Here is a 60948-nt window from a genome sequence, read left to right as displayed (position 1 = left end):
CACAGGATTTTGTATAAAAGCTACAAGGATATTTGTATTATTTATTACAGTTTACTAAGACCTTCCCCATACATTATATTTCTTAATTCTGTAAGGTAGTAATTATCATTGTCACCTTACATATCAGTTAACCAAGGATCAGAGAGGTTGAGAAACTTGTTTAACCTCAGAAAGCAAGTAAATGGCAGATCTAACATTTAAACCTAGGTTCTTTGGCTCCAAAAAAAAGGTCCAGTACTCTTCCCATTTCCTCATTCTACTTTTTTTTTTTAAGACATTTATTCTGTTCAGCATCATGATCGGACTATTACATTTAGCAATCAACAACATGGGTGCCAAAAAAAAAATTAAAACCCTTTGTTGGAAAGCTTTACACTTTTCACAGAACAGAAACTAAGATAACCCGTTATACAATTAGTCACAAATACAGTCCTTGAGGTTTTTGCCCATACACAAGAATATTTGTCTAAAACATGTCTTTTTTGTAGCAGCTAAGCCCTGCCACCACTGTGCTTGACTGAGTTCACAAATCTGTTTTAACCTATAGCTTCCCTGTCACTTATCTGGCTCTCCTCTCCTGCTAAGCTTTGTTTCCTAATTAAAATCTTTTGCCACTGCCATAGCTACTGCTGCTACTGGAGCCCCATAGCCACCTTGGTTTTGTGGTTTGGCAAAGTATTGGCCTCCACCACCATAGGGGCAAGATCTTCTGCCTCCAAAGTTTCCTCCCTTCATGGGTCCAAAATTTGAAGACTGATTGTTGCAATTGCCAAAATCATTGTAGCTGCTACCACCTCCAAAATTCCTTCCATCATTACCAAATCCATTATAGCCATCTGCACTGCCACCATATCCACCACCACCACGGCTGCCACCAAAGCCACCACAACCACTGAAGTTTCCTCCATGACCAAAGTTGTCATTCCCACCAAAACCACCTCCACGACAACCAACAAAGTTTCCAGAACCACTTCAACTTCTTTGGCTGGACAGAGCACTAGCCATCTCTTGCTTTGACAGGGCTTTCCTAACTTCACAGTTGTGGCCATTCACAGTATGGTATTTCTGAATGACAGTCTTATCCGTGGAGTCACGGTTGTCAAAAGTTACAAAGGCGAAGTCCCTTTTCTTGCCACTGCCTTGGTCAGTCATGATTTCAATCACTTTATTTTTTCCATACTATTCAAAATAATCTCTTAGGGGATGTTTTTCAGTGTCTTCTTTAATGCCACCAACAAATATCTTTTTCACTGTTTAATTTCACCAACAAATATCTTTTTCACTGGTCCTTGAGAATCTTCTCTTGAGACAGCTGTCTTTGGTTCCACAACTCTTCCACGCACCTTCTGTGGCCTTGCATTCATGGCTGCATCCACCTCCTCCACAGTGGCATATGTGACAAACTCAAAGCCCCTGGAGCCATTGGTGTTTGGATCTCTCATTACCACACAGTCTGTGAGCATTCCCCATTGCTCAGAATGGCTCCTCAGGTTCTCATCTGATGTTTCAAACCTCAACCCTCCAGTGAAGAGTTTCCTCAGCTGTTTGGGCTCTTTAGGAGACTCCGACTTAGATATGACGGCAGGGAGAAAGAGACTTTATTGATGCTTCCTCAGCAGCGTCCATGAGCAGAAAGGAGTAAGCTGACAAATGTATCTCCTCATTCTACTTTTTAGAGTTATTCACTATAGGGTTTATTTAAATGAATTTAAAAGCCTTTAGTAACTGGAGATTATAAGGAGTGTGAGGAAAGACTATTGAGGCTCTGAGTATTCTTAAAAGACTAATGTACCAACTCATTTGTATATGTTTTAATTAATCTGATGCCATTTTAAGAACCAGTATCACTGATGTTTCACTGGATGTCTCGGATTGAGGATCTCTTCAAATGATAAGGCTCTTTATCTCTCTTCAGAAAGCAGCTGTTGGGTTCTTCATCTTGTTGCAGGAATTTTTTTTTTTTTTTTTGCAAATATCAAACCTGCATTCATAAGTTAAAGTGTTGTGATATTTAATACATCAGTTTATGTTTTTAATAAATAAGGCTCTCTGCAGCTTTTCTGTTATGAATTACAGTCTTCAACATTCATCCAAACGATGGACATTTGGCAGGCCTTAAGTTCAAGTTTTTGGTTCTCTTATAGCCAAGTGGCTACAAAATAATAGTATCAATCTACTTCAAAGGCAGTCTGACAGAGTGTAAAAGGGCTTCACTTGGGTTCAGAAGATGTGAGTCAAGACATGAGTCAACTGTCCTTTCTTCCATTGAAAGGAGCTGTGTGATGCCAGACAAATCCTCAATGTACGTGGGTCTTCTTTTCTCCATCTATGAAATGAAGGAATTGAAAAGTCTGATCTTTAAATTCCTTCCAGCTCTAATGTTCTAGGATTCATCTGGTCTTTTGTTGAACAAGAAAGCCCTATGCTTCCAAATGGTTATAGGAGCATTAATTTCAGACGATTAAAGACATCTCTCCTACTGGCAAGTCATGTGAGATCAAATAAATCACTTAAGCTCTTCCTTGGTTTACTCATCTGAAAGGTAGGTATAATAATAACTACTACAAAGATTTTCAAAAGATGTTATAAGAAAGGCCTTTGTAAACTTCAGTATACTGTACACATATTCTTGGCTGCCTGCTGCTCAAATATAAAATGGAACTTTGTAATATAAACAATCTGAAATGATTAAAAAAAAATTCCAAGTATTCTTCTCATATCCTTTTAAAATTATTTATTGTCATATAATATTTGATAAATACACAATATATGTAACATATATGGAAGTTTTGCGGCATAATAATAAAATGAAAACTCATGACCCTACCACCCATCCTAGGTACTAAACCATTCTCAACATCAATGAAACAGCCCTGTGTGTTTTCCTCTGATCCAACCCTCTACTTTCCTACTAGAGTTTGAATTTTTAACCATCTAAAATATGTTTACCACATATGTATGTATTCTTGAAGAGTACGTTATTTAGTTTTGCTAATTTTTTTTTTTGGTTAAAAAATGACATGATAGTGTATGTAGTCTTCTGAGACTTTCTGGTTTTCCCCACTTAAGGTTATATTTTTATCATTAAGCTATTTGTATCTTGTACACATAGATCATACATTTTTGCTGTTGCCTAATATTCCATTCTGTAACTCTGCCACACAGTATTTATCCATTTTCATGAAAGTGAACAGTTAGGTTGTTTGCAGTGCTTTTACTGTTGAAACCATAAAACTAAAGCAGCCATGAGCAAGGTGTACTCTCCTGGTGCACATGAATAATTGTTCCCGCTTCCATCTACGCTTAATTTTTCTCCTTAATATTTCTTACTATTTAGCATTATGGGTGCATGTACCCGCACACATACATAACATATCTCAAGGTTTTGTATATACGTATATACAGGCATATACATGCACACGCACACACACACACACACACACTAGTCAAAAATCAAAAATCCACAAGTGCTCAAGGCCCTGATATAAAATTGTATTTGCACAAAAAATTAGCTGGGCATGGTGGCGGGCACCTGTAGTCCTAGCTACTCGGGAGGCTGAGGAAGGAGAATGGCATGAACCTGGAGGCTGAGCTTGCAGTGAGCCGAGATTGCACCACTGCACTCCAGCCTGGGCGACAGAGCAAGACTCTGTCTCAAAAAAAAAAAAAAAAAATTGTATTTGCATATAACCTATGCACATCCTCCTGTGTACTTTAAATCATCTCTAGATTACTTTTAATACCTAATACAATGTAATGCGATGTAAATATATATATTCACACACACACAAATAATTAGCTGGATTCACAATTGGAATATAATATTTTTGTCTATTTTTTCCCTGTTGTATTCTCAGTACCTAGGAAAGGTACTGAGAAAGGGCTCAGAAAATATTGAATGAATGAATGAACGAATAGGGTTTTCTTGCTTGATTGTTAAATAAATAAATTATCATGTTAGGATTTACCATTGATGCAGAAATCATCACGGAATATTGAAAAGACACTGAATAAGTGTCTTCTCTCCACATTCAGTTATTCAGTGTGCTTAGGTTATAGTCCCAGATCTGCCACCAACTAGCTATGAAACTTTGGGCAAGTTACTCGATCTTTCTGATTCTGATTATGAATATTTATATGAAGTTAATAGTAATTTCTGTGTATTGTGATGATTAGCATGTGATATTTATACAAATGTTTTATGAACCATGAACTGATACATAAGTACATGCTGGTTGTCATTATTCCTATGGTAAAGTTTCCTCACATTTACTGAGATTTAAAAAATAAGCATGAACTTACTTGTTTCGTATCAAGAATTTTTGAGGTTGGGCAAGGAGACTAAGAGAAAAATAAGAGATTGGAGAGAGTGAAAGAGCCCAGCTCTGGGGGCCTAATCTGGTACGCTTTGTTTTGGATGTGTGGTATCAAGCTTTTGCTGCAAAATCAAGCTATTTTTAACCTCAAGTAAGCATAAAGAATCTTTTTTAAAGTAGGGCAACCAAGATAGTGTGTTACCCTTTCCAATAAGCCTGCCTAAATGAAATATTCATCTTTTATGTCAAAATAAGAAGTGATATATATAGTTGAGCACTAAGAAGGGATAGAGTCTTCTGAGGGTGAATCCTTCAAAAGTCCTGCATATAAAATAACTATAGCAGAAATATCCATTAATATTGAATTAAATTTCTATATTGTAGATAAATGAGATTTTCTCTTTTTTCTTTTATCTCAGACTTGCATGAACAGGCAAAGGCAGAGGTGGTGATGTCTGAGAGAAGCTTTTTACCTACGTGTTTCCAGAGTAGTGCAATGGAAGAACCACCCCTGGATTTGTGCTGCTCAAAATTAATAGCTTTGGCCTCCACTTTATCATCTGTAAAATGAATTAATAAGAATATTGTCCCACTTCTAGTGGTGTAAGAATTAAGTATAATAATGTGGGTGAAAGCCCTGTGTAAACTGTAAAGTGGGATGCAGATGCTGATGTTATGAGATCAGGATCAAGAGACCGAAGCTCAAGGCAAATGTGTGTATTTGTATTATGAGAACCTGACCCTAGGGAAAAGCATGAAGTGAGCCTTTTACCACTGACTTCTTCCTGTCACCCATGCCTTTTGTTGTTGTTGTTTTGTTTTGTTTTGTTTTATTTTGTTTCCGAGACAGAGTCTTGGTCTGTCGCCCAGGCCGGAGTGCATGGCGCGATCTCGGCTCACTGCAACCACCACCTTCCAGGTTTAAGCAATTCTCCTGCCTCAGCCTCAGAGTAGCTGGGATTACCGGCGCACGACTACGTCCAGCTAATTTTTGTGGGGTTTTTTGTTTGTTTGTTTGTTTTAGTAGAGACAGGGGTTTCACCATGTTAGCCAGGCCGGTCTCAAGCTCCTGACCTCGTGATCCGCCCCCCCTTGGCCTCCCAAAGTGCTGGGATTACAGGCGTGAGCCACCTCGCCCAGCCGCCCATGCCTTTTATGAGGTCTTCCTTCTTTCTCCCTCATCTCATCTTTCTCTTGTGTTGCTGGCACTCCCGTTTAGCTACTTACTGAAGGTCTTCACCACAGACTTGGCAGTTTTGTTTCCCTGGACCGAGGTCCCCCTGCCCTACGCATCTATCCTGTGTTCCCTTCCCCCCTCAGTTTTGGCCCTGGCCTCTCCTTCCTAAAGCAATATCAAGGACAGCAGATGGGGAGCCCAAAGGGTTATTTGGCTTCATGTTCACTCAGAGCCGCAAGTACTGAGTTTTGATACAATCTCTGGTTGAGTTTTGCAGGGTCACAGAGATCCACTGACAAGACTGAGGAAGAAAAGGTCCACCTTTTGTTTAAAAAGCTAAACTAAAACTTTAAATTTTTTACAAGTTGCACACAGGTGTTTTGACATTTTTACATATGCCAGGAATCATTTGGAAAAAGCACAGGCCTCTCTCCCTTTTTGACAAGGTCTGGGTGATAGAGTTACTATGAGATCATTGTTAATAGATGCTCATGGAGTAGTGTCTATGGTTTTAATTCCGTGTTTCATAGTCGCAGTGAGAATTTAAATAGATCAGTTAGGAGAAGAAACAGTGGGTTCCTTAAGAAAAAAAGAGGTGTTTAAAAACTTTTTTAAAAAACGAAATATGAATAGCCATGTATGGATTGGAGCTGGAAGAGAAAGCCAGCTCTAGGGGCCTTCTGCCTTCTTGACTCTCTCTTTTGGCCCCATACAGTTTCTCCCTTACTGTCTCAGCTTCTCTCCACATTCTTTTCCATGCCCTTCTCCGTATTTCCTGAGCCAAATTCCAGAGGAACTTAGCTTGGCTAGCTTAGCTCATTCTACTGCCATTGTTGGGTGGGACCCTTTGAATGAAGCCACCCACTGGTTTCCGGTCCACCTACTCTTGATTCAACCAGCAACCAGTGCTTTGTGGAGAACAACCTGGCCCTGCCTCTGTGGGAAGAGCTGAGAGTCTGCAGGTTTCCAGTAGAACAGAAATATGAGTAACAGATCCAGGACACCAAAGTGTCAGGGCCCACTGAGCATGAAGGAGAGAAATTGCTTTGAGCAGATCAATGTCTCAGCTTGAAAGGCCCCCACAAGACACAACTGCACAGCCCCACTTCCTCCCACCTCTACCATGAAAGATTGTTCCTGCAGATTAGACATAAGTCTGTCTCTCAAATATGTATTCCATTTCCCAAAGACTTCAAAAAGTGGGCAAATCATTCTGGTCTTGGGGCTGAAGTGGGAAGGCTCTTTTTTCTTTCTTTTTTTTTTTTTTTTTGAGACAGGGTGTCTCTCTGTTGCCCAGGCTGGAGTGCAGTGGTGCTATCTTGGCTCACTGCAGCCTCTATCCCCTGGGCTCTAGCGATCCTCCCATCTCAGGCTCCCAAGTAGCTGGGACTATAGGTGCACCACCACAGCTGGCTAATTTTTAAAATCTTTTTTGGTAGAGATGGGGGTCTCTCCATGTTGCCCAGGCTGGTCTTGAACTCTTGAGCTCAAGCGATCTGCTCGCCCTACCTTCCCAAAGTGCTGGGGTAACAGGCCTAAGTCACTGTGCCTGGCTGGAAGGCTCTTTCATAAAAATAAAGCAGCTCAAAGGAATTCACTTAAGATTGTTAGAATTTGGATCCAATATTGAATTTTTTTTCCATCTCAGAATTTGGATCCAATATTGAATTTTTTTCCAAATCCTAGATCCTATTCTTCTGCTTACCAGTTATGGAACATTGAAAACGTTATTTAAGTCTCAGTGGTTTCATCTGTGTAATGGCCATAATGCTAGTATCCACTTCTACATTTTTGTGAGGATAAAATGAGAGAGCACATGGAAATTCCTAGCTTAGTTCCTGGCACATAGAAAGTATTCAATAGATTTCACCTGTTTTTATTGCTGCTGCTTGATTGCTTCATTTATTAACTCTCCAAATATGTCATTTAATCAACATTTTTTGAAGACTTACTCTGTGAGAGATATTTCACTGAAGCACTTAAGGTCCCCCAAAATTACTTAAAATACCCAAATGAAAGTGATTTAAAAATTTTAACAACCATCTTAACAACTATCAGCATCTACACTAATGTTTTCGGCCAAGTCTTTCTCTACAAATGCAGAATCTTATTACATAACATGAGTAAATTCTGGTATGCTCTAAGCTACAAACTAAATAATCTTTTTAAGTTTATAATCATGAATCTATGTAACTGAGATGGAATTTTATTCAAAAATTAATTTTTAAATAATGATAAAAGTTCATAGTATTGAAATAGATTGAGAAATTGTGCTGAAAGAGACAGTGTCAAACTTTAGAAAGCACACATGGCTTAAAAGTTATGAATCTGTGTAATTTTTGCATGACATTTCTTCTCAAAATAAATATAACACTTTTTTTCCCTTGAATGAAAAATTCTGTGCTAACTCATATCCTCCCAAACATTTCTTGCCCACAATAACTTATCAGTGTGTGTACAGGATGGAGGAAAAAAATGCTAAGGAAGTAGTTTTCAGTTTCAAGTTTCCAAAGGGTTATTATAAACAACCATCAGTGTGTTTGAACAATGGGGCTTTTTAGTTAATTTAATTTTTTGCTTACCTTTGGATTGGCCTAAATACTTTTTCATTTTAATCCATGCTAAAATGCACTGGAGTATGGTTAACATAAATGAATCTTAGATAGTTTGGGGCGCTGGGTCATGAGCAAGAATGCTAATTCTCACATAGGCATTCAAAAAACTTTTGTTGACTGAATGTACTAAACTGTACATGTACATGGTCCATGGGCAGAGGATGTGTTAACTGAAGGACATCTCTAGAACAAGGCTTTCAAACATATTTTAGAGAAACCCACATTAAAAAAAAACATTTTCTATCACAACCCATTACCAATAAACATATGTGTGTGTGTGTATTCACATAAATAGTTGAGACAAAAATTTTGTAAAAATATACCTACAGATACAAAGTATTCTGATAATTATCTTTTTAAAATTGTCTTTCATTTTTCAAAAGGGATGCTATTTGTGACTTACTGAATTGGTTTTATGATCTACCAGTGGATTATGAACTGTAGTTTGAAAAACATTTTTAAAAGCAAATTTCTTATATTAGCATGTGTTGTTATTTTGCATAATTTACCTAAGCATTGAACCCTGAGAAAAAAGTTTTTGTGGTTATTTTCTTTTGTAGATTTTTCCAACTTTGGAAAATTGGAACTAAATTTCTTGGTTAATACTGATTTTTAAATTTATATTAACTTAAATTAGCTTTTGGTTACTGTACTTCAAACACAATCTATTCCAAAGACCTGAATTTAAAGAAATTGCTTAAATTTGTTTTACCAAAGTATCCAAGCACGAAATAATAGGTTTACACCTATCTGAAACGTGAAATAATTCAATGATTAATGAAAGCCTTTAAAAAATAGGAAATTATTAATTAGGGATTACAGTAAAAATAATGACCTTAAAGTGTCTGACATGCCAGGCGTGGTGGCTCACTCCTATAATGCCAGCACTTTGGAAGGCTGAGGTGGGAGGATCCCTTGAGCCCAGAAATTCAAGACCAGCCATGGGCAACACGTTAAGACCTTGTCTCTACAAAAAAGTACAAAAATTAGCTGGGCATGGTGGCGCACACCTTGGAGGCTGAGGTGGGAGGATCACTGGATCCCAGGATGCAGAGATTGCAGTGAGCCAAGATCGCGCCACTGCACCTGGGTGACAGAGCAAGACCCAGTTTCAGAAAGAAAAGGAAAGAAGATTAAAAACTAATCTGAGCCGGGTGAGTGGTGTGCACTCATAGTCTCAGCTATTCAGAAGGCCGAAGTGGGAAGATTGCTTGGGTCCAGGAGTTCAAGACCAATCTGGGCAATGTATCGAGACACTACCTTAAAACAAAACAAAACAAAGCAAAACAGCAATCAAAAAAGCCCAATATGAGAAAAAAGTACCTCATCAAGCTACCGAATAACTTGAGCACACTCTAGCATCTGTTCTGTTGCTTATTTGTTTTTGCTTTTACTGGCATCAGGAATTATTTCTATAGTTCCTCTGGTATGTTCCCCTGACACGGGATATGCCAGGCACATGTTCTTAAAAACAATTTCTTAACATAAAGAAATTTAGCATGTCAAATCCTTAAGAGTTGGAGAACTTAAAATCTCATATTAGAATGAAAATTGCTTCTTCTACTTTCAAAGGCCTTTTGATTAAGGGCTTACTACCCTGTCTCTACTAAAAATACAAAAAATTAGCTGGGCGTGGTGGTGCACGCAGGTGGTCCCAGCTACTCAGGAGGCTGAGACAGGAGAATCGCTTGAACCCGGAGGCGAATATGGTGGGGGTGGGGGGACAGAGATGGCTCTTAAAGGCAATGATTTGGCCAATTGTCAGGTTCAGGAGCGTTCTATTAAGGAGACAAGCTCCCAGGTATTTATTGGGTGCCTATGGAGTTTTAGCCAGTCTCATGCTTCTAAAACTATTAAATATTAAGCTACCTTGGGATGTACTGCAGAACCTCATTTTTTTTTCCCTGTGGCTTCCATGTGGCCTTTTATATGGCCTAAGTGGGGCAGTTATGAACCACATCCCCTCTCACCAGGAACAGTGTGTTCCTGGTGCTGGAGAGGTGGTGGGGCAGGTCTGAAGTCTCATGGGAAGCAAATACTCGGTCCACATTGATTCCCAGGCCTCACTCAAAAGGGCTGTGTGATTTGAGGAATTACCCTCATTGTGCTTCCCCATTCTCAGAAAGTAAAACCACAGGGCAGTTCTGGCTGACGGGTTTGCACCTGTCTGGTGTCTGCTCCACTGTTTCTGTCATGCTGAGTCACAGGGCATTCATTAGTGACTGCCTTGTGCAGTGCAATGATGTAGTGAGGAGTCCGTAGCCCTAGGCCTGAGTGGGTTGATCCTGGTGGGAATTTCAGTTGTGGAGCACTGGCTCTGTGAGGCTGGACACACCACTTTAGTCCTCCAAGCACCTTAAGTTTCTTCATCTAGAAAATGGAAACCATAGTACCTACCAAGTAAGCTTGTTGAGAAGATTAAATAAAAACTAACATGTGGCTGGGCGCAGTGGCTCACATTTGTAATCCCAGCACTTTGGGAGACTGAGGTGGGCAGATCACTTGAGGTCAGGAGTTTGAGACTAGCCTGGCCAACATGGTGAAACCCTGTCTCTACTAAATATACAAAAAATTAGCTGGGCGTGGTGGTGCACGCCAGTGGTCCCAGCTACTTGGGAGGCTGAGATAGGAGAATCACTTGAACCCAGAGGTGAAGGTCGCAGCAAGCCAAGATCATGCCACTGCACTCTAGCCTGGGAGACAGAGACTCTGTTTCAAAAACAACAACAAAAGCTAACACATATCCAAGGCTTATCATGTGCCAAGTACTGTTCTAAGCACTTTTTAGCTGTACATGTCTTAACTCCATGAATATTTACAGCAACTCTATGAGGTAGTTGCTGTCATCATTTCCATCTTACAGAGGAGGAAACCAAGGTTGATTTGCATAAGATCACATAAGTAGGAGGTGGCAGAGCAGGGATTAGAATCCAGGCAGCCTGACGCCAGAACCTATGCTCTTAACGCAAAATATTCATGTAGGAATTTAGGAACATAAAACTGTTTTAAAATGGTTCTACTGCATCCAAAATTCATTCAATGAATATCCCACAAATGTTCCTCAGTGCCAACTGGGTGATAAGCCCTGTGCCAGGTGCTGTGGGAAAGCAAAATTAAGTAAGACGTTGTCACATATAACAGGGAAGAAAGATTCACTGGCACCCCTACAAGGGGAAGTAGTACAGGGTGATTGCTGCAGGAATTTGGGAGTGGGGGTTGGGCAGAGATTGGGCATTCTGGTGTTGGCTGCTGATTGGCTGAGGGTGGATAGAACGAGGGGAGAGGTCAAAGATATTGCTGAGATGTCCAGAAGGGTGAAAATCTGTCTGAAAACCAAAAGGATGAGAACTCAAAAAAATGGTGATCCCCTGAACAGCATGGAGGGATCCAGAAGCACTGGAGTGGCCAGGAGAGGAAATGCCAAGGTCACCTGAGGAACTTGTAGGACTCTGTGAGGTCCAGTGGGGTGGCAGGTGGTCCTGGTCATGCTCAGCTTCCCTGTATACCCCGAATTACATCATATAGGCAGTGCTATTATTGAGCTAAACATGAAATAGGTGCTTGTTCCTCATTAATTCATTCCACAAGTGTTTAATCAGCATCTATTTTGTATCATGTGCTCTTAGGGTCTGAAGCTTTCTCATCTCAGAGTTCACATTTACTGTGAATTTGGAGAGGGAAGCCTTTTAATCTATTAGTCTTCTAGGTTTTATCTTTTTCTTTTTTTTTCTTTCTTTTTTTTTTTTTTTTTTTGAGACAGAGTCTCGCTCTGTCGCCAGGCTGGAGTGCAATCCGCCCGCCTTGGCCTCCCAAAGTGCTGGGATTATAAGCGTGAGCCACCATGCCCAGCCAGTTTTATCTTTTTCTTTCTCAGTTTTATACACTGACTATCGTTACTGCTAACTCCTCACATTAAGGGTGCCCAGGGCAAGAGCGTAAGTGGAAGTCTAGTTACAAGGCATGTTTTAATTTTTAATTTATAAATCAGGCTCACAAACAAGTAAAAAATGTTCTATCCTTTTACTTTGAAAAAAATACCCACTAAGGACTTGGAAGGCCAGGTTGGAGTTTGTGATTGTCAGTTGGCTTAGAGAAGTGCACCAAGACATGGCAGTTCGGAGGGACAGCACTGGCTGGTGGCCGCTTCCTGCTACACAGTAAGGGACCTTGGGAGCTTGTGTGGGGCCATCCCTGCCTGTGAGTTTGAACTTTGTCCACTCCCCATACCCCTCTACTACTTCTTGGCCATCCTCTGGAACTAGAGCAGTCTGCCCTTGACCCAAGAGAGAGGCTGCAATTAGCCTTAGAAGTAGGATTGCCAGGCGTGGTGGCTCATGCGTGTAATCCCAGCACTTTGTGAGGCTGAGTTGGGAGGATGGCTTAAGGTCGGGAGTTTGAGACCAGCCTGGCCAACATGGTGAAATCTCGTCTCTACTAAAATACAAAAAGTAGCCGGGCATCGTGGCAGGTGCCTGTAATCCCAGCTACTTTGGAGGCTGATGCAGGAGAATCGCTTGAACCCTGGAGGCAGAGGTTGCGGTGAGCCAAGATCCCAGAAGGGGGGACGCAGGCTCTGAGTGGACACGTCCTTTTTGTCTAGTAGGGAGAAATAGATGAAGGAGGCCAGAGTGTGGCCTTTAACTTGTGGAGCTGAGGTTAGGGCCCCACTTCCCTTTTGTTCAATAGTAGCACCAACCAAATGGAATCTTCTCACTTGTACCCTTGCATTTCTCAGGTGAATAATGACAACATGTATTTTCCTGCAAGTTGCATGGTCACTAGCCTACCTCTTGAAACCTGTCCTAAAGTTTTCAAATACTCATTTTTGTAGACTTTGCCAGAAAAAAAAAAAGCAAAAGCAAAAGCAAAAAGGTAATCATGACTCCAGTCTTATTGAAGGCAGTTGCAAAAAAAGAAAAAAAAAGTTTCAGATTTTTAACAGTCAAACCAAAACCAAAGAAGATGGGCTTCATTTTGCTGCAAATTCCGTAGACATTGCTTTTACACATAAATTCAGGGAAACCCCTGATTTGCATTATTACATTTTTCAGTTTTCCGCAATTTATTTCCCTTTTGATTTCTCCTAATCATTAATTTCCTATATTTGTAATTTGTCTTCAGTTATTAGAGCTGATTTGTAGCATCCCATCGTTTGCTGTGAATCTCCATCTGAAAATCAGAAAACAGTTTTTTGTTTTTTTTTTAATGTGACTAATGAGGGCTTTGCCAATTCAAACGATGCACTGCATCCATTATGCTGGGCATTGCTCTTACCCCCAGAAAGATTTGAATAAATAAGACCTGATTATTATCCTCAAATTGCTCACAGTCTGGTGGTTGAGACACATAAACACATCAATTATAATAAAGCACAATAAATGCTACTAGAGGGGGCTATTTGAGGAGAGAGGACTGCAAAGTTGATCTACCTGAGGGAGTCCGCGAAGATTTTAATAGGGAGTTGGCATTTCAGCTGGGGCTTAATGGGGAGGAGGAGTTTGCCAGACAAGTGAGAAGGCCATTATTGTTCATTTTCCTTGTGAATTATTTATTTTTGCTACTTAATTATGACTCATGAGATATCTGGGTATTATATGCCATTGCCCATAAATCTAGATTTTCTATGTTTTCTCATCTTCAGCCCAGCATTTCACATTTGGGAGATAGTTTCTTAGGTAAGTCTCAGTGTTAACATCTATAAAATGGGACCTAACAGTGCCTACGTATACACTTGTTTTGAGGATTTAAGGAAATAATGTGTCTAAAGGCCATGCACTGTGCCTGTGGCTGAGCCAGAATGTGCTTGGACACATGTCATGGAACTTCAACTCTTGTGGCTTAACCAAGTTGGAATTTGTTTTCCTGGGATGTCAGGAAGTCCTGAGGAACATACAGGACTGGCGCCTTGGCTCTCAGATGGGGCCAGGGTCCTGAGCTCCTGCTAACTTTCTGCTCTTGGCTTTTTCACACTTGTTGAGTCATGGTCACAAGATGGCCACTCCGCCTCCAGCCTCCTGTCCAGTGCAGGAAGAATAAAGAGGAAGGAAGAAGGTAGTGCCTTTGTTAGGAAAAGCAAAAATTTACCAGGAAATCTCTATCAGACTTCTGCTTATGTGTCAGAGGCCAGAGCTTTTTGACATGGCATCCCCTGATTGTAAGGGAATCTGAGAAGGCAAATATCTTTACTGGGCATTTTGGCATCCTAAGCGATACTGGGATTCTAAATTTAAAAGGAGAATGGCTATTGTGTAGGCAACCAGCAGTCTCTGCTACAGCCTGACACACAATTAACACTCAATAGTTGGCTATGGGTTTGGAGTTGAGGTTATGTTGGTCTAGATCTCTCAGGGGATTCAAGATGACATCTGGTCTACAGGCATATATCTTATTCTATTACTATGAATATATTCTCAGTAAAATATGTTACATTCATTTGTTAATATGAATAAGTATCTATACATGCATATTATATACTATGTTCTTCCGGGTTTATATATAATATTGTTTTATTTTACATGAAACCTTTCTTCCAAAGCCTTTCAGGCCATTTTACAAGACTCAGTGTATTTTATAAATTTCAGTCTCCTTTAAGGAGCATCATCCTTATGTTCGATAATTGTCATAGGGTTGTTATGATCATACCCCCTCAAATGCTTTCACAGAAAATAATTTTTCTTATTCTGCCTAATGCCAGAAACTGACATAGATATCTGAGCCAATGGTCAGTGTCAAGTCCAGAAATAAATGTTGTGAATTTTCAACATATTGTATAATCCAACCTTTCTGAAATGACTGATGCTGTTTTCAAAGAAAGAAGTAATCACAGTGTATGCTGTGCTTTATGACTTGTCATCATTGTGGATCAGAGGAGAGATACTGGCCAGATCTTGGACTTGGCTGAGTCAAATAGGATCTGAGTACAGAGTTGCTGTCCTCTGTGTGAAGTGGCTCACAGACCTCCAGCTGGAGGACCACAGTACGTAGGGATGCTGGTTGTAAGATTTCATATCCTTACTTTGCAGTCCTCTGGCATTTACTGTGTGCTATAGAGCATAAAAAGATGGAGGACATATGATTGCCATGAAGGTGGTAGAAAGTGGTTAAAGACATAGCCTTTGGTTCGGTCTTAGTTTACTCTGCTTTGCCTCTTTCCTCTTTAAGCATCAGTTTCTTCATGTGTGGAGTGATGGTAATTAATACCTACCCCCATAGAGTTGTTTTAAGGATTAAGAAGAGATGATGCATAGAAAGCAGTTAGCACAGAGTCAGTATTTAGGAACTTCTCAATAAGGGAAGCTATTACATGTTATTACTATCAGATCAATGAACTTATTCATTGGTGTGAAAAGGCACCTACATAAAAATAATGGAAAGTTAAAGTAAAAACAAGGAAGATGTAGCAGAAAACATCTATACAAAAATTACATCATCATGTAGATGATTTTATGTAAATGTCTTGATTTGAATCTAATTGCTACATCTACAGTGACCTAAGTATCTAGTAGGTAAAATGAATATTGTTTGAAAAATCAAATTCTCACAATTATGTAGATAAGCTCTATGAAATTATCTAGATATTGTTAATTTAATATAATAGCAAATCACGATATGATATACAACCCAGCTCTACTTCTTACCTGTACTCAGCTCCCATTCTAACTGCTATGCCTCATGGGAGGCAGTATATGCTGTTTTGATTGATAGTATGGGCTTTCTAGTGAGGAAGACCTCATTGAAACACTGGCCATTGCTGAACTTTTCTGCATCCTTTGTATAATTAAAAACAGAATTATCTACCTCACAGTGTTGTAAGAATGTTTTAAGAAAATGCGTCTTAAGTCCTTAACAAAGTGTCTACCATATATAAAGCAGTTCATAAGTGGTTTTATTACTGAAAATTTATGCAGCATTCCAATGAATGACATTCTAGTCTTTCACTTAGCTTATTAATAATGTACTCAAGTATCTTGAAAGTATTTCTATGAACAAGATGCAGTTTATATACAATATAGATGTTTACAAATCGAGCAATAGTTAGATCAGCATTTCTCCAAATGTGGCGCAGAGCTCCCTGGGGGTCCCATGGACTCATGTACGGGCACCTCTGAGATACTTCCAGGGGATCTGGAAGATCAACTTTTTCTTAATAGTATCACAACATCATTTGACTTTTGTATTCTCATTCTTTCATAAGTAGACAGTGGAGATTTCCAGAAGCTACATGTTATGTGATATCATAATAGATTGAATGCAGAAGGGGATATTCAGCTACCTTCTTTTATTTATTTATTCATTTATTCGAGACGAGTCTTGCTCTGTCACCAGGCTGGAGTGCAGTGGCACGATCTCGGCTCACTGCAACCTCTGCCTCCTGGGTTCAAGCAATTCTCTTGCCTCATCCTCCCAAGTAGCTGGGACTACAGGCACACGTCACCATGCCCAGCTAATTTTTGTATTTTTAGTAGAGATGGGGTTTCACCATATTGGCCAGGATGGTCTCAATCTCCTGACCTCGTGATCTGCCCACCTAGGCCTCTCAAAGAGCTGGGGTTACAGGACTGAGCCACCGCACCCGGCCCAGCTGCCTTCTTTTAAGCCAGGTTTTACAACACTCCAAAAATATAAAACAATGCCTCTCTACACTAAAATTTTTTATTTTAGAAAATATAATTATTTTTCATAAAAAGTTATTTACTTTACATCTTGATCTAGACTTCCCATCTCCAGAATTGTGAGAGAATACATTTATGTTGTTTAAGCCACCCAAGCAGACTATTAAATTACCCAAGTGAGAATTTGTTTCCCTGAGAACTAACCACTACGTGTGATTCACTCTAGTTTGAAGAAGCAGGTGTCTCCCAGAGTGTGGGGACAATTACCCCCAACAGGAATATGCAACGGGACATGTGGATAATCGTGTTTTGGACAGCAAGTTCAGTTTACTACTCCAGAGCTTAAAGCAAATTTGAATTTGTAGCAATGGTGTTCAAGAGTGGATGGATTTTTGTCAGATTTCTCTTGTAATTTTTTCAGAGCTCAGTATACTGAATTGTATTTGCTTCCTCTTTTAACGTTTCAGTAACACACAAACAAGATGATGAATCTCTGCTTTAAACAGATGCTTAAAATGTTTTCCTGTGTGTTGAGAAGGAATGGGTAGGGTTCTCAGTGATTTGGTCCACTCAGCTCACTTTACGAAGGACACAATGTGGTACTTGTTTTGTGGCAAGAGTTGGAACTAAAATGCAAGTCCTCTGACCCCCAGAGCAGTGCCCTGGCCATACTATCTATTCAACTAGATTATATGTTGGAAAATAGTCACATTTTTGTAATGTTTTTCAGCTTTTGCGCTTGTTCCCTTATTTTTGGCACTTGTTTCCTCATGTCACCTGCTACTCTTCAGTTCAACACTAACTTTGGTTGAACTTCTGTCTTATATTGACTTCTGTCTTATAAGCCTATGTGTATTCTTCTTTACTCAAATCATTGCAAATGCAGAGATTTGCTTGCAGAAATGTCCAGAAGTCCTTTGTAGCTGCCAAAGGGCTGGTAAGCTTAGAGTGTAAGTGGAAATGATTATAAGTCTCTCTGTGGAAGTGCTTCTCAGCCAAGAAGCCATTTAAAAGAAATGTCTTTTGTAAGCTTCAATTAACAGAACTACTAAATTATTTGTTATGTATATTTTTTCTGATTTAACTTATGAATTTAGAGGCTGATAAAATTTTTTAAGTAAACAATTTTTAATTATGGTATACACATAATCTAAATTTATCATGGTAATCTTTTTTTAAGAGACAGGGTCTTACTCTGTCACCCAGGCTGGAGTGCATTGGTGCGATCATAGCTCACTGCAGCCTTGAACTCCCGACCTCAAGCAATCCTCCTATCTCGATTTCTCAAAGTGTTAGGATTACCATCATACTGGCCTTAACCATTTTTAAGTGTACAGTCCAGTAGTGTGAAGTATATTCACATTGTTAGGTAAACAATATCTAGTACTTGTTCATCTTCAAAATGGAAACTTTATACCCATTAAACAATTCCCCATTATCCCCTTCCTCCAGCCCCTGGCAACCACCATTCTACTTTCCGTCTCTATGAATTTGACTACTCTAAGTTCCTCACGTAAGTAGAATTATATAATATCTGTCCTTTTGTGTCTAGTTTATTTCACTTGGCATACTGTCCTCAAGGATCATTCATGTTGTAGCATGTGTCAGAAATTCCTTCCTTTATAAGACTGAACAATATTCAGTAGTATGTATGTACCATGTTTTGTTTATCCATTCGTCTATTGATGGACACTTGGTTTGCTTCCACTTCTTGGCTATTATGAATAATGCTCCTATACAGATGGGTATACAAATATCTCTTTAAGACCATGCTTTCAATTCTTTTGGGCATATACTCAGGAGTGGGATTTCTGGATCATATGGTAATTCTGTATTTAATTTTTTGAGGAACCACCATATTGTTTTCCATAGTGGCTGTATCATTTTACATTTCCATGTGCATAAGAGTTCCAATTTTTCTACATCCTTGTCAAAACTTATTATTTTCTGTTTTGTAAATGTAGTCATCCTAATGAGTATCAGGTAGTATCTCACTGAAGTTTTTATTGCATTCCCTTAATGATTAATGATATTGGGTATCATTTCATACACTTGTTAGCAGCTTATATGAACATTGGAGATGTGTCTATTAAATTCTATGCCTATTTTAAAATCTGATTATTTATTTTATTGTTCTTGAGTTATAGGATTTCTTTATGTATTTGGATATTAACCTGCTATCAGATATGATTTGCAAATATTTTCTCCCATTCCATATGTTGCCTTTTCACTCTGTTGATGCTATCCTTGATACAAAGAAGTTTTTTATTTTAATAAAGTCCAATTTGCCTATTTTAAGTTTTGTTGCCTATGTTTTTGATGTCTTAGCCAAAAAAAAAAATTGTCAAATTTGATGTCATGAAGTTTTTCCTCATTTTTCTTCTAGGAGTTCTATAGGTGTAGCTCTCAAGTTTAGGTTTTTCATGCATTTTGAGCTGATTTTTGTGTATGATGTGAAGTAAGGGTCCCACTTTATTCTTTTACGTGTAGAAATCCACTTTAACAAAGCCATTTGTTGAAGAGACTTCCTTTTTTGTTGTATACACTTGGTATCATTGTCAAAAATCATTTGACATTTGAGCATATATGTAAAGGTGAACTTTGGGGTCTCTGGTCTCTATTTAATTCCATTTGTCTATATGTTTGTCTTTCTGCCAGTACCACACTATTTTGATTACTGTAGCCTTGTACCGAAATACCGAAATTGGGAAGTGTGAGACAGCTAACTTTGTTCTTCTTTTCTAAGATTGTTTTGGCTATTTAGGGTCCCTTGAGATTCCATATAGATTTTAGGATAAAATTTCCTATTATTTGTGTCTTTAAATTTTTTTCCAGCAACGTTTTGTAGTTCTTCATGTATAAATTTTTTGCCTCCTTTGTTAACTTTATTCAAAAGTATTCGATTATTTTTTATGCTATTATAAATGAAATTATTTTCTTGTCAGATTGTTCATTGTTAGTATATAGAAATGTATCTTTGTGGCGTTCTCTGTATTTCCTGAATCTGAATGTTGGCCTGCCTTGCTAGATTGGGGAAGCTCTCCTGGATAATATCTTGCAGAGTGTTTTCCAACTTGGTTCCATTCTCCCCATCATTTTCAGGTACACCAATCAGATGTAGGTTTGGTCTTTTCACATAGTCTCAGGTATGTCTTTATAAGCAGTGTGAAAATGGAGTAATACACATAGTGAGCACCAAGCACAGAGGTTAACAGAATAAGGAGAGAAAGAATGAGGTCAGATTTGGGTAGTGAACTATGCTGAATTAGCTGCTCTGCTTGGATCAATGGTGCAAGCAGAAGAAAGAAAGGTGGCCTTCATAGAAAAGACAACTGGGAAAGTATCTTTTTAAAAGCAGGAGGATTCTCTCACATCAGTAAGAGAAAAAGCATACATTTGGAGAGAAATAATTAGCTATGCTTAATATAGAATGTCCTATACAAACGGCTATCTACATACTGAATGTACATTAATTATAATCATTAAAACATGAAACCATAGAAATATAGACAATGGAGGACTGTATATTGAACATAGTTCAAGAAGGTGATTTTTTTCTTTGCATTTTTTGAGCAGTGTAGCTTCTTAGAACTAAAGTGGACGTTTTTGCGTTATCATACCTTTTTTTTTTTGAGATGGAGTCTCGCTCTGTCACCCAGGCTGGAGTGCAGTGGCGCTGATCTCTGCTCACTGCAAGCTCTGCCTCCCAGGTTCACACCATTCTCCTGCCTCAGCCTCCGGAGTAGCTGGGACTACAGGCGCACACCACCACGCCTGGCTAATTTTTTTTGTATTTTTAGTAGAGACTGGGTTTCACCGCGTTAGCCAGGATGATCTCCTGACCTCGTGATCCACCCTCCTCGGCCTCCCAAAGTGCTGGGATTACAGGATACCAGTTCTTAGTATTTGAGCCATACAGTTGTTCTCAGGATCATGTCAATAGCTAAATTTTACTGAAGCACCTATGGAGCAATGTCTTCATATCATCCCATAAAAGGCTCAGCTTATAAAATGAGTATAATACCCTCCTTATTTTATAAGTGTAGAAACTAACGATTTGTGAAAGCAAGCAAATTGGTCAAGTTCACACAATCAGTGAATGACAGACCTAGGCTTTGAACTCAGGATAAGGGCCACGGAGTTTGGGCATGTGATGTCCACCCTGGCACCATCCAGCTGTTGGTGAGCAAGTAGGACCAATGGGGAGAAAAGCAAATGAAGTGGTAGACACCCATGTCTCTCCTAAGGGCAATCTTGGATCTGAATGAAATGGCATCTGAGATGAGGCTTGAGAGATAAATACGTGGTGATTCTGCATTAGAAGGCAGAAAAAAGGTTGGAAGGAACAGTATGTGCAAAAGCATGAAGGAAAGTGAATGTATGTGACACTATGAAACATCCATATACATGAAGTGTGGCAAGGACAGGACAGGAGTGGGTGTGACAGTCTGTACTTTCCAAAGATGACTGCAGCAGTATCTCCTGTCTTGTATGCTCTTCCACGACCTTGCCACTGCCCCATCACCCGATAGAATCTGATTTTTCTGCCTTTCAGTATGGGTGAGCTTATGACGCACTTGTGCCTAATATAAAGCAATGGAAGTGGCAATGGTTTCTGAGGTTAGATCATAAAACATGATGCAACTTTTACATTGTTAGCTGAGATATTCACTTTTGGAGCCCTGAGTTTCCATATAAGAACTGCAATGACCTTGAGGCCACTATGCTATGAAGTCTGGGCCATAAAGAAAAGCCATTTGTAGGTGTTCTGGCTGAGAGTCATAAATGAAGTCTCAGCCGACGGCCAACATCAACCACTAGACACGTGCATGGAGACATTTACAGATTCTAATCTCTAGCTGTCAAATCACTCTAGCCTTTAAGTCTTCCCAGCTGAGGACCCAGACATACAACAGAAATAACTGTCCTCACTGTACCTTGTCTGTGTTGCTGATCAGTGTTTTATATCACTAAGTTTTGGGATGACTTGTTATGCAGCTATAGTAACTGGAACAGGTGGTTGTATTATGTAAATAGTTGAGTAAATGTTTCTGGAATTCGGAAGAGATATATGGATTGAAAATTTAGCCCTCAGAGTTTTCAGCATTATAAGTGATAGCTGAAATCTTAAGAGGAAATGAGATAATCCAGAGAACGACGTAGGATTAAAGGAGAAGCAGGTAAGAGTGTAACCCTGGTAAATGCCAACACTGAAGAACAGAAAAAGGACGCAGAACAAGAAAAAGGCCAAGAAGAAAGCATCAGAGGAAGGACTGGAACTTGGAATGTGGGTTATTAAGGAAGGCAGTGCATGAGAATGTTTTATGACAGATGAAGAGGTCAACACTCCCAGATGCTATAGAGAAGGCATTGGAAAGGTGACCACGGGTTTAACAGCCAAAAGATGACATTGTCCAGAGCACCTTCAGAGAGAAATGAGGATGCAGGACAGTCTGAGGTGTGGCAAAGATCAGATGCCTTGTATAGTAGGTGCTTGATAAATATTTGTGGAATGAATGAATTCAAGGTGATGAAATAGAGGAAAGTAAGTTGGAAGAAGAGAGAAAAGTAAGAGAGAAAGTAAGTTGGAAGAAGAGAGCTGGAGAAAAGTGAGGATCAAAAGAGTTGAGGAAGAGGAAGAGATTTTAGCATTTGTAGCATTTGTGGGTGGAGCTGCGTAGGTCTCTCCCACCAGCTGCCTTTTGCTGGCCTCTCTGATACCAGCACTGGGGTGGGACTTGCACAGGGCCTGCTGCAAGCACCCCAGAGTAGCAAGGCTGCTCCAAAGTCCCCGCCCTGAGCACTTTCCACCACATAACAGCACTGTCTGGATGACAGTGACATGGGTGAGTTGCTAACAGTTCCCAGAACGTGCAGTCTTTTGTTTAATAAGGGAGTAGGGATTGGGAGGAGGGAGCAGTCAGCTGGCTATAAAACAGGATCATGAACTGTGGTCTAATATACAAGGGCCATGGACAAAGTTAAGAACAACATCTATTCTGACAGCACCTCCTTTCTTCCAAGAGCCCATAACACTTAATTCAGCACAATTCCTGTGTGAGTATTTGGGTAGGGGAAGGAGGAGGGATGCAGAATAATCCTTTCAGACAACTTCATTTTCTAATTTTCCCTTATATCTAGGTTTAGAACCAAACACTTTGCTGTTTTCCCATAATAGACTTTTTATTGGCTTTATAGTTTGTTTTACATTATCAGTTTAAGCTGGTGTTGAAGTAAATTTGCCTGCCACAGATTCTTGACAAGTTGGCTTAGGGATGATTTATGCCCCAAACCCAATGTTTACTAAGTAAGGAGAATCCTTGTCTAAATATACATTGTAATACAGAATTAAAGGGATATATTTTCTCACTCTATTATCCAAGCTGGAGTGCAGTGGTGTGATCATAGCTCACTGCAACCTCGAACTCAGGCTCAAGAGATCCTCTTACCTCACTCTCCCAAGTACCTGGGGCTATAGGCTCACACCATCATTTCTGGCTAATTTTTTTTCTTTTTCTTTTTGTAGAGACAGGGTGTCATTATGTTACCCAGGCTGGTCTTGAACTCATGGCCTCAAGCGATCCTCCCACCTTGGCCTGCTGGGATTATAGGCATGAGCCACCATGCCCAACAGATACTATTTTAATTTGGCTTCCATTTAAGCCTCACTGATTTATTGTTGAGCTGAGGTCTGTCCTGGGCAGGAGAAATTCCAGGTTGATGGAAAATTGTGAATGCTTAAAGCTGGTTTGGAAAATGAGTGAATTATGGATCTTTGCAAAATCATGTGCTTAAGAGACCAACTTATACTAATCAGGACAGCAAAAATCCTTTAAGAAACGATAATTAAAGTACTTCTGCCTTGTATTTGCTTGCCAAATATTGCAGGGGGATAGACTCTTCCAGGCTATATTCTAAAGCAGCTTCTTATGAAAAATGGTTAGAATCTCCATTGACATCAAATAATCAACTTGTTCTAAAGAAAAATCAGCCTTTGATTCTTCTCCATGCCCTGGGACCTTGCTTGCAAATGAGTGCATCACACTGTTGTCCTCTTACTACGCCATTAAAACCAAATGAAGAAGCTGTCAACTGCATGCCATTTCTCCTGTCAGATTATTATGAGACATAAGTGTCTCATAATTTGCCTCTTCCAATCTCCCCAAACTTGATATAAACTATATATATGTTAGTGTTCAAAAGCTATATTTCTTTACATATAGGCAATGGCTTCATTTAAGAACACAAAAGTCAAGTCTCGGAGTCAACAGAGCGGCTGTATCCACAGACATGACGGATTGCAGAATGGGCTGTGTAAGGTGGAATCTGCCAGGTGGACACCAGGGATGATACCCCAGTCTGTGTCTGGAGTGACAGGTTTTCAGGGTCAGCCTTGCTGGGGCTCTTCTTCCTTCCCCAGATGTTGTGATGGTTAATTGAATCTGTCAACTTGACTGGGCCACAGAATGCCCAGGTATTTGGCTATACGTTATTCTGGATGTGTCCATGAGGGGTTTCTGGATTAACTGAACATTTGAATCTGTTTGAGTAAAGCGAGTTGTTCTCCCCAGTGGTGGTGAGCCTCATCTAATCTGTTGAAGGCCTGAGTAGAACAAAAGGCTGAGCAAGAGAGAGTTTGCTCTCTGCCTGCTGGCCTCTTAGCTGGGACACAGTCTTCTCTCCCCTCCCTTCAGACTCTGACTGGGACTGTAATTTACACCATAGGCTCTCCTGAGTCTCAGGCCATCAGCCTGCAGATCTTGGTACTTCTCAGCCTCCATAATCATGTGAACCAGTTTCTTTATCATAAATCTCTTTATGTATAACCTTATTGGTTCTGTTCCTCTGGAGAGGCTCTGTCTAATACAGGCCTCCTGTCATGATATTCCTGGTCTACCGTGCAGGCTGCAACAACAGATGGGAATTCTGACAAACTCATGATGTTGCGAACTGGGCATTGTGACCCAACGTTTCACACACAGTGGAGGCCTCTCTCGCACCCAGAGAAGAGGCTGTGCTTCTGTCAAACAGATTAAATTGGTGGGGGCCATCACATGATTACATGATGATCTCCCTCCCGCTTCCAATCTTTCTTGGGTCATTTGATGTGAAAGGTCATTTATGGAGTTTGTAGAGAAAAGTTTAGAGCAGATGACCAACAAATTGCTAAAGCAATTAAAAATTCTTGACCATCCTGGGTCTGATTGTCTAGCTTGTCAATTATTTAGGCTCTTTAATGTTGGTCTCTCTAGCTGCTCACCTGCTTGCAGGTTATTTTAGCATGAACTAGCAACTCAATTTGAAGAAGGCCATGAGGCATGGCATTGGAAGAAAGGAAAGTAGAAGCAGTTGATGTTGCTGCTTTCCATCTTTCTGGTCTAGATGAGGTTAGAGATTATACCTGGATTTTTTGGTACCCTTTACTAGGGGAAAAAGGAAAGAGTATGCCTCACCCCAAAAGGTCAGTTCCTATTCCTATGCTGTCACAATTTAGGAGACAGACATGTCAGCAAGTTTGTTAAAATGGCAACTGGTAATTTTGCAAATCCAAGGAGACCTGGGGGAGAGGTTGTGTGAGCCTTCAAGGGAAGATACATTTCAAAAATGTGACTCCGGCCCTCAAATGCTTGCTTAACATTTATTTGAGACATATAAAGTATTTCCACAAGAAAATCTAAATAAGCCCTCAAATACTGAGTAGACAGACACAGAATGGAGCATGAGAAAGAAACCAAAAGGAGGCACGGGCAACAGTCAAACCTAACTCCCTGCTTACAGTGTGGTCTTGGGTACATCACTCCACCTCTCTGGGCTTCTACTGTCACGATGCCACATGAACCACACGAGAAGGTGGGCTCTGATGAGTGCTTTTCAAACTGTGTGTCATGATGTCCCATTGTCTGCAGAAGTGAGGATAGGCTTGCGGGTTGGGGGAGTTCTCAATTATCCCTACCCCTACTTCAACTCGAGAAGCTCCATTTTTATCTATTTTATATACATGTGGGGTTTCCACACAATATTTCATTTGAAGAAAAGTTTCCATAACTAAGAAAAGCTTACATATCTTTGACGGGATGACCTCTAAGCCTCCTCTTGGCCATAATAGTTTGTGTAATTATTTCAGTGCTCCTCACCAAGAGGGTAATCTCTTGGTGAGAGTAATCTCATGTCAGGGTCACACCTAAGTGTTTACAAGTGGCCATAGTTTTGTTGTCCATTCATTCACCATGTTTTATTGGTTCACTATTGCAATTTTAAAAGTTCCTGTAAGAAACAATGGTTAAATTTATCATAAAGTTTTCTTTATGGTCTTTTCTTACTTTTACTTCTTTAAGTGCTTGATTTTATTTTGGAGTCTCACAAGTTCCCAAATTAGATATTATTTCAGTCAGAGAAAACAAGTGAAAGTTCCCCAAGTCCAAGATAAAATGTCAAACAAACAAACAAAACACCAAGACCATTTGACATGCATGTTAATACAAATGGGAGGAATTCCCTGGAACTTCATCTACAGAACCTAAAATTGCATTTGGTACACAACATCTTATTGGGATAACTTAGCATCTTCATAAACCTTCTATTCTCCAGGCAGAGTTAATCAAAGTTCTGGGTCTTGCTAGAGAGAGGATATCTAAATCTTATCTTGTATTAACTTTTTCCCTGCTATAAAAGTGAGTTATGACATAATGAGATACATTTATAGAAAAAATAAAAGCAAATTGGCTGAGATGAGAGGATCTCTTGAGCCTAGGAGGTCAAGGCTACAGTGAGCTATGGTCATGCTGTCATGCCACTGCACTCCAGCCTAGGCGACAGAGTGAGAATCCGTCTCAAAAAAATAAATAAATAAATAAATAAATAAGTAAAATAAAAACATCAGCAAAGATTTGTAAAAGTAGAAATACTCAAAGCTGTCAAGGAAACAATGTGACACTCTTAAACACTTTACTTCTTTGATGGTGGGAGCTCAGATTGGTAAATTGTTTCTAGAAAATCAGGCCATAGCTGCAGTGAGCTATGGTCGTGCTCCCACACGCCAGCCTGGGTGATAGAGTGAAACCCTGTCTCTAAACACAAAAACCAAAACCCCCAACCTTATGATGTCTTAACAAATGCAGAATCTTTTATCCTTGGTGTCTCAACCAGTTTTAATTCTTTTAGAGTTTGTTTCTTTTAATGTATATACAGTCTATTAAAGAAATAAGACATTTTTAGGGTCATAAAGCCAGGTCTGTGTTTTCAAAGAGGAGCTTGAAGTATGTACCTCCAAATGTCACTACTGCCTAAAACATAAGAATTAACTTCTTTATTATTGCTGTTGTTGTTACTGTTTAAAAGTGTCCCAGGAAAAACTCATAAAGTAAAAACATTAGACTCTGTCCTCTGGTCTTTTAGATAATTTTCATTTATAGTTCCAAGATTCTATGATGAGGCCCTCACTAACCAGGACAAAAAATGGGAAAGATCCTTTTATCAACATTCAGGGAACCATCTTCTATTTTCTTTTAGTAAAGTTTTTACAACTCTTGCCAAGACTCCATGAGGAAAATTACTCAGCAAGTACTTAGTCAAGCATGGCTGCTGATAAACCCATTCTTCTTGGTGATCCGCTCACTTTCCAGCCTCACAGACAGACATGGCCATTGTCATCAGAATTAGTAGGGAGCAAAACCCTATTTATAAAGACCACTCATGAGCAAAATCAACCTAAGGAAAGGCATTCCATCTTTGTCCATCTCTATCTCTATCAATCTCCATCTCTATCTCTACATTTCTATCTCATCTATCTCTCTTCTATGCATCCATCCCTCTGTCTCTGTCTCTATCTCTGCATCCATTCTATCTATCTATCTATCTGTCTATCTATCTATCTATCTATCTATCTATCTATCTATCTAATCTATCATCCATCCATCTATATCTATGTTTCTATGTATCTATGTATGTACGTATGCATGTATGTATGTATGTATGTATCTATCTATCTATCTATCTATCTATCTATCTATCTATCTATCATCTCCTCATGCTGCTGTAAAGCTCAGGAGTACAGGGACTTTATTTACTCATACCTGTGTGTCCCACAGCACCTTAACTAAGAAATTAGACAATGTTTGAAAAATTTAATTACATAGTATCATTTTCCACATGTCTAAAAACCAAAATTCAAGACACAGAAAGATAGCTGTAGACTTCTTAATCCAATTATCACCATTTCTAATTAGATAAGTTAAAATGGACATATTCCCAAGAAATTATAGCAAGAATAACAAACTGTCACTTATAAAAGGTACTAGAATCTTTTAAAAAGCATGTTAACAGACATTATCATTATTTTCCAAATGTGGTGTTAACATTATCCTGCTCATGTTACAAATAAGAAATCTGAGGTTCAGAGATTAGATTCCTGTATGGTCCCAAATACATACTGGCATTATATAAATGTTTCATTTACAAAATGCTTCTTCCTAAAAGCCTGGGTCTTGTGAGTTACTGCCTGTAAGGCCCAGAACATAATCATTTGAATATTCTCCACCAAACCATGGTATTTTCAAAATACAGAACTGAAACAAAAATGGATTATAAGGCATTTCTATCTCCTCTATATGAATAGATGCACCAAATAATTCCTTGGCAGTAGTATCTACACAAGGAATATATCGGTAAGTGACTATTATCTCAAGCCCAAACAGGTTTTCTAAAGCCAACAAACTACTCTGTGAACATAGACATTGTGTAGGAATCTGTTGCTTTGCAGCAAGTCTTCACTCATGAAAGTCTTTCTGACAACAATTTGGGCTAGGGCTTGGCACATTTCAGCCTCTCTATCCTTTATCCCATTTCTCTTCTCTGGAAATTCTGCTAGTACTTTCAGCAACTGAAACTAGATTGAGAGAGCTTCAGATTTTAGTACAAGTGTCTGATGCATCTTGCTAACTTGGATCTGGACCACATGGCCAAGTAAAAGCTGCAAATTCTAAGCTTCTGTAAAGATAAAATAGGCAAACAAACAATCTCGAAAAGAGGGATGGTTCACTCTGGCCTAAGAGAGAAAGGTGGCTACCAAAAAAGAGCAGTGGCTACTGAGTAGAGAAGACAACAGGCAAATTTAAAAATCTTACTCCAAAAGAAGAGAAGCCAAACCACAGTTGTGGCACCAGGAAGCTTTCGGCAGTTTGGGCCGTGATATCCTGTCTATTACTGTGACTAGATTTCTCACTGTACTTACTGCCCTTTCAATGATGTGCCTTAAGTTTTGGCAGTGGTAGCTAAACTAACTCTCTGGTTGATTTAAATTTTTAACTGAGCCTATGCTTGGTTTCTAAAGTCTAGGGAAGGAAGGCAGTGGGAGAATGGATGTGGTTAAGAGCTTCCTGGGGTGGCCTGGTGTGTGGAAGTTCAAGCAAAAGGACAAAGCCTTTCAGCAGCCACTCCTTCCATGAATGAACACTCTACTTCTCTTCCATTAGGGTCTATACTCTCTGCTCTCTGTCTAGTGAATTAGTCTCTCTAAAGCCTCTTCTGGACAACTATGCTGGTGTTCCACTGTCCCAGGAACAAAAGTCAAACTACCTTACAGGGCATTTCAGGCTCCTTACTAGAGGATCCAACCTATCTTCTAGTCTTATTTCCTCTTCCTACATTCATGTTTCACATAGAACCATTAGTTATTCCCTGCATATGAACCCCCAATCCCACATAGACCATGTGCCCTTCGGACCTTTGTGATGTTGCTCATTCTGCCTCAAAATTCCCCTTTCCTATTTCTGTATCTCTAGATCCTATCTCCTCTTCAAGGCTCAGCTAGAGACTTCTCAATGAAGCCCTCCCTGATTTCCAGGCTCATACCAACCCATATAATCACCTGTAAGCTGGAAGTTCTCTCCTTTGTCTAGAATCTGTTGTTTATGTACATGTTTTATCTTTCTGGGCTGGTTTGAACCATCCCTGCCTCTACCCTGAAGCATTTTCTGCCTTTCACTGCCTTGTTCCATGTGCTGGAATGCTGATCCTTAACCATGTTGCCAACTGGCTCCCTTGCCTGCAAGCTTCCACTTGTGTTCAGCCAATGGCAGGTACCAGACGAAAGATCAGCTTTTGGGAGGAGAGATCTTCCCTCTCCTCCCTGTTTTAGCACTGTGTATCCACCAGTAGTCACCTCCCTCCAAGATTACAGCTTCTGCCAAGTGACCCCTCTTCTACTCCTCAGTTCTCATGAGTCTCTAGTTACACTCTTTCCTTCTCTTGCTCCTTTGGCCATAGGAGTAGTAATGGCTCATCCCATTGCTAGTGTCTGGGTGCCTCAACAGCCCTTGTTTATTCCTATGACATACATGTCTGTAGATAGCCCTTTCATGAAAGTCTTTTTACACACACCATCTAGATTGAGCTGTGCTCACTCAATACGATATTGCAAAGGCCTAAGGATGCATGTCTTACCTGGTACCCTGACTGATAAACACTCTTATCAGATATTTATCATGAAGGCATTATTTGCATGGCACAGGGAAATAATGTGGGGTGAGGGTCAGTTATCTGTAGAGACTTTTCATCAGAATACAGGGTATAGTGGATTGAATGGTGACCTTCAAAGGAATATGTCCTTGTCTAATACCCAGACACTGTGAGTGCTATCTAATATGGAAAATGGGTATTGGCTGATATAGTTACATTAATACATTAATACATGTAATCTTAATTACATTAAAATATCATCCTGTGTTATTTGGGTGGGCTCTAAATCCAATGATAAGTGTCCTTATAAGAGACAGAAGAGAAGACAAATACATGAAGAAGAGTGGTGAGGTGACCATGTAGGCAAAGATTGGAAGCCAAAGAATGCCAACAGCCCCCGGAAGCTGGAAGAGGTAGGGGAGAATTCTCCCCAGAACCTCCAGAGGGAGTACTACCCTGCCAACACGTTAATCTTGTACTGCTGGCCTCCAGGACTATGAGACAATACATTTCTGTTGTTTTGCACTAGAAAGTTTGTGGTCATTTGTTTGCAGCCCCAGGAAACTCATGCATACTAATAACAATATGTGCAAAAATCCCAGAGGAAAATCCATCATGGGTCACTGTCCTCAGTAAGGCCCAGTATATCAGAACAACTTAGACCACTTGAAGTGATGGCATGACGTCCCCAAGGACCCCAGAAACTTAGAGGGTTACTGCCACCCTCGATCACTTGGGCATACTGAAGAGAGAAGTCTATCCAATTCTCTCAGAGCAGAAGAATAACAAAGTCATATAAAGGCTATAGGGATGGAAACATCTACTAAACTCCACTGCCAGAGATGTTTGGATAAATGACGAGCCTGTCTTTTGGATATGAACATGTTTAGTTGTGAAATAAACAGTCTTGGGACCTAAATGGTCCTGCTGAAAAGAGCTGAAGCCATTGAAGAATGCTTGAGATGATGCCCCAAATGAAGCTACCCTTAAGGCAGCCACAGAATAATGCTGCAGAAAACTCAGGGAAGCTCAGTGTAATGATAAGAGACATTAAAATTGTGCCTAGTAAGGGCTGGAGCCAGGTGAACTTGGAAAACTATCAATTATGTGGGGGAATAAATTTCACAAGCACATTCCACATGAACGTCTTCATGAAGGTGTTTTGTGGTTTGGAATCACTGCAGTTCCTGCACACACTATTTCTTGCTTCCAGTGGAAAGCTAGGAAACTATTATTTATACCTCCTCAGCCTCCCTCTTCCAAACCAAAGATGATGCCTAAGGGAATTTGTTCCATTTCCCCCTACAGTAATTTATCTTTAGAGAACCTCAAATATTCCTTTGATTGAAGACCAACATTCTGTAACAAATCTTTTGCATCAGGCCAAACCTCTGCAAGTAAGACTTGTTGGTGTTGGCCAATTCATGTGCAGAAGGCTTTATCCTCTTTCTTCTTTACCTTCTTTTCAATAGTCTTGGTCTTCTGAATTCACAATCTTTTTTTGTGTGTTCTACTATTTGGTAATCATGCTGAACAAAAATTACAACTTCTAACATGTGTTGGGAGTGGAGTTAGTAAGCTTGATGCTCTCCTTATGGGAGGCTGGACCAGGTGGGGTCCTAGAGGCTAAGGCTGGTTTTAAATAGGGTGGTCACCCAAAAGTGGACCCAAGTGGAAGCTAATGCAAAACTCGACCTAAAAGAAGAATGGAAGATTGACAGCCAGAAAAGCCGTTCCAGGCATCATATCTGAAAGCTGAGAGCAAAGCAAGGATTCAGGGCCCAGGTAGGGCCCTAGGGAAGGATGGGGGCCTGCAGCAAGCTGGGAATTGAAATCCAGGACTCATTTTTATTTAGCGCTGGCCGTGATGTACTGCTAGGTCAGCTCAACTTAAGGGAGAAAAGTCAGGGCAAACAAGAACAGATTTGGGCAGTTATCCTGTCTGTGTTGGAGCCTCATTCAGCAAGAAAGAGTGTCCCCCTGCCCCCATTAAAAAAAAAAAAACTCACTAGAGCACCTACTGTATCAAAGAATGATTTAAATAACACTAATTAATTAACTTTTAAACATTAACAATAAATGATGCCTAGTTTGGAGACTAAAATGACTGAACCCATTTTAATTCTTTAAGGATTAATAATCTGTATGATATCATTCAATTAATGGTCTATGATTAATCAGAACTACCTAAGACTAACCATTTACACTCCATGTCAGGTCCATAGGTGCCTATTTATTGTTATTTTCACAATAGTATCTTTTAAGTGTTCTCTTCATTTCATTTTTACATCAATCCCTTTTAAAGTCTTACATATACTAGTAAAGCTGATTTTTGTTGAAATGATAGCCACATCTCTCCCAAACTCCCAGACAAAAATGCTATGTGTAACACTAAAGAGTTGCTTACTGTTGATATTGTTACCTTTGCCGTATGTTCAGAATGTGATTTTCTGAGCGCTTGTGAAATGTGATCACCTCTGGTATATCACACACAAAACAAAAAAAAAAATTAAGAGACATCTCATCTATTCAGTCTAATTCCCACAGGTTCCCGTGGAGATACTGAGCATGCCTACCTCCAGATGGGGATGTATATTCTGAACTGCTGGTGAGGCCAGGAATGAACAGATCAAGCAGGAAAAAGAAGGCAGCTGAGCAAAATGAGGCATGACATACAGTATAGAAGGCTGCAGCTAGAGTACGATGCACGCTGCACCATTACTGTTTGAAGCTGTTGTGCAGATAACAGCTAATGGTATAAAACAAGTGTTGGATCTGATTTGCTTCTATACCTTGAATTATACCACAAGCCAAAATAAGAGACAAAAACAAAGTGCCAATCTAAGATGTGGTGGTGGGTGGGTAGCACTTTCAGTTACAGAACTACCTTAGCAAATGAAATTTAATGAAAAGAAACGATCTGGGGCTAGTTATACTTAAGAAGGATTTCACGGAACCAACCCAAATGTCCAACAATGATAGACTGGATTAAGAAAATGTGGCACATATACACCATGGAATACTATGCAGCCATAAAAAATGATGAGTTCATGTCCTTTGTAGGGACATGGATGAAACTGGAAAACATCATTCTCAGTAAACTATCGCAAGGACAAAAAACCAAACGCCGCATGTTCTCACTCATAGGTGGGAATTGAACAATGAGAACTCATGGACACAGGAAGGGGAACATCACACTCTGGGGACTGTTGTGGGGTTGGGGGAGGGGGGAGGGACAGCATTAGGAGATATACCTAATGCTAAATGACGAGTTAATGGGTGCACGAAATCAACATGGCACATGGATACATATGTAACGAACCTTCACATTGTGCACATGTACCCTAAAACCTAAAGTATAATAATAAAATAAAATAAATAAAAATTAAAAAAAAAAAAAGAAGGATTTCACAAAGAGCTGCCTTTAGCCAAAGGTCCCCAGATATTTCTCCAGGGTTTATATTCCAGAGGTCCCAATTTGAGTTTGGTCCTGACTTTCAGGAAATCTGTGTTCAATTGCAGATCCATTACTTGGGAGGAAGAGGAAGTGACTCCTTGATGAATAGTGTAGACCATGAGATAGTCCAACATTCTTAAAAAAAAAATCATTCCACAGTGGGGCAGGGAGAGGGAGAGCATCAGGATAAATAGCTAATATATGTGGGGCTTAATATCTAGGTGATGGGTTGGTAGGTGCAGCAAACCACCATGGCACATGTAACAAACCTCTATGTTCTGCACTTGTATCCCAGAACTTAAAATAAAATAAAAATTATTCAATAAGCATTATCAAATGCCTACTATGCACCAGGCCTGGGTTAGACATTTCGGCTGTAATTGTGAGCAAGGCATGGTCTCTGCCTTTGAGGAGTGTGCAGTTACAGTTGGAGACAGAGCAGGGCATTACAGGTAGCTTTGTCTGCTGTGAGAGGAGGCGCAGCGTGCATAAGAAGGCAGGCTCCTCCGAGCCGCATTCCTGCATTTGCATCCTGGCTCTGTCACCTCCTGGGGTGAATTACTTAACTTCTTTGGACCTCTGTTTCCTCATCTGTGAAGTGGGGATAGTAATATTATAATACCTTATATGCTGATGGAGAGGATGAATGAGTTAACGCATGGAAAGCACTCAGAACACGGCCTGGTGCATATAGAGCACATATGTATTAGTCCGACGGAGAGAAAAATGGGGGTTATGGAAAGCACGGGAGCAGAGCATTTTGTCATATGGGAGTTGGAGAGGCCTCCCTCCCAGAAAATGACATCTCAATAGAGTGCCAAATGTGAGTAGGGGTTAGCGGGTGGGCGAGGCATTGGAGCCTTGGGAAAGAGGGGGTCGGTGTGTGCAGTGAGCAAGGCAGAAGTGATGTCGGCAGACGTCCCCTCAAATAATTTAGTGTTCTCATGTTGCCTGATTCATTTGGCAGGAAAAACAGGTTCACAAGTTTGCTGCCTTCACCAGATGACAGATGATGGTTTCTCCAAAACCTCCTTTGTGAAATCGTCCCTGCCTGCTTGGGTTAGCTGTTCTCTTTGCTGTATCTGCAAACCCCTTAATGACAGAGTCCCAGGACACTGCAAGTGTTAACCTGTCAGTCTCCTTGACCAGGCTGTCAGCTCCAGGAGAGCTGGCACTGTGCCTTTTACACATATCCTGGTGTTCCTGACATCTAGAACAAGATCTGGCTTAGCTTGGGTGCCCAGGAAAAATGTATTCAATAAACATCACAGCCCTTTTGTGACAGAACAGAGACTCGCTTCACAGTACCATTTCTAATCTTGTATTCTTTCATCAGAATCCAACATCAGAATAATCTCAATGTATCCATTTCCAAATGTTCTATCCTTTTCAAATAGAACATTTAATTTCTGTCTTCTTTCAGGTGCCAAAGTGTGGGCATGATTTTTCCCTCCTAAATTAAGTAGCTAGTATTTTGCTGCAATGAGGTAAACATTACAAAAGAAAAACAAATTAACAAAATATATTTAATTTCAGTGAGCCTCAGATTTCTGAGAAGCTTGGCATTCATGAGGATTCCCTTGCACACTGTAGAGCAACAATGCAAAAGTAAACCTCGCATTGCTAACTTCGACCCAAAAGTCAGAATCCTTTGTTCAGCCTTCCTTAGGTTGTCTTAGTTAATTCTCCTTCATGCATTTTTCAAGGGCCTGTTCAAGAAGCCCATGAACTACTCACTCGTGGATATTCTTCTTGGCCTTTCTCTTTCCTCCCTCTTCTTGAGGCTAGAGGTTGGGATTTTAAACATGCGTAGCACTGCTAGCCAAGGAACATTTTTCTCCTCACTCAGAATCACTCAGCACTTTTACACAGTTCCCCAAAAGACCAAAGTTTAGGAACATCTCCTATATGTAATTGCAAAGACCATTTCTATATCATAGATACCCGATGTTATGAAATGGGGGTGAGGCACATATTTGGTTAGGTGACTTCCTGCCCACACACTGCAACCAGCAGGGGAGAAGACCCTCTAAGATCTTTGTATGGGAGGGTTAGAGATGGAGACCTTTGGTTGTCATTGTACATGAGGGGGATGCCTCAGGCCTGCCAGGGTTATGGCCCCAAAGGCAGATATAAGAATTATTGATTCATTTATTTATTTAACAGAGATGTATTGAGTGCCCTGTCTGTGCCGGGCACAGTGTGCTTGGCACTGAGGATATAGCACAAGCAAAATGGACAGGACTCTGTACTTGTGGGGCTCGCATTATCATGGGAGAGAGACAGACATTAAACACATATGGAGATAAACAAATAAGATAATTCCAGATAGTGACAACTGCTCTGAAGCACATAATTCGGGGAAATAGCATAGAGAGTGATCGGGTCCGAGGCACTTTAGCTAGGGTGGTTGGGGAAAGCTTCTCTGTGGAAGTGACATTTCAGCTGAGAGTCAATGTTGAGAAGCATTCAGTCAGATGAAGACCTGGGTGGGGAGGAGAATATTCTAGGCAGAACTTAGTGACAGAACAGGACTAGCTATATCTATGGCTTCTGTCTTCCTGCAAGACATACCGATTACACCAGAAAAAATCACAACTTGAGCATTTCCAGATTACTTAGGGCCTCTATGTGACACCGCTCAGAAGACATCATGTATACTCTGATGTTTTGTCCTTTTGCTGTGGGTGTTGGAGCCGATGCTCTAAGACAGGGGCGGCTGCTTTGTCATGGGGTCAGGGTGGGGTTAGAAGGAAGGATGCTGTGGCTGGAGTGGAACAAACAGGGATGGTGGTTTGGTTTGATTGCTGTAGTTAGGACCTAACAACAACACAATAAAAATTGCTATTAATAATTACCATGCTGATCCTCCAAAAGCATTATCTTGTTTGTCACAAAAACTCTAGAAGTTATTTGCTATTGTGTCCTCTTATGTCCTCCTTTTATAGACGAGGAAACGGAAGCTTTACAGTAGCAAGATAAGAACTAGAGTTCAGAGAGCAACACTGATCAGACCATGAAGAAACTATTGACAAAGTTATAGAAACAGGCGGAAAGAGTCCTGACTTGCCCTTTCCATTCGGAGTTTCTGAAGGTTCTTTTCTTCTCTGAGAATGGCTTTCACTTAAGCTAATCATGTTAGCCTTGATGCATCAGAGTGAGTCAGTGTGAATAATACTTCCCGACATTTGACTTAATGGTACTGGCAGCATCACACAAAACATTTCTACCCTCTTTGAACTCTGTTAGGTAAGGTGATACTGACATTCATTAAACACACTTCACACTCAACTAGGAAACTATGCTCAGAAAGAATATGGAGTTCCCTACATGCATATGTAATTCTGTATAGTGAAATTCACAGAATATCACTTAAGCAAAAGCCACACACAGATTGGAAAGAACCCCCATCTGATGGATGAAAGAGGTGATTATTTTCTGTCTCATTTGGTGATTCATTCTTAAAGATTTTGTAGTACCTTATCTCTAAAGCCATGGTTTTCCTCAGCCCCCAAGCTTTCTTTTTTACTTGCAGAGAGCTTTGATTAGAGAAAGCACCATGTTATTCTTTCTCTAGAGCATGTGGACTACACACCAAGTCCTAACCTCAAGGCAGAAGGATCCAGAGGGCTCTGGAGGGTCCAAAAGCAACAAAACTCCAAGAAGCTGCCTTGATAAAACACGGCAATTACCATTCTATATGAAACTTCTGATTGAAGAAAAGGATTTCAGGATACTAAAAGGCAGGTCAAACTCTGCCCTTGACTAGGAGAGTAGAGGCATTCTGCCAGCGGTCCTCTTTCCATAACAAAGAGGAAAGTGAACTTCAAAGAACTTGGGTCTGTGTGCAATAACTTTATCAGGAAAAAATGCCATAGGATGTGCATCTTCTCTTCCTACATTCATGATCACCAATGATACACATTTTAATTGGGGGTCCTGCTTATATAAACTGCCAGAGCTGCAGAATGCTGAAGTACAGAAATGAAAATGGAATTAAATCCCACTAAAAGACACATGCAAAATTTAACAATAGTCTAATTCTACACCAAATTAAAAAGCTTATTTTAATTCAAAATGGCTATCATTTCTTATATGGTTAAACTTATTTATCTATAAAATAGTTTCTTGCTTTTTAACACTGATTGATGTGAAATAATTTTACACAGTGCATTTTACCCAAGTCCCCAAGAATACCTCATATGTAACAGAAAATTCTCAAGAAAAGCAAGGTTAAAATGAGTCCCAGCGCTGAAGTGACATTCTTTCTGAAATCACAAAACCAAACACATGGTCTGGACATAAGTTACATTTATATTTACATAAGTTAACTCATTTATTTTTATTATTTATTTGAGACAGGGTTTCTCTCTGTCGCCCAGCCTGGAGTGCAGTGGTGCGACCTCAGCTCACTGCAACCTTCACCTCCCGGGTTCAAGTGATTCTTGTGCCTCAGCCTCCTGTGTAGCTAGGATTACAGTCATGCGCTACCATACCCACCTAATTTTTATACTTTGAGACAGGGTTTCGCTATGTTGGCCAGGCCAGTCTCGAACTCCTGGCCTCAAGTAATCCACCTGCCTTGACCTCCCAAAGTGCTGGGATTACAGGCATAAGCCACCGTGCCCGGCCCCTCATTTAGTTTTTATGGTTTTCCTATGCCACGATTGTTAAAGATTGTTAACTCTGTTTTACAGATGAGGACTCAGAGGCCCAGGGAGATCAAGTAATTTGCCCAACGTGGTGCAGCCAGTAAGTAGAGCCAGGGTTTGAAGGGAGCCAGTCTGCTTTCAGAACCTGACCTGGTAGCCACTACAGTAAGTCACTTCTCAATGCCACACTTTCTCTGCTTTACCGCTAAAATATTTGAAATCATGCCTCTTCCAAATATCCAGAGCATACTGCTATGGTACTGAAATCATCACTTTTAGAAGTCTATTATTTCTATCTTTAGTTAAAAAAAAAAAACACAAAAGTAATACGCATTCTATAGAAAAATTCAAATAATGCCGACGTGTTAAAAATAGCAAAAAGTCATAACCTGATCTTTAAAGGACTCCTATTTTACAGGTGATGGATTTGATTTTTAGAAAATCGATGTCTTGTTATTTATTCCGGATGATTATCACATAACCTTCTTCCCCCTCATCTGTTCTTTTCCACCTACCCTCCACTGCTGTTTCTTACTGGCTGGACTGCTTTCTGTAGACAACCCAAGACTTCACTCCTTGCTGATACAGTGACAAGATATGCTCTGCCCTCTTACTCACCCTTATCTAGAAGGTTCCAGAAAATGGAAGACCACATGGGAGTTCTGTAAACTGTGTATGTTTCTTCACTATGCACAACAGAAAACAAGCTGAGCACACATGTGATAAGATGGTAATCAAAAAATATCAAACACATAACTAAGTAGAGGGAATTTGTTTATGTTTTGATGAATTAACTGGGAGGTTTTGATGTCTTAGAACCAGAAGTCATCTCAAAGATAATCTAATCTAAACCATTACTTTACTGATGACAAAAATGGAGACCCAAAGAAATGCAGAGGAAAGAAAACATACTTTGGCATCCAAAAAAGAAAAATTTGAATCCTGACTCTGCAACTAATTGACTGTTCAATCTTGTCAATGTCCCTAACCTCTTTGAACCTCAATCTCTTTTTCTATGAAACTTCGAAAAGGGTTACCACTTTACTCCACTGCCACCACCATCACTCTTTCTAATACAACACACCATGTTCCTTTGACTGGTTTCTGAATAGCCTCTTGACTTCTTACCACTTGCAATCTGTTCTTAGCCAAAGTGGACTTTAAAAAAACATAAATCAGATCATGTCACACTTAAAGTTCTTCAAAGACTTTTCATTTGCTCCAGAATCCTGCAAAGCCTCACATGGCACTGATACTGTTTAGCTGTGTCCCTACCAAATCTCATCTTGAACTGTAATCCCCATCATCCCCATGCGTTATGGGAGAGACCTAGTAGGAGGTAATTGAATCATGGGGGCAATTTCCCCCATGCTGTTCTTGTGATAGTGAGTGAGTTCTCACAAGATCTGATGTTTTTATAAGCTTCTGGCATTTCCCCTGCTGGCACTCATCCTCTCTCCTGCTACCCTGTGAAGAGGTGCCTCTGCCATGATCGTAAGTTTCCTGAGGTCTCCCAAGCCATGTGGAACTATGAGTCAATTAAACCTCTTTTCTTTATAAGTTACCCAGTCTCGGGTGTTTATTCACAGCAGCGTGAGAATGGACTAATACATGCACTGACCCAGCCTTCCTGCCTCCCTTCCCTTCTTGGCTTTCCTCAGCTCTCCTCCGGCCACACAGGCCTCCTTTCTTTCCTGGAACATACAGAGCTCTTTCTGGCTTGAAGGCCTTTCTGTTAGCTGTTCCACTGTCTAGGATGCCTTCTATCTTGTTCTTTCATGGATAGCTCCATCTCAGGCTTCAGGGCTCAAGTAAAGCCCCATCGATGCCTCCTTTGACCATTCCATCTGAAAAAGGCCCATCTATTGACCTTTGTGTATCATATAACTTTGTATATTTCTTTCACAGCGCTTTTCATCGTCTATAATTATCTTTTTTATATTAATAGATAAACTATGTTTAACCTTAATTATCTGTGTCTCTTCTTACAACATCCTTGTGGACAGGACCCTTATTTGACCGGAACAGCATCTGATGTGCAGGAAACAACTTCTCAAGTGATTGATACTTTTTATTAGTAACAATAATAGACATCTAAACACTTTAAGTGAAATCACAGGAAACAACCCCTTGCTCCAGTGGGACTTCCTCTGGGCGAGAAGAGTCAACCTTTAGGCTTTTGCTATCTCCCGGGGACTAGGCAAGTCAGGGAGGGTTAAATGCTGGGCTGGGAACAGAAGATTGAAGAAGGTGTGCTAGAAGAATTCTGGTGCACACAGCCAAGGCCAAGGGGTCAGCGTTAGTAACAGCAAGTAAGGCCAGGGTCTGGAGTCTCTGAATTCTGCTCAAACCCTTCCCCTGGCCATCCCCACCATGACTATACCCTTAGGAGCTGGATGTCCAGAGAGCAATCTAGGACATAAAATGCTTAGCGTTCCTATCTGGGACTCTTAGTTACCAGGCACTTTTGACTTTGGTTACAGGGAGGCCCAACTTGCAATCTTCATACTCTAGTATTTTGGTGACCCAGTCACAAGTCCTTGCCTAAGCCTAAGAGGTGGTATAAGAAGGTAATCAGGGCAAGCAAAGAAGAAATGCTCAGTCCATAACAAAGGCTGGCAATTCCAGCGCAGCATGGAGGCCTCGGAGTTCCCTATCAGCAAGAGTGCAGCCTTGAGTTTCCACAGCTTGAGGTTTCACATGACCCTCAAGGGTCAGAGAGTTATGATTCCACCTGGGGGGCCTTTTGGAGCCCTTAGGAGAAGTTTTATCCAATATAATCATGGAGTAAGGGAACTAGGGACAAGGTAATTCCTCAGAGCAGCACTTTTATGTTTCATCAAGTCTGAGATAGAAGGAGGGAGTGAATATTTAATATCTTAAGTAAATTTCCAACATCGAAAGAAGGAATGTACTAATTGTATCTGCCAAAAGCCTGGGAAGCTTGGGCTAGACTTGATTACCAAGTTCTCCTTGTCAAAGGCTGAGAAGGCCAGAAGGAGTTCTGTGCTTCCTTTATCTCTCTCCAGGCTCCAGCCTGGATGGTGGCCAACCTTTTATTCAGAGTGGGAGTGAGGGGGAGGTACATGGGCTTTCTTAGACACGCGATTTATAATTCATAGGCAAATGCCCACTCTCTCGCTTCCTCTTCCACTCCAAAAGTGCTTTCCCCAGCTCTCCTTTCTTTGTGCACTTATATTTCTTGTGACTTTTGCTTTCTGCACATCAAATCCATCTCACTAGTCTTGACAGCTGAACTTGCTTCCTGTGCCTCTTCTGATCACTATCAGTAAAGACGTTGTGGGTTTAGCATAGGAGCTTATCCTGGGTCCCATATTTATTATTTCTGATAAGCAGCTCAGAGGGCAAAGGCTTTTTTCCTCCCTCCTAGGCCACCTCCCTTTATCATAATTATCTCCATCTTGTTATTTTTTTATTTTACTTTAAGTTCTGGGATACACGTGCAGAACGTGCATGTTATATAGGTATACATGTGCCATGGTGGTTCACTGCACCTATCAACCCATCATTTAGGTTTTAAGCCCCGCATGCATTAGGTATTTGTCCTAATGTTCTCCTTCCCCTTGCCCCCCACCTCCCGACAGGCCCCAGTGTGTGATGTTCCCCTCTCTGTGTCCATATGTCTCCTTCTTATTTAATCTGGTACATTTTGGGCAGAGAGTGAGAGAAGAGAGATTTTGCTATGGAGTGTGAGTTACCACATTGTACTCTCAATTACAGGCAAGGTCAATGCTAAGACAGTGCAGCCTCCAAAGGTACTACTTGGAGATGACCTGGACTTAGACCTTCCTGCATCCATTACGATCATGACTGAACTGAGCACTTGGATTTGAGACTTTCAGGACTGAGGTGGTGATGGGGTGATGGGGGAAAAGTGGGGTGGAGGGACTAGGTCAGCCTTTGGTACTAAACAGGTAAAAGAAGGTCCTGGGCACCCATTTGAATTCCTTGGCCTATCTCTCTGCTCCCTTCTCTCTGTTCTTTTAGAGGCAAAGTACCCCCGGCAGGGCTTTGGTACTTCTCCAGTTAGATGTAGAAAGCCATCTCAAAGCCTTCTTTTCTCTAAACTCCTCAGGTTTAGCCAGAGCATGCCTAGCACCATTACTCAAGAGAACATTCTCCTCACACTGTGTCTTGCTTCCAAGGGCGCTTTTATCTTCTTTGATCTTCCTTTTCTGAATCCTGCTGGCAAACTGCTTGCAGGTCCATCCTGAGCATTGTTTTGACCTCATGGGAAAAGCTTGTTTGAATCCCCAGTTCCTGCTTTGACGCTTCCTGATATGGTTTGGCTCTGTGTCCCCACCCAAATCTTATCTTGAATTGTAATCCCCATAATCCCCACTTGTTGAGGAGGGACCTGATGGAAGGTGACTGGATCATGGGGACAGTTTCCCCCCATGCTGTTCTTGTGATAGTGGGTGAGTTCTTATGAGATCTGATGGTTTTATAAGTGTTTGACAGTTCCTCCTACATACACACACTCTCTCTTCTGCTGCCTTGTGAAGACATGCTTTCTTCCCCTTCTGCCGTGATTATAAGTTTCCTGAGGCCTCCCCAGCCGTGTGGAACTGTGAATCAATTAAACCTCTTTCCTTTATAAAGTACCCAGTCTCAGATATTTCTTTACAGCCATGTGAAAATGGACTAATACATTTTCTATATCAGAAAAGATCTCATTTGGAATAAAAGCACACAGAATAAACCCGAAAAAATTACAGTCTAGTTCCTTCCTAATTCTAGCCTATCCCTTCCAGATGAATGTGGAATTTTAATTCTTCAAACATCCCAGGACATGTGCACATGTGGTTTTCTCAGCCTAGAAGGCTCTTGTTCACACTCTTCACATAAGACTACTCAGAGGCCACTTTCTCGTAAAAGCCTTCACTGCGCCAGTCTTAAATGGTCTCTGGTGTTATAGTCCTTCTTCCCCCCAACCCCCAAGTACTTCTCTTACTGGATACTTTTAAATATGCAGTGTATCTACTTATTTAATGTCTGTCTTACTCCTCTGGGCTATATCCTATAGGAGGGCAAGAACCATGTATGGGCTGTGCATCTCTATCTATAGAGTGCCTCATGCAGAGTTCTACAGCATACTAGGTACTCAATGAGCATGGGAAAGCAGTATGGCAGAATAGTTAAGCATATGAACCCTGGAATCAGATTGCTTAGGTTAGAATCCTGCTTGTATAACTCACTGTGTGACCTAGGGCAAATTAATTAACCAATCCTTGCTTCAACTGTCTCATTTATACAATGGGGACAATGATACTTAACTCATAGTGCTACTGTGAGTAGACACAAAATGTTTAGCAGAATGCCTAGCAATTGGGATGTCCCCATTCAAGGTCTTGCAAGGGCAATGAGAAATTGGTTTAGCATACAAAGAGTAAAGATTGCTTAGATATGGAACCCTCCCAAGCGTGGAGTGTTGGTAAAGGACATAACTTCCTAGATTAGAGAACAACGGAGCAGAGAGATTAATGTATTTTATCTCATGCCTTATATGTGTGTCAGGTGCTATGCTGGGTAGTATGTGCTAGAAGTTATACAGTGATTTGGCAGCAGTGGGGGCAGGAGATCAGGTGATTCAGATGTAGGTAGCGAGGCCATCAAACTTTGTGAAACATTAGTTTAGACCATGGGTTTCAACATTTGCTCTGCCCCAGTACACCAGCATCATATCACACTTTCCATCAGTAACAGTGGCTGACTATGAAGAAATGTTCCTGATTGTGGGGCAGGCAGTGCTGAGGGGAAAAGGGACATGTGTGTTTGCCAAAGTCTCATCTTCAGGGAGACTGATGTGGCCTCTGCAGGAGAGGGAGCTGGCTCCCATCCTGTTGAGCATCTTTGCAAATAGGTAAAGGAAAGCAGATACATAGATTCACCTACAGTGATTATAATGGAACATGATAATACCAAACAGACACACACAGGCTTCAATGGCAACACCAGGGATGGAGCACCTAACAGTATCTTGGGACCAGAAATGGGAGGTGCTTAGGGAAGAATTCATCCATGGCTTCATTGTTTATTGGAATCCAGGGGAGAGTAGGCCAGGTGGAGATGGGGAAGACAGATGCAGGTAGATGGAACTAAGCTTTCAGAAGTATGGAGGCAGGTTGGCCTGGCTGAAGGGGAGACTATCAGGCAAATTCTTCTGCTGTAAACATGGCTCTGCCATCTTCTGTCTTGATCACCATGAATATGTTTGTGATGATCTGCCAGCGACCTTCCACTATGATGTAGTGAGCTTGGAATTGTTCTTGACTCTCTTCTCTCCATTGAAATGCATCTACTTTGATTTTCATTCTCAGGGCCTTAGTTGTTGCTAGAGGGCAACTTATGCTAATGCACTATCGAAATACCTAGCGAACATAAAATAATTCAGATTTTTATCCTCCCCCGACACCCCAAGGAACTTTCAAGCCTTTAGAAGGCCCAAAGGTGAAACACTAAGGACAGGGACTCCACTGATCATGTCACACTGGTAAGGGGATAGTTCTTAACAGACAGGCTTATTTTTGCTTCTCAAGTGACAGTAGCAAGCCCTCAATAAGAGTTATAATGACAGCTAACACTTTTTGAGCACTAAGTGCTATGCACTCTAGGAGTTGCAATGACTTTTTTGAATTAGGTGTCTTATTCATATTTTACCTATAATGAAACAGAGGCTTAGAGGAGTTAACTTGCACAGCTAATAAGTGGCCAAGCCAGGCTTTCGATCAGGTCTATTTGTCTCTGGATTGGTGGGGTTCTGCAGAGGACATCAGCAATACTTCCTCCCAGTCTGGACCATAAGTGCTCAAGTACTTGTTGCTCTTGATTTAAGTAAACGTTTCTGGTTAACAGCAAATCTAATTTCAGTAACATCCTCAATTTTTGATTGAGGGAGTTGGGGGCTTCATCTAAAGGCCAATCTAATTTTCCACATCTAAAACCCAAACAAGCTTGACGTTCTTAGACCATATAAGGATATCTTGGATGTGCACTGAGTGTTTCCATCTAACTTAATGTCACCTTCCAATTTCAGAAGAAATTATCCCTGTACAACCTCAGATGAGAGTTCTCTTGCCTTTTTAGAAAGAACACTTAGATTGGCCTTAGGTCACCTTGGATTATGTCAGTTCTCAACTACTTAAACTTAACACTCTAATACAATCCCTGCAGTCTTGTTCCATTTCTTTTCACCTAGACAGAGCTGCCTGTAACTGCCTGACACTTATATCCCCAAGATGAAAAATATGACAAGTAAAAAACCACTCTGTGGTTTATGTTTTTTTCCCAAGCTATCGCTCAGCGAAGTTCACATTCTACAAATCTCATTTCCTCACTAGCTTTTTTTTTCATGACAGTATTTTTTAATGGGGGGATAGAATCATTTTTAAAAATTATGAAATGCAAAGGACCTCTCTATTATTTTTGCAACTTCCTGTGACTCTAATAATTTCAAAACAAATATTTTTAAAAATTGTGAAATACACACCCAGAAGAGAATATTAAAAGAACATGCGTGGCTTAAAGTGAACACCAATGTGCTTGCCAAACTGGTTAAAAAAAATGACATCCCATTGCACTGGGAACCTACCCCACACCATGCCATGTGCCCCTTACCAGTCATATTCTCTTGTCTTTCCCCACAGATACCACCTTCCTGACTTTTATGTTTACTGTATTCTTATTATTTATTGACTTACCAAAAATATCTGAATAACTAAACAATTTTGCATGTTTACTAGTTCACATCAATGGAATTATTCTGCATTGTATGAATTTTTCTGTGATTTTTAAATCTAACATTGTATTCCTGAGATTCATCTATCCTATTGATGTAACTTATCTTCAGTGCTGTGTAGTATTCCAGTGTAATAAACCACAGTTTATTTGTCCAATCTCTTGATGATTGGCATTTGAGTTGTTCTCAGTTCAGGGAACAATGGTGCTTTAAATATTCCTGCCCATGTTTCTGAATGCACATAGGCAAGAGTTTCTGTGGAGTATATAACCAGGAGTAGAATTAATGGATTATAACATAAACACATATTCAACTTTACCAGGTGATAGTAGAAATTCAAAATTTGTACCAATTTACTCTCCCACCAACAGTGTATGAGAATCCCTGTTGTTCTACATCTTTACCAAGACTTGATATTGTCAGACTTATTTTTTCTTCTATATAATGAATATGTAATGTTTTTTATATTTTTTATCATATACATTCAGCTTTTTTTAACTTTTAAGTTTAGGGGTATATGTGCAGATGTGCAGGTTTGTTACATAGGTAAACGTATGTCATGGGGGTTGGTTGTACAGATTATTTCATCACCCAGGTATTAAGCCTGGTACCAATTAGTTATTTTTCCTGATCCTCTTCTTCTTCCCACCCTTCACCTTCTGATAGGCCTCAGTGTGTGTTATTTCCCTCTATCTGTCCATGTATTCTCATCATTTAGGTCCCACTTATAAGTAAGAACATGTGGTATTTGGTTTTCTGTTCCCGTGTTAGTTTGCTAAGGATAATGGCCTCCAGCTCTATCCATGTCTCTGCAAAGGACATGATCTCATCCCTTTTTATGGCTGCATAGTATTCCATGGTATGTATGTACCACATTTTTTTAATCCAGTCTACCATTGATGGGCATTTGGGTTTATTCCATGTCTTTGCTATTGTGAATAGTGCATTCGGCTTGTTTTTAACAAAATTGAGCACCTTTTCAATAATTTATTGGTTGTTTGAATTTTTCTTCTGTGAAGTGTCTGCTCAAGTCCTTTGTCTATTTTTTTGTACTGGGTTTTTGGCCCTTTCTTATTGATTTGAAGGATTTATTTTATTATTTCTCAGATGTGAGTATATTCTTGTTTATATGTATTGCAGATCTTCTCTCAGTTTTTGGTTTACCTTTCACTCTTTTTATGGTATCCTCTCAAAAATAGATGATCTTAATTTTAATGTTGTTAAATTTCCTAATCTTATCCTATTTGTGCTTTCTCTTATTTAAAAAATCCTTCCAACCTGAAGTCATGAAAATATTTCTCTGTATTATTTTCTGAAAAGTTTGTAGTTTTGGTTTTTATGGGTATATCTTTAATCCACTTGGAATTGATTTTTGTGGATGATAGGATCTAATTTTAGTTTTCTCCTGTGGCTAACCAAAGCTGAAAAGTCTGTCCTGTCCTCAGTTTGACCTCTGTCATATGTTAAGTGTACATATATGTGTGAGTCTGATTCTGGGCTCTCTATTGCATTCCATCACTCTGTCTATGCCCGCTCTAATTCAGCACGGTCTTAAATATGGTAACTATAATACGCTTTGATGTCTGGAATAACAAGTTTCCCATCTTCATCTTTGAGTGACTTGCCTTTCTTGGCCTTTTGAACTATTAGAACCAGATCATCAAGTTCTATTTAAAGTATTTTGGAAGAATTGGTGTGTTTTTCATTACTGAGTTTTGAAATCCTTGAGTTTGGTCTATCTCTCATTTATTTGTGGATTCTTTAATTTCTATAACAGACATGATAGGCCAGATCATGCTGTGGTTACTGACAATCTCAAAAGCTCAGCGGTGTAATACATTAAGATTTATTCCTTGCCTATGCCACATGTCCACTGTGGGTCATCTGAGGATCTGCTCTGTGTTATCCTCACTCTGAAACCTGGGCTGATGGAGCATCCACCATCTACACCTTTGCTGGTTAAGTGGCAGTTGGAAAGAGAGCTGAATAGCACATTAGTTCTTAAAGCTTCTACTTGTGTTTCATTGCTCACAGGAAGTCTCATTGGTCATGCCAAGAGCAGGAGGTATTCAGAAGAGGGAAAACGACATTGTCAAACATATGAAGTACAAAATTTAACTTTCTATTTGCTTCTGATATATAGAAATGTAATTCATTTTAGTATATTGATTTTACATTCAGCAACTTTGATAAATTCTCTTATCAATTCTAATAATTTATCTATAGTCTATTTTGGATTTTCTACATACTGGGCCAAGTAATCTGTGAGCAATAATACTTTTGTTTCTTTTTTTCTATTTTGACTTTATTTCTTTTTCTTTCTAACTTCTCTGGCTAGAACCTCTAATACAATGTTGAATAAAAGTGATAATAGAAGATATCTTTGCCTTGTTCCAAATCTCAAAGCCAAAGTTTTTTTTTACCATCAAGTATGATGCTTTATGAAGTATTTTCCTTGGTAGAAACCCCTTTAGTAGTTTCTCTTCTGTCCCCAATTTGCTAAGAGTTTAAAAATAATCATGAATGAGTGTTAGTGAATGCTTTTTCTGTATCTACTGGGATGATCACATGATTGTCCTTTTCCTTTCATTTGTTGGTGAATGTGAAATGAATAACATTAGCTAATTTTCTAACATTAAATAAACCTTTCATTCCTGAGATAAACCCATTAAAACCCATTAAATTCTTGGTCTTAATAATGCATTAGCTTTTATATATTTTTTTCTGCATTCTGTTTTTACTATTTTATTTAGGATTTTTATACCTGCATTCATGAGATAGATTGGTCTGCAATTTTCCTTTCTCATACATATCTTTGTCAAGTTTTGGTATTGAGGTTATGCCATTATGGTATATATAACTAACTTGTCAAACCATCTGAGCTTGCCTTTTCTTTGAAGAAAGATTTTTGTTAACTCATTAAGTATGTTCTTGTCTTGAATGCATTTTAAATAAATTCTTACTATTCATCTCTCTTATGTTATTTTTCCCTCATTCTTTTTAGGCCTGTTGTTTGATATTGTTTAATGTTACAATTGTTTGTTAAAGCTCAGCAACACAATGTGTGTCTACTTCTCTGTGGGTACAGGAAAGATCACTTGCTTAAGCCAGGGACCCACCCCCTAGCCCACAAACACATAGTCTCCATTATGGACAACTTCTTAGGTAACAAAACAGGAGGGAAATCCTGACACTTCACCTTTCTTATCTCTTAATTCTCAACTGCCGTCAGCTGCTATGTTTCCTGCAACTTCATCTTTCTCTCCTGATTCTACTCCCATCCTCTGCAAAATCATGTCAGTGGTGAAGTGCTGGAATAAGAAATTGTTGCCACCCTTAGTTGGCCCACATGTGGTGCTGACCGTAGGGTCAAGGTCCAGGCTGTTTGAGCCTCTGCAGTGCATTTCTACGACTTCCAGGTTTTTCCATGGTGATCTTCTACCAGAATTCACTCCATGATTTACGCCAATATTTCTCTCCTTTTATCTTCCTCTTTTAGTAGAAACCACCTTTTTTTTTAATTATACTTTGATTTCTGAGACACATGTGTAGAATGTGCAGGTTTGTTACATAGGTATACACGTGCCACGGTGGTTTGCTGCATCTATCAACCCATCATCTACATTAGGTATTTGTCCTAATGCTATCCCTCCCCTAGCCCCCCACCCCCTGACAGGCCTCAGTGTGTAACGTTCCCCTCCCTGTGACCATGTGTTCTCATTGTTCAACTCCCATTTATGAGTGAGAACATGTAGTGTTTGGTTTTCTGTTCCTGTGTTAGTTTGCTGAGAATGATGGTTTCCAGCTTCATCCATGTCCTTGCAAAGGATATGAACTCATTCCTTTTTATGGCTGCATAGTATTCCATGGTGTATATGTGCCACATTTTCTTTAATCAGTCTATCATTGATGGGCATTTGGGTTGGTTCCCAGTCTTTGCTATTGTTAACAGTGCTGCAATAAACATACATGTGCGTGAGTCTTTATAGTAGAATGACGTATCTGCCAGTTAGAGTGGCAAGCATTAAAAAGTCAGGAAACAACAGATGCTGGAGATAATGTGGAGAAATAGGAATGCCTTTACACTGTTGGTGGGAATGTAAATTAGTTCAACCATTGTGGAAGACAGGGTGGTGATTCCTCAAGGATCTAGAACCAGAAGTACCATTTGACCCAGCAATCCCATTACTGGGAAACCACCTCTTAAAAGCACTAGGCCTGAAACTAAGAGACACTGAAAGCAAAATTATGCCCATGTTTAAAAAAAACCAAAAGGTACGCTCTGAGGGTAGTTTGTATTTCTGTGGGATCAGTGGTGATATCCCCTATATCATTTTTTATTGCATCTATTTGATTCTTCTCTCTTTTTCTTCTTTATTAGTCTGGCTAGTGGTCTATTTTGTTGATCTTTTTAAAGAAACCAGCTCCTGGATTCATTAATTTTTGAAGGGTTTTTCGTGTCTCTATCTCCTTCAGTTCTGCCCTGATCTTAGTTATTTCTTGTCTTCTGCTAGGTTTTGAATTTGTTTGCTGTTGCTTCTCTAGTTCTTTTAATTTCAATGTTAGGATGTCAATTTTAGATCTTTCCTGCTTTCTCTTGTGGGCATTTAGTGCTATAAATTTCCCTCTACACACTGCTTTAAATGTGTCCCAGAGATTCTGGTACGTTGTGTCTTCATTCTCATTGTTTTCAGAGAACATCTTTATCTCTGCCTTCATTTCGTTATTTACCCAGTAGTCATTCAGGAACAGGTTGTTCAGTTTCCATGTAGTTGTGTGGTTTTGAGTGAGTTTCTTAATCCTGAGTTCTAATTTGATTGCACTGTGGTCTGAAAAACTGTTTGTTATGACTTCCATTCTTTGGCATTTGCTGAGGAGTGTTTTACTTCCAATTATGTGGTCAATTTTAGAATAAGTGCAATGAAGTGCTGAGAAGAATGTATATTCTGTTGATTTGTGGTGGAGAGTTCTGTAAATGTCTATTAGGTCCGCTTGGTGCAGAGCTGAGTTCAAGTCCTGAATATCCTTGTTAATTTTCTGTCTCGCTGATGTAATATCGACAGTGGGGTGTTAAAGTCTCCCACTATTATTGTGTGGGAGTCTAAGTCTCTTTGTAGGTCTCTAAGAACTTGCTTTATAAATCTGGGTGCTCCTGTATTGGGTACATATATATTTAGGATCGTTAGCTCTTCTTGCTGCATTGATCCCTTTACCATTATGTAATGGCCTTCTTTGTCTCTTTTGATCTTTGTTGGTTTAAAGTCTGTTTTATCAGAGACTAGGATTGCAACTCCTGCTTTTTTTGCTTTCCATTTGCTTGGTAAATCTTCCTCCATCCCTTTATTTTGAGCCTACATGTGTCTTCACATGCGAGATGGGTCTCCTGAATATAGCACACTGATGGATCTTGACTCTTTATCCAACTTGCCAGTCTGTGTCTTTTAATTGGGCCAATTAGCCCATTTACATTTAAGGTTAATATTGTTATGTGTGAATTTAATCCTGTCATTATGATGCTAGCTGGTTATTTTGCCCGTTAGTTGATGTAGTTTCTTCATAGTGGCAATGTCCTTTACAATTTGGTATGTTTTTGAAGTGGCTGGTACCAGTTGTTCCTTTCCATGTTTAGTGCTTCCTTCAGGAGCTCTTGTAGGGCAGGCCTGGTGGTGGCAAAATCTCTCAGCATTTGCTTGTCTGTAAAGGATTTTATTTCTTCTTCGCTTGTGAAGCTTAGATTGGCTGGATATTAAATTGTGGGTTGAAAATTCTTTTCTTTAAGAATGTTGAATATTGGCTCCCACTCTCTTCTGTCTTGTAGAGTTTCTGCCAAGAGATCTGCTGTTAGTCTGACGGGCTCCCCTTTGTGGTAACCCGATCTTTCTCTCTGGCTGCCCTTAACATTTTTTTCCTTCATTTAGCCTTGGTGAATCTGACGATTATGTGTCTTAGGGTTGCTCTTCTTGAGGAGTATCTTTGTGGTGTTCTGTGTATTTCCTAACTTTGAATGCTGGCCTGTCTCGCTAGGTTGGGGATGTTGTCCTGGATAATATCCTGAAGAGTGTTTTCCAACTTGCTTCCATTCTCCCCATCACTTTCAGGTACACCAATCAAACCTAGATTTGGTCTTTTCACTTAGTCCCATATTTCTTGGGGGCTTTGTTCACCCCTTTTATCCTTTTTTCTCTAATCTTGTCTTCATGCTTTATTTCATTAAGTTGATCTTCAATCACTGATATCCTTTCTTCTGCTTGATCGATTAGGCTATTGTTACTTGTGTATGCTTCACGAAGTTCTTGTGCTGTGTTTTTCAGCTCCATCAGGTCATTTATATTCTTCTCTACACTGGTTATTCTAGTTAGCAATTTGTCTAACTATTTTTCAAGGTTCTTAGCTTCCTTGCATTGGGTTAGAACATGCTCCTTTAGCTCAGAGGAGTTCATTATTATCCATCTTCTGAAGCCTACTTCTGTCAATTCGTCAGACCATTCTCTGTCCAGTTTTGTTCTCTTGCTGGCGAGGAGTTGTGATCCTTTGGAGGAGAAGGGCTGTTCTGATTTTTTGAATTTTCAGCCTTTTTGCACTGGTTTCTCCCCATCTTTGTGGATGTATCTACCTTTGGTCTTTGATGTTGATGACCTTCAGATGGGGTCTTTGAGTGGATGTGCTATTCTTTTCTGTTTGTTAGTTTTCTTTCTGACAGTCAGTCCCCTCTGCTGCCAGTCTGCTGGAGTTTGCTGGAGGTCCACTCCTGGCCCTATTTGCCTGGGTATCACCAGTGGAGGCTGCAGAACAGCAAAGATTACTGCCTCATCTTTCCTCTGAAAGCTTCGTCCCAGAGGGGCACCTGCCAGATGCCAGCCAGAGCTCTCCTATATGGGGTGCATGGAAAACTTACTTCATTCAAAGGAGAATGAAAGTGAGACAGACTGAAGCTATGGCCAGTATATCAGTAATGATTTTATGTCAAGCGGATATAAAAAAATCATACAATATATTTTTTGAGAATAGCTATATTTATGGAGAGTATGTGTCTGAGATAGTACTAAGTGCTTTGCAGGCACTATCTCATTTATCCCCATGGTATACTAGCTTATATTCAATTTATAGATCAAGAGACTAAGGATAAATTACTTGTCCAAGGCCATGCAATTAACTGCTAAGTGCCAAACCTGGAACTCAAACCCAGCTCTGTTTGGCTCTCCAACCTCGAACTTAACCTCTATACGACACTGCTTCTATCACACATCAGCCCACACAGTTCAAACAATGGAGGGACTCTGTTTTGACAATAACTTAAAAATGGAGCAGCTAGAAGCAGGTAGAACTGATTAGTTCCAGAGCCAGATATATCATGTGGCACATCATTCTACCTGGCAAATTCTGAAGAATTAATTATAACTGTTACAAACAGTCTGAACCTTTCAGGTTTGTGTTTGGTATTAAACCCCTGTTACTAAGGGGGAAAACTTCTTTCACTCTTCACCTAATTTCACTATCAGTACACTTTTCTTTTGTCACTCATTATAGACATTCTGGAATTGCATACTTGGATGCAACAGGGGTGTGGGTAGGGGGAGAAAATAGGGGATGGTAGATGCCCAGGTTTCAGTCGGTTTGAAAATCCATTCTATCATTAACTGACGACTCGGGTGTGAGAAATTATTTTTTTTAAAAAATAAATAAATACACTTGGGACTGGTATAACCTGTATGCCCTTTCACCTTAGACTGGAGTTCTCTACCTCTCCTCTGTTTGCTATGTAGGCTTTATCTACTGATTCTCTATATCGAGGAAGAAACTAATGATTTGAATGTTGACCCCTCCTTCCAAGAAGTTGGAGTGCCTTGATTCTAATAGGAGATGATTTATTAGCTCCACCCTCAAAAGAGGCCTCTGAAGAAAAACTCCCCTCCTGCCCCAGAATGAACTCTTCTAATCTGTGGCAAGGGTCACATATGGAGATTCAATCATCTCATCTCCCCTGATATCCCTCAGCAGCTTTCCATGAGATGTGGGGTTTTTGTAGAGATTGTGAGATGGGGCAGTGATGGGGCCAAACGGGGAGGGGTTGTGGAAAGTAAATAAAAGCATAATTCTTACATGCCTGGGCTAGAGATATTGCATTGTGTGTTCTCTGACAGTTGGTGGGAATCATGAGATCAGCAAAATTCCTGAAGATTCTTGTTGCCAGATGGATATCTGTATTCTTTATGTTATTCCATCATCGCAAGTCACAGCTCTGTGTGTGTGTGTTTGTGTGTGTGTGTGTGTGTGAGAGAGCGAGAAAGAGAGAGAGAATAAGAAAGATAATGTAAGATCCCGCAAGAGTAAATGAATGGATTTGAAGAGAATTTAAATGAATCAAGGTATCTTAACTAACCTTTGCAGTAGATAGTTTTTTACACCAATGTTAGAGATAATCCAAGAACACAGGACAAGAGTAAAGGCTCCTCTAATAAAATATATCACTTATCTCTCCAAATCATGCTCCTCAGAAGAGTCACTGGGTATTTGATGAGCTTGCATTAGTAAAAACAATAGGCATCTCTCATGGGTGGCAGGATGGATCTGAGAAGCTCTGGGATCATGGATGTCTGAAAGAGTGTCAGGTCATCCACCTTCAGGTGGAAGTTGTCCCTGAGGATGTCCCACTCTAAAGCCAGGTCAAATGGACATAGTCATTACACAAAGCAGTATTAGTATAGAAATCATCCTCCTCATCTCTCCACACTGGGGCCCTGTGACTTGACACAAGGCTTACAAATAGAGGCAATGCCTCTCTGAGCTCTTTTGGCTTTCAACTTACCCTTTGAAACAATTATCCCCTGACTTGTTCAAAGTAGTCCAGTTGTGTCATCCTTTTGATTAGTGATTATTTGTACAAGATAAAACTGGAAACCTAAATCGTACGTGAATCTTAGAAGGCCTTTAATGGCCTGCTAGGGAGTCATTGCAGGTTGTGGAGAAAAAGGGGCAGCTGATCACAGGGTACCTTAGGAAGCTTACTTTGGTACAGATTCAAGGGCAAATTGAAGACAGAGAACCTATTTCTGATGCTAATATAGTGACCTAGGGAAAAAAAATACAAAGGGTCTAATTAAACTGGAGCATGGAAAGAAGAAAATAAACATAAGAAACACTGAGAAATAGAACAGGCATAAATTGGCAGTGTGGGATGACTATAGCAGATCCAGCACTTCTTTTCTTCTCTTCTTCTTCCCAACAAATTCTCAATTTTATTTAGAAATGCACTCCCAATCACTTGAACCAGGGAGGCAGAGCTTGCGGTGAGCCAAGATCATGCCACTGCCCTTCAGCCTGGGCAACAGAATGAGATCCCATCTCAAAAAAAAAAAAAAAAAAAAAAAGCATTGCTTCTCCACATAATTCTGGGTTTCAGAAGAAGCAAGTTGGCTTCCTTCTAAGTACCTGTGGGTAGATTCTAGTTATCTTATAAGTCAATTGTGCCTTTTCCAGGGATTGGTTTCGAGGAGGGCCTGTGTCTGCTTCTAGCCAGAGTGATGTGAGGTAAGCTGTTCTTATTCTCATAAGGTTACCGTGAGGACCTGGTCAGATAATGCATATGAAGTGTTTGTCACTAACAGGCCCTGAGTACATTTTGGCTGTCTAGTATCTCAATTCAGTACCTGTCATGTGGGTCCAGGAAAGTGGTTTTTCCCAAATCATAGCTACTAGCCTGTCAGTGTAGACCTTAGCTTTAGCACATTTCTATACAGAATAAGGGATGGATAAAGACTGAACTGAAATGAACCAAACATGAGACAGCACAGAAGGATGAAGGTGATGGTTGCATGTGGGGAGGGAATTGGCTGGCTGTTAGGAGGAGGGCTAAGTATTTTGGTAAAGGCTTAGTTTAACAGGGTGGTGGAGTATCAGATGGGATAAACTGCAGGCCATTTTAAAAGGGAAAAATTGAGTTAACCACCTGTTTCTTCTATGTTACTACAAGCACCATATTTGAGTGGTTTTAATAGTTTTAAGTGCCAGATTTGTTGGCCCTGGGAAGCATAAAGGAAGGGGCCATAAGAATACTAAGCCTTGGGCAGGGCATGGTGGCTCATGCCTGTAATCCCAGCACTTTGGTAGGCCAAGGCAGGTGGATCACGAGGTCAGGATTTCGAGACCAGCCTGGCCAGCATGGTGAAACCCCGTCTCTACTAAAAATACAGAAATTAGCTGGGTGTGGTGGCAGGATCCTGTAATCCCAGCTACTCAGGGGGCTGAGGCAGGAGAATCGTTTGAACTCGGGAGGCAGAGGTTGTAGCAAGCTGAGATCACATCATTGCACTCAAGCCTGGGTGACAGGGCAAGACTCCTTCTCAAAAAAAAAAGAAAAAAGAAAAAGAAAAGTAAGCCTCACATTTCTTAGTTGTTACAAATCAGGGATTAAGAGACTTGAGATTTGCCTTCTGTCCAATAGCCTCTAAATCTGTCAACTAAGTGAGAAGCAAAATCACATAACTGCTTAACATCGTGTAAGAAAAGCAACTTGGTATCCTTGTTCAATTAGATGGGTGGCTGTGATGTTGCATATAAGACCAACTTCAGTCTTCCTTGTTACTGCAGAAGCCCAGTTGCCCATGTTTGTAAATATGTGACATGCAAAGATCTGGGTACTAGAAGACAGGCTAGCTATGTGGCAATAAGCAGGGATCTGAGGGAGGCCCTGATTTCCTGTTTTTGTTTAAATCACTCATGTCCAGTCTTCTCATGGGCCATCTCAATGCCCAAAGGAGACCCAGTAGATACTAAACACTCAATGAAACTGCAATAAATAGAAATTGACCTCATTTGCTTATTGCTTCAGTGTAGACTTTCTGGACGTAGAAGAGCAGGCTGAATACTAAAACAAATTAAATGACAATTTTGAATGCTATAATCACATATTTCCTGGTTACAAGGGCTTGGGTGTTTTTTCTGCCAATTGAATAAATCTCATTCTAAAAACACAGATGTGTGTTGGCAGGTCCTGTGCAATCCCGAAACATATAGTTAGAGACTCAAATACAGTTATTTAAATTACCTGATGAAAGCATGAGTCCTTGCCCAGCTCAGCTGTTGTAAATGCTAACAACATCCGAGTGCTTGGCCCAGGCCTTTGATCATAATTCTCTTGGATGCAGGTGACAGAACAGTTATGGGAGTAGAGATCTTGGAAGTTGGGGCAGAAGTGTTGCTACTTTGATGCATCCCCTCTTTCCTTCTAATTTCTGTAGCAGTAAGATTAGATATGTCAGATAACTTGGTTCTCCCATAGGATGGAGCCTGGGTGTCTTCATAAAACCATGGGAAGTACCCAAAGCAAGCATTTCTCTGTAGAGTCCAAGAATGATAAGAACTAAAGCTGCAATTGATTATTTGTTAAGTGCCAGCCACTGTGGTTTACCTGGATTATCTCATCTAATCCTCCCAAAAAATCCCATTAAGGAGAGTACTGTGGTTATCACTGTATTACAGATGAGGAAACAGAGGTGAAGAGAAGTTGACTACCTTGTCCAACATCACATGGCTAGGTAAGTGGCAGAACTGAGACTTAAACCTGAACTCACGTTACTTAGATGCCAAAGCCAACATTCTTAACCCTAGGCTGAATTGCCCTAAGCCTACAGCCCAGTGGGTGTGGAACACTGTAAACCTGAGGATGGCAAATAACACCACGGCCTTTGGATATTTCTCAGTGCTGGGAGACAGATTTTTGGAACAGGACCTTGTGGCTTCTTGAGTAAGTGAGCTGTAGTCATAGGGTCAGCTTAATAAAAAGTTTCCCTTTCACCTTTCATACAAGGACAATGAAACAATGTGAGCTGTGAAAACTCATCATGTGCTTGGCAAAAATTCTCAGAGTTAGCTGGAGTAAACCTTAGGTGATTTGGAGTTCAAGAAGGCTCACGAGCTCACCAACCAGAACCTGGCTTCAGGGCTGGCTAGCTCTCCGCACAGCCTCACTCATGCCCAGTGTATGTTATTTTTTAATAGTTGCTTGTTGCTTTGCTTATTGTCAGGCACAGTGTTGGATTCTATTCCTACCTAGATTCCATATAGAGTATTTGGTTCTTTCTTTCTGGCAACTCATTGTTTCCTTTTGCTCATTCAAAAAGAGGAAGGAAGGAAGGAAGGAAGGAAGGAAGGAAGGAAGGAAGGAAGGAAGGAAGGAAGGAGAAAAGAAAGAAAGAAATGGTCTTGCAGGGATCCTTTAATTATCTTGGATTTGGTCCTATTACCTTAGACTCTTCAGAACAGGAGCTTCTCTAATTTTCTTTGGTCTTTCATGCTGTGTTTAGCAGAAGTTCTTCCTAAGTTGCAACCTAAATTTGTCCTAAATCTGTTTAGGCTCTTTCCCTCTTGTCCTACTTGCATTATTATTTGGAAACCAACTACATGGGAAAAGGAGGTAGCTAGAGAACAGAGGGGGTGCTGTGTGGATCGATTGAATCCTGATTCAAGCTCAGCTTTTTAGAAGTTGACAGCTGCTCTGCTTATTCAAAAGAATGTATTCTTTCTATGTCTATTTTTATATCCTTAGAGCACTAGGAAGCCTTCGTTTGAAGGGAGGTGATCTCTCTCAAGAGACTGAGCAACATGAAAAATAATAGGGGTTTCAAGCATTTCAGGTGCCTAGAAATTGCTCTCTTTTAGAAACAATCCTTCTGCTTTCGAAACAGTTAATTGAATAACGTTTACATTCATAACACTACAAGAAATCGTCCAAGCCCATGTGCCGTTGTGACAGCTGGAAAGTATTTTTCAGCCATCTTCATGCCTTAGACCCTATAGACCCTTTGGTGCCCCCTCCCTCCATCTCTGGAAGCCTATAAAATACATTTTCTTCTGCTGACATTGCAGCATGAACTTTCCATAGCAACTTATTCCCACACCACCTGTTAATAATGCCAAGAGTAATGCATTTAACTCCCTGCATACTGTGCCAAAATGTTTACACAATTCAGCTTATTTCAGAGTTTAAAGACCAGACATAAATCCTAAACTAGCTGTGTCCCTTCTAAACACTCAGGGAGTTGGTTGCAACATTTTTGTAGGTAAGATTGGGCAGATTTTTTCCAACTATTTTTTAATAAAATGGGGGGTACTCCTTTGAGACTACTTTGCTAACTGTTTTGGGCTCATCAAAAGTGAACTGTTTTGCAGAATGTGGACAAGTATGAGTGCATCTTTTCAGTTAAATATCAACTTTATTGGAAATGTCCTTAAAACAAGAATCAAAGCTTCCAAACTGAAAATTTGTTAATATAAATATCTGAAGATTACATCTATAATTCATTATCTGAATTAATAAGAATATAAACATTTATTTTGTATTTCATTGTTTATAATTTTAGTTTATATTTGTTATTTAGTAATTAATTCTCGTGAAAATTTGGTACTGCACAGATCAAAACCTACTTTTTTTTTTGCCATTAAATATACACTTTTAATATACTTTCGTCAACTCTATCAGTTAAAAATTGGGACTTTTAATGCCAATAAACCTGAGACTCACACTAGGAAGGCATCTGCCTAAGTTCACACAGCTTGTAGGTGGTAGAGCTGGGATTTACTTTCTGACGTGTTTGCTTTTAAAGCCAGGACTCTTTCAACTACACCATAATTTTCTCTTAAAAATGTACAATGCACATAAGCATACTAAAGGCTCTGAGAAGTCCTGCAAAAAAAGAAACCTGTTTCACTCTGTGCAATCCAGCAGTTTCCAAACTTCCTTGAGCATAGGGCACTTTTTCCTTAGCACATCCATCAACACCCAGAGGAGAACAGCCTGTGGAACATAAGTGTAGGAGACACTGTACTCAGCCAGGCTGTTCCCCAACCATCCTTGAATGCCCCTAGGGCCAGCTCTTTCTTCTTCACTTAGTTTCTAAGTACCTTATAAAGAGGACATATATAATCCTATTTTCTCTCCCTCCAGTAATTCCTTATTCATCACTCCAGGCATCTCTCTCGGTAATGCTTCAATCTGACTGCCTAAAAGAGATCATTTCTTCTACCTTTCTGCATATTTTGAAACAAATAACAAAATAAGGCATGGATTAATACAAGCTTAACTGGTTTATTCAGATCCTCAGAGAGTCAAACACCATATTTTCATCTGAAAACTTCTTGTTAGTGCAGCAGAACTCTCTGCTTGAGCACACATTTTCAAGAGACCCCACATGGTGACAAAGCCAAATGAATTGGTCAATTCCTTTAGAAAGTATTTGGTATCATGTACACATGGCCTACATCTAAAATGATGTCACTCTCGGGTAAATGGCCCCATGAATAATGAATTAGTAATTCCCAAGATTGTGAATAATAACTTTTTTATGAAAGACTATTGTCCACTAAATACCTAGCACTTAAAACTAAAAAACTTGTTTACAATCAGTCTAAATATTTGAAGATATCTTAAGTTCTAACCGGAATGCTCACTTTCCTTCCAAATGCCTAGTACAGATGTAGCCAAGAATTTTGAATCATTGACTAATTCCTGCCTTTCATTTCTTTAACTTCTCCAGTTTATATTGTACTAATCTGGGTGCTTTATATTACGTAGACAATCTTATTGTTAGTTGGCTCCATGCCAAAGACATTTAGTTATAAATGTCTTTGGAAGATGAGTAAAATGGAAACTAGGTAAAACCAAGAAAGAGTAGCCATCCATGCTCCTCCTGAAAGAATTTTGAAGTTAAAATCCACAAAAGCATGCAAATTTCTGTTTTATAGCCCTGATCTTTTCACTCTTAGCCACATACATCTGAAGTTATATTTCTCAAGGGATCCTAAAACAAGATTCAAAAGTGAAAATGTGGAACCACGGTTTGGAGTATGCAGCATAGAAAAGTCACCTGAAACTAAACTAAAATGAGCAATTTAAAAAACATGAAGGGGC

At 40.0% G+C, this 60948-nt stretch overlaps 1 pseudogene; it reads right to left on the bottom strand.

The window, feature by feature from the left end:
* Positions 1–598: 598 nt before the first annotated feature.
* Positions 599–42104, bottom strand: LOC100595766 (annotated as a pseudogene).
* Between the last annotated feature and the right edge of the window lie 18844 nt (positions 42105–60948).

This window comes from Nomascus leucogenys, chromosome 15 (assembly GCF_006542625.1).
Source record: "Nomascus leucogenys isolate Asia chromosome 15, Asia_NLE_v1, whole genome shotgun sequence".
Classification (NCBI taxonomy): Eukaryota; Metazoa; Chordata; class Mammalia; order Primates; family Hylobatidae; genus Nomascus; species Nomascus leucogenys.
This window is presented reverse-complemented; position numbering and strand designations above follow the sequence as displayed.